We start from the raw sequence: 72,089 nt of genomic DNA on the forward strand, positions 1-72,089 counted from the left end.
CCCTTGTTTCTCAAGACTTTGGCCCACGGACATGCTGAATTCATAGGATGTGCAGGACTTGTTACTTCAGTTATACACTGATGTGTATGTCATTAGTTTTGTTGTGGATATCTTTCATGGTTGTACGCTAATTTTCTGGAGCTTTTTGGTACATAAATATTTATTCCAAATATGATTATGTCCTGGCATTTTTCAGGGGTGTTTGGGTGGTGTCACTGTGACTTGGTGCTCTGCATTGGTGAGTACATAGTTGGGGGGGGGGGTCGCATATGTGTGTGCCCGTAACCTTTCGTCCTCCCCCTCCCGTGTGTCGTAGGTGCAGTACTCACCGTTGTCGTCTGCGCCGGACTTCGTACTCGTGGTAGATGAGAAGGTAGACGAGAGCAGGTAGGATGTTTAATTCGGGTTCCATGCTGTCCTCCTTCCTCCTGGAGTGCGTAGTGGTGAGCGTTTTCCCGTCCGTAGTCTGTTTCCGCCGTGTTTTTATCGGCGGTGCTCCCGCCCCGGAAAAGGTGGCGTATTGGTGAGTTGGAATAGTGTGGGCGGTACATTGTCTGCCGCCTGTCTGTTGGCGGTGACTGCCGCGCTGTTTGTTTGTACCGCCGTGGCGGTCGGAGTGTTAAGGTGGCTGTCTGTGTTGGCGGTTCCCGCCAGGCTCAGAATCCCATTTTTTTTACCGCCAGCCTGTTGGCGGGTTGGCCGCCGCTTTAACACCGACCACCAGGGTTAGAATCACCCCCTAAGTGTGGCTTTTTATGGTCTTGCAAATATGGGCCCATTTCAAGCAAGAAACTGTGTGATAGAGTGTTCCATGGTTGTTGCTGTGGGAGTTCCAACACAACACCCTTTGAATGTTATTGAATCTGATGCATTCTCAGATTTCCCAAGTCTGGGAATGCATCATATTCCTATGCAAACTATGAGGGTGTGTAGAAGTGAGGCAATGGGGAGCAATGTCTTTCTTTTTTGCCTTTTTCCCCTTTCTATGTGTGTTGCAGAATACAGCACACAGAGAATGAGGTAGACACCTCTTGCAATAGTTTCTGTGTAAGAAGGTATCCATTCATGCACAAAAACATTAATCCCCATAACATAAACATCCTTGAACCATGGTGGAAGAGTGTCTGCATTAGCCCTTTCCTGATGGCGCAGAGTGGCACTGCAAGACACCTGCTGTGCCGGCCTACTCAACAGGTCTTGTAAATGAGCCCCCATGTGTGGGCTAGCCAGACACATCCGACATCGATTGCACTATGAGTGACAATAGCCTATCTTTGCATCTAAAAAGCTTTTCTTAGGTATACAGTGCAATGTCATGTTCACTTATAAGTCCTCTACCATATATGTTCATAGATCCTGGCACTGTGGCCATTTCTCTTTGCCCATACCAGCAAATTGGTAGCCTCTCAGCAATAACAATCGGAACCTCCTTGACATTAGTCAGATGCAAATCCACATCCAGGGATGAACCTCACCCCTACTGTCCTTAAACATGAATAGTACATGGAGTTTGTCTTTGTATACTTGCACTTTGTACATGGCATTGCACACAGCATACAAAAGTACACACAATCCTTGCACTAGCCATTACACATGCAGGTAACATCTGGGTCTTGGAAGCTGTCCACCTCTCCTCTGGTGTATAGCTCGGGTCCACTTGTAAAAAATGAATGTTGAACGGTAACCACTGATGTCAAATATTGAACATTACACATGTCTTGCAAATGACCGTTGTTAGACTTTCCATTACTGGCATGGTCTCCCCTAACCATTTGCCTCTACTTCCTAGGTTGTTTCTGTGTGCTGGGCTCTGTATTTGCTTGCTTGCTCTGGACACTTTACCACTGCTGACCAGTGCTAAAGTGTAAGTGGTGTGTGTATAAATTATATGTGTACATTGGCTTATCCATGATTGGCATATTTGATTTACTAGTAAGTCCCTTGTAAAGTGCACTTGAAGTAACCAGGGCCTGGAAGTCAAATGCTACTAGTGGGCCAGCAGCACTGGTTGTGCCACCCATATGAGTAGCCCTGTAAACATGGCTCAGAACTGCCACTGCAGTGTCTGTGAGTGCAGTTTTTAACTGCCAATTCAACTCCGCAAGTCTACCTTGAGCACAATTTCCAGGCCTAAACCTTCCCTTTTCATACATGTAAGGCACCCCTAAGGTAGGCTCTAGAAAGCCCCAGGGGCAGGGTGTAGTATATGTTAAAGATGGGACATGTACTTATGTGTTTTATATGTCCTGACCGTGAAGTACTAGCAAATTCATTTTTCACTTTGCAAGGCCTATCTCTCTCATAGGTTAACATGGGGACTGCCTTTAAATCTGATGAAAGCGTAGATTCCCTTTGGGAGCAGATTGACATGTGGAGTTTGGGGTCTCTGAATTCAAAATGTAAAAATACATCTTTTAGTGAAGTTAGTTTTTAAATTGTGTGTTTGAAAATGCCACTTTTAGAAAGTAGGCATTTTCTTGCTCAAACCATTCCATGATTCTGGTTGTTTGTGGATTCCCAGTCGGGGTCAGTTTGACAGTTGGGCTGTTTGCATCTCTCCTCTAGACAGTGACACAAAGGGAGCTGGGGTGTAGCCTGCATATCCTGTTGAGTCATCTGGGCTGAGGGGAGAGGAGGAGTGGTCATTTACACCTGAAAGAGCTGTGCCTTCCCTCACAAAATGCAGCGTCCCACCCACTGGTGTGTCTGCGTCCTGGCCTGGGCAAGGCAGGAACTTGAAAACAACAGACTTCTCTTTGAAGGAGGCCTACTTCAAAGGCAGAAGAAAGGGGTATAAGAAGAGCACCCAAAACCTTGAAAATCAGATTACTTCTGGAACCAAGAGAAACCTCTGCAAAGGAGAAGAGCTGGAGAAGCTGGAGGAGGAGTACTGCCCCTTTGCCTGTGACTGTGCTTTGCTGGTTGTCCTGCAGTAGCTGCATCTGCCTGAGACAGGACAAAGACTGAGTTTTGTATGACTTACCATTGGTGAAGAATCCCCAAGGGCTTGAACTGAGCTTGCCTCCTGTTGTTGAAGTCTCAGGGACATCAAAGACTTCTCTCTGCCAGCACCTGAACTTTCTGATGAGAGACCTGCCCTGCCAAGTGGTGCCCTATCCTATCTCTGGGCCCTTTAAAGGGGAAGCTGGTGGAAAAGGATAGAAATCCATGCAAAGACCGCGTGCAAAAAAACTTTCAATGCACCACCTGCCTCACGGCTGATAAATGACAGACCACCGGCCTCACATCTAAAATCGACACTCCCGCTGCATCCCGGCTGGGAGTTCGGCACTACCCGGCTGGAGAAATGATGTGCAACAACTGCAGCGACTGCTGTTAATGATGCAAGCCCCCATGCAGGGCGGTTTCTTGACTCCTTGCGACCAGATTTTAACGCAACATCGCTGGTTGCAGAAAATCAACACAAAGCCTGTCCGGATCGACGCATCGCTCTCTTATCGGAGAGAAGAAACAACATACACTGACTTGACCTGAGGGGAAACAACACACAGTCTCACTTGCGGGTGAGAAATCAACACATCGCTGGTCTTTTTTGAGGCACACTCACCCGTGCTGCTTTATTTTGACTCTACCTAGGTAAAATAACAGCGTTCTCACTGTTTTCTGAGGATTAAGACTCCTTTTCTTTTTAAATTCAGAACTTGACTTGTGTATGTCGGATTTGGTCTTGTTTTGATTAGATAAATACTATCTATTTTTCTAAACTAGTGTTTAATTATTTTGTGATGTTTTCACTGAGTTACTGTGTGTGTTGGTACAAATACTTTACACATTGCTTCTGAAGTTAAGCCTGCCTGCTCATACCAAGCTACCAAGGTAGTGAGCAGGGGTTTACTGAGGGTTATTCTCCTTTACCCTGACTAGAGTGAGGGTCCTTGCTTGGCCAGGGGGTAACCTGACTGCCATCCAAAGACCCCATTTCAAACAACTGTAAAAGTCTTATGGTTCTCACAACTCAATTTGGCCATTGAACATGTCTCAATGTAATACTTTGCTATGCCAATTTGACATGTACACATATGGTTCCATACATATGTGTCACAAGCATATTGTTTAAGGCTTTCAAATGAGTTACTTCCCAAAGATTTTTCAAGGCAAGCTGAGTGTAATGGTACTCAGCACCTACATAGCTGACTAGACACATTCAGCCATGACTCCCAGTAGGTAGGCATCCTGGTCCCCTCATTTGACAGCCATCCTTAGATGTCATTACTGCATGGCCAAAGACAACACACATACATGTTTTCTCCATCCCCACATCACAAAATTATTTTTTCTGGTACAGACGTGTGTGTGTGACATATACATGTGTTTGGCATTCCATATGTTATGGCTGTGTACAGAGTCACATATATCCTGCCTCAACAATATGAGGCATGATCTATTGAAGTGTTTCAAATTGGATCCCTGATGTAAGGGACATTGCCGAGGGTGACACATGTTGACATGTGCACTGGCAGCAGGCCATGTTTTGGAACTGTGTACACCTCCTCAGGCTGCCCACAGCAAATGCACTATCACGTGAACCGTGGTGCTAACATGTATGCTTCGGACACTGCTCATTGCGGGTGAGGACTGCCCAGGATTCTTATACCTTTGTGTCATGCTTTGTCTCTGACATGCCTTCTTTGCGGTGTGATGGCATGTGAGACCTGACATATGTCAATCACTGATGCAATGGGCCACAGTTTCAGGGCCAAGTGTTAGACTGCACCATTAGAGTAACATGTCTGGTGGGATTCTGTGGCACAGTGTGCTAGGCCCTGAGGACAAGTCTGCTAATACACCAGAGACATACGTCACCTCAGGGGGAGCATTACAGTGGTCCAATGTGAATTAAATAACTAATTTATCCACATGTTTGTACTACCTATGTGTACTGCTTTCTACAGCACACATAGATAATGGACATCACCATTGATGTTTGTGTATGGCAGGAAAGCGTCCCTTCCCGGCATGTGCACTCGTCCCTGGCAACCATATACCTTTGCATCATGACAAATGGGTGACTGCATTGGTGATCATCAGCATTTTGTGGGTTGACACAGGGTACAGGGACAGGAATGTGCCCCATGTCATGATCACTGCGCATTGCTGTAATTTCAGTGATGTTATTTTGCGATGCAACACGACTTGCTGCCCTGCCCTGTGTCCTAACATAGTAAAGGAGGCACTATTAGTATGATACATCTAAATGCAAATACAATACAGTACCTCACAAAGATTGTGTACTTACTAACAGTTCCACCGATCTTGATCCAAGGTAGTCCAAGAGGACACACTCATAGTTGTTGGGCCGTCCGTTCCACCTCAAAGATCTGCTGCATGTTGAAGTGGAATTTCCCCCAGCACAGCTTCTGTGCCTCCATCATGTAGCCCTGTGTCACTTGGCACCCATGGCTAGCATGTTTGGGAGGTAGTGAATGACCAGCCATGCAAACCTGACCAACTTCTCTGCATTCATCCAAATGGCCCTTCAATTCCCTGACATGTCATCACCCAAACCCCAAATGACCCAAATAACTGAAATGAAACCCCAAACTACCTCTAACTATCCCAACAGACTAAAATATCTAAGGATTAGCACCCAACAATATACACACTCAAAACCACAAAATTGACAAATAGATGTCAGGGATACAACAGAGACAGCATAAACGATTCCTCCACCAGCGCTCCTCAACACAACTTCAACAACATTAAACCCTTTCCCAAGCACAGACAAAAAGACAGCGAGTGCAAGAGAAAGTGAAAATAACTTTACAGTTCCTGGTTTTCAGCATGGCTGACCCATTGCATCCCTTTCTGGGCAGATGCAGCACATTTTCGGACAATGTGTCCTTTTTTTTGATACTCCAAATCTACGGGTGGATTTTGGAGGACTTATGATGAAGCGCCATGAAGCAGTTCTGCTGTGCGCATGGCATGCGTTTATTTATGGCATACGTGATGGTTGGAAAATACATGCATTGGGACAAAGCGTCAATTTTTCCAAAGTAATGACACAAAAATGTATATGTGTATGGTGTTATGTGGAAATCATTTTTCTAGTCATATGGGTTGTTGTATTGCCTGTGAGTAGTTGTGTTTCACACTCTCCTCTCTTTCCATGTATCTAATGTATGTGTAGAAAGTATACATGGGTGAAAGTATATGAATTACAAGGATCGGACCATGACATATGCCACATTTCCTATATTTTTTGGTCACAACACATTCAGAGGGTTGCCCCATGTGCCAACTATATGTTGACACCTGAGCCCATTGCTTAGTTTAACCCCAGGGATGGCATGGACTAGCCTTGGAAATTGGGTTGCACACCCACATTTAGGACAGGGCAGACGTCGGCCCATATGTGATGTCTCCCAAAGTGAAGACAGCAGGCTGTCACGCAATGAGGTGGCAGTGTATGGTGCAGGCAAGTGTTGTAACACCTACTAAACACATGTGTATGCATATGTGAATGGTACAATTTGCTCATGTATCCCTCATCCAAGGGCCTCCCATCAGGGGACACACTGACAGTTTGTCACTAGATTTTGTCTCAGCATCTAGCACCACATTCAACATACAGGGACAGTCAAAACTTCCCTGCCTTTTATCTACTATGGACTTATAGGCAGTTTGATTCAACCTTGTCCTATTATCTACTAGGAACATAGAGGTATTTGGATTCAACCTTGTGCCATTATCTACTAAACACTTACAAGAATATTTCTACGTTGAATTGTCTACAAGAATTATGCTTGTGCCAATGTAGCATATGCTTTTTATTCGGAGGAGTGGCCCTAGGCCTGGTTAGCAGACCCAGTATCATTCAACACCATTTTCAGTGACTCAAATTTGTAGTATATGCAAACTGGTTGACTGGGCAGGTAATTTGGCTAAGCAGTGGTTGTGATGCTATGTGTTATTTTACATATGTGCAGTCCTTCAAGGATCGGACCTTATCACCCTCTTCTGATATTGTGAGTGTCACTCACACATGTACAACACACATGACTAGTTTTTGTAACCTCAGCTATGTTGATGCTATTGATGTTATATTTTGTGCTTGCTCCCCATCTTCCCCATACTCATCATCCAGCTGTTCCTCCTCCTCCATGCCATGGGAGATTATGGCCTGCACATGTGTAAAATTCAGCACAGTAGTATTGGTTTAGTTGCTATTGGTGGGGATTAGGGTAAATCTTCCCAAAACCTATCCTGACTCCAGGAGTGATACTGGGGTACTTTGGGAGTCCCCGCCACAATGTAGCAGGCCCTGTTTAGGACATGATTTGAACTCTGTTGGGCTTCTATGTAGGTGTGTTTGTGAGGAGTAGTGACCCACAGCTACAGGCTATATCCTTTTTAAGATTCACAGGGAGTAGGGGTAGTTTGGGGGAATGGTCTTTACAGATAATGGTCCCACATATATATAAAACTCAATCTGGGTCCTGGTGTACTCACTCTATTCCCAACAGCATGGGACATGCAATTACATTGATTGGCAGACATGCAAGATTATCACTGATTTGTTGGACACTGTGCTCACAGATGTACTGTCCTCTGTGATCAACTTACTATTTGTCATACATGTGAGTGCAAAAGATGTGATTGTTGTGAGTTGTCAGCAGGGTTGTCAGCATGTTTATGAATCTTTCACCCATTGATTTGACACATTTTTCACACTGATCAACTATTGCAGTTCCTGACAACTATTTACAGAGCTTGGCATACAGTGTTGCCCTGATTCATCACATAGTGATTCCTATCTATCTGTTTTCCATTTGTAACAACAGTTCCATGGCAGATGACACAAGTTGTATAGGATTATCCATTAACATATTTTGCAGTCATGGCTTACTCCACATGTTTTCAAGAAAATAAATGCTGCACAGTGTCGGCACATCACTGTGCAACTCCAGTAGTGTGCTGTATGTCTTGATGATTTGGATCTCATCCTCTTCCAGGGGAGCCTCTTGGTCCTCATCCCAGGGGACATTATTTCTTTCACAGATATGTTGTAAAATGGTATATACCTTGATCATCTTGCAGACCATGGTTGGGGAATACAGCAGTCACCCACCTGATGCATCAAGACAGAGAAAGCGGGCTTTAGCAAGCCAAGTCTTCTCTCCACAATGTCCCTGGTCCGAACATATGCCTGATTATAGACCCTCTCCCTGTCTGTTTGTGGGTTTGCAAAAGGTGTCATCTCCCATGGTTGAATGCCATAACCTTGGATAGCTAGAAAAGGGCAAGTAATAAAAAGTGTAATTGCTTTGCATTACTGCCTTTGCATGCATCCTATCCCATGTCTGTTGTGTATATTGGTATTGTCATGCACTTCTCCCAATTATGAACACACGATCTGTCAATCATGGGGAAAACAGAGTGGGTGATAAAGATATTTCCCCCATTGCATCACTGTTATGCCCCCATCCCCCTAGATGGCGTAAAACTGTGATTCATTCCCAGGCTGGTAAATCTGTGTATTCATCAGATACCTTCATCTTCCATGGGTGTTGCATAGGTATACCACAAGCAACGCCCCTGGGATGCCCCTATCACACAGTGTTGTGCAAGTTAGTTGTCCATATTAAAAAAACATGAAAGGCCACGCAAGGTGGCTTTGATTGGCCTTATAACTGTGGACTATCGACAGAACATCCATAAAATGTTGCTCTGGTGGCGTGTAGTGGCACAAGGTCCTGGTAACTGAGGTCCCTAGTCCCTGATGCATGGGCCATGACACAGATGATGTCCCGTGTGTGTTGCATGTGACCACCCCCCAGCATAGATGGTAAACCTCCCTTGCACACAGATATGTAGAAGAGATTTCCTGTTTGTCATGCAGGATTGTGTGCCTTTACATCATGCAACACGTGCAAAAGTGGCTTGATATGTCTACTCATGAACACTATTTGTTATTGTGTGCTAGTTTCCTGCTGTTTGCTTACCTACAAGCAGGCCATTTCCATATTGTCCATCCTGAAATCTCTGGTTGATGATGGACAGGCGGAATGGATGCTGCCTGGGTATTTGACCAGAACATTGATGCACAACCCACGATGGTCCACGATGGCCTGCACATTCATTGAGTGGATGCATTTCCTATTGCGGTATGTGTTAATTTGCAGCAGGAGATACAAGATGGACATGGGTGCAGTCCATGGCTCTGAACACATGGGGAAATCCAGCAATGACATAAATTCCTTGTTTAATTTCCTGCTGCAATTGCTGTGTGTTGGGGAAGAGGATGATGGTAGGGTGTCAGGTGGATGATTGCATTCAGGTTAGAGAGCAGGAATGCAGACAGGGATGGATGTGATACTCCCCTATACTCGTGCTGCAGTAGTCTAAAAGGATCCAGATGCAAGCAGATGAAGCACAGCCAGGAGCCTGGTCAGCGGCAGGATGGTGGTGGCCCTCTCAACCGATGTCTTCAGTTGGTACGCAATGAGGCAGAGCAGTTGCATGATGGACTCCCAGTGCTGCTGGTAGAAGGTGATAACCTCCTCCTCCCTGAGGGCAATAAGGGATGAACACTGGCGGTAGATGTGCTATTTTCTCCTGTGCTGCCTCTGTGATGTGAGTGGTGGTGACTGTGGTGGTGCTGGTGGATGTGGTGGTGATGGTGGGGGTTGAGGTAGACTCCTTTGTGCCCATGTTGTAGCAAGGGTAGATCTATTGTGTACTCTGGGTTTCTAGAGTGTTTTAGATATGTTCTTTTTATATACCTATCCCTGATTCATTTTAACACCTGATCTGACCAGGCTTTCAATTTTTGGAGCTAGTCAGAGTTAGCGTGACTTTTCCTAGGCAAGCATACTTTTTCGGAAGGATTGTAAATACAGCTCTAGCAGCCCAGCATCATTTCTTAAGAGGGAAAGCCTACCTTGCATATCATGATGCAGCAAGGTCTGACACTGTTAAAATAAATAAATCCTTGTAAATGAGGCCCTTGGTGTCATGGCTGTTGGATTCCTACTGTGCGGCAAGGGATCAGGTTCCAACTCATGAAGCAAATCCTGTATAATTTGCCTAATTAGTAGAAATTGTTTGATGATGTCCCTCTCTTCCATGGTGGCAAGGTCTGGAAAGGGTTGAAACAACTGAGGCTGTCTCCTACCACCCACGGCTGGGTTCAGACATCTGTATGAATGGTAAAGAAAATATCAACTGAAATAGGCATACTCTACTGTTAATGTCAACACACATCTGACTTCTTGGTAACAGTAGAAATGTCATTGGGTAATACATGTACACACATTAACATATCAAATATTTGGACCTCTAAAATTATTTACATTTGATTGTAACATTATTTTTTCATTATGTGCAAATAATACATTTACATTATATTATTTGCGCATATTTGTTAAGTTTCCTTTAAAAATACCATCAACAGAGGTAGTACTTTCCCCGTGGCACTATCGGTGTCCAACACAGTCATGGTTCACATTTTGTTGCCCAAGAAAAGTGTTCTTTGCATCTAACATTTAGAAATACACTAGCCTTCATTTGCAGTGATAACAACTGAAACGTGCAGGTTTACACCCTAAAATGGTGGTTGTCTGACCTTGTCATCAGGACATTTGCTACCTGACATGGAAGTTGACCGCGTAGTAGGTGGTAGCCTCTACGATGGGCACTGCCATAGGTTAATGTGTGTGATGGCTACATGTAAAAGCCAATGGTTGTGTCTGTCACCACCATAGATCATAACTGCTGTGTACTTGTAAGCAGCGTTGTGAAAAAACACTTGCTTGCCTCCTAACACTCCAGCCATCAATATCTCCTTGATATTTTGTGGCTGATACCAACCTCTGGGAGCCAGGATGCCGGACAAAGCAGGTGACAGGGCCCTTGCCTTGAACATGGAGGAGCTGGCGCTCCTTCCCAGGGAGGTTCAGTCCCTGTGCAGCCAGCTCTATGGGAACCCAGAGGAACAGGTACATGTATGTTTGGGGAATGTTTGACTGAGTAACCTCTTCCTTACTGATACATAGGCTATTTTGTTCCTTTTTGGTTACTAAGGTAGTGTTGTGATTAGAGTCAACAGAATGATGTAGCCGGGACAGGCAGTTTTTTGCCACTGATTGAATTGTCTGTGCATGGCAATATTAAGTCACCTGAAAGTAGACGGTGTAATGCGTGTCCATGTAACACACAAATCCTAATATATCATACAAACTGCAGGCCACTGACTACCAGTGCCAGTAGACAGTGTACCAGTAGTATGATTTACAGCATACAACCAATGTTGGAATGCTGTTGATGTTGAGGGAAAAATGTAGAGGGTCTGAAGTTGTCTGATGTTATACTGTCACATGTGATTATAACATATAGGTCCTCATTACAACCTGGCGGTAAATGCCACCTACCGCTGTGCTGATGGCCGTCAACATACTGTGACCACGGCGGTATTCCACTTCAGGCATTATGACCCACATTGAGAATTCCGCCACAATACAGACACCCACACAATTCCGCCAGCCCAAAGGTCAGTGATTAACTGGTGATAGCCAAACCCACACCGTTATGCCGACAGGAATACGCCCACAGTATCACGACACACAAATCACCGCAGTGCTCTTTCAATCATGATTGACCATTGGCGGTACAAACCGCCGCACTCAAAATACACACACATTTACAAAACACCACCACATTGGACAATTCAAACTACACACACCTGACAAACATACACACACTACACCCACACACTCACACCACTATAAAACACACACCCACATTACCCACAACCCTTTCAACAAAAAAAAGATTGCCAACACAGGAAGACACAAACCAAGAGCACCCACTCAATTAGAGCCACAGAACACCATCACCCAAACACCATCCACGTACCTCACAGCATACACCCCAACACATCACCCAACACATCAACCCACACATCCTCACACACATCACACACACCACATCCTTGGCACCCCAAATACACCCCAGGTTTTCAGAGGAGGAGCTAATGATCATGGTGGAGGAAATCATCCCGGTAGAGCCACAGCTATTTGGATCACAGGTGCAGCAGACGTCCTTTGCAAGGAAGATAGAGCAATCACTTTTCCATCACAAGAACTTACCCTTTGGGAGAAGTCAATCCATTTTAACTCTGTACTGCAGTGCTTTCGAGGTGTCTCCAGGAATAGATGATTACTCTTGTTGTTGGACCCCTTTGTCATGGAGAGAACTACTCGTGTATAAGTTGCAAAGGCATACATGATATGGGAGCTAGGATGGAGGATTACTGACCTTGTTGCAAATGTTGTGTGATGTACATTGATGTCCACTTGTATTCACACAGATACCCTAAAACTGTTGTTTCTGTGTTTTCAGCATCAGCTAGGCAAGGTGAAGGTGAAGGTGGCAGGGGCCACATCAGCAGAGATGAATCTTGCCACTGGGGATCTGGTGTGGACACCACTGACACTGAGGGACCTAATGGCATGGAGAGTGAGGGGACAGGCCAGGATGTCATGAGTAATTCAACATCTTCCTCAGAGGCATCCATTGAAAACCAGTCCATAGTGGGGGGGCAACCCCTGGAGCGACAGTGACACCTGTGTCTTCATCTGCCCCCCAATTCCAATCTCCACCCTCCCTATTGCCCCCGCAGTTGGCTGTAGTCACACCCCTAAAAGGGGAAATGTCATCTTAGCTGCAAGAACCTTTGCCCCTGCCTCCATGTCCCAGGTTGTGCTCAGTCAGGAAGCTGTAAATCTCTTACAGATGATCGCTGAAGGACAGACACACATCTGAATGCCATCCATGGGCTGGCTGGCCAGAACACCTAAATGCTTGCTTACCTAGATAGCATTCACAATGCCCTGTCTGGCCTACGGCAGCCATTTCAGGGTCTGGCCTCCTCATTGGCCACAGCCTTCCCCCACCCCAACCTTGTGCCCACATGCCCACCACTACCCCATCAGAAATCCCTCAAACCAACCCTCTCCAAATCACACACAAACATGTATTTATCCACAACCACATCCCAACATTGACACAGCAAAAAACACAGGCACAGACACACGCCACCATAAGCATATCCACAAGTATCACACCCACCATGGCACAAACACAGACCCCCACCACTTCACCAACATACACCACAAGCACACCCCCAGTCAGTGCACCCACCATGACACAAACACCCCCCACCACTAGCACACCCACAGACACACAACCCACCACTACACCAACACCACACACAGCACAAGCACACACCCATTCAGTGCACCCACCACATATATGCATGCAACATCACACCAACACATACCATATCCACTACACCCACATTCACACACACACACATACTGGACTCAAACACCCACAATCACCCACCCAACAGATAATCCATAAGGGACACAAATCGAAAGATACATCATATATACCAGACCCTCAAGAACTCACACCTCGAACACACACACACACACACACGCACAACAGATACAGCCACTCCCTCTACCTCCACTCCAAAGTCCCTGAAAACCACCCCGCCAAAACGTCTTTCCAGCCTTTCCAACTTTCAAAATACTCCTTCCAAATCCCAACCCACCCCTACCAAACCAACCCCTCCCAAATCCAAACCCACCCTTCCCACACCCAATGACTCATCCTCCCAGTGAGATGATTGAGGTGTCTGCTCTCTGCCCCATAGATGCCCCTTCCAGAGAAGGTTTATATTGGCAGTGACATTAGGAGACAAGTTGGTGGCACGCACTCACACAATGGACTGCTGGCCTTGTGCCTATGTTTTATCTATATTGTTTGATTTGTGTGACTTTTGAGAGAGTTATTTTATTTCCATGTAACATTTTTTTCTAAAAATACCTTTGTCCTGACCTTATTTTATGATTGATACTAATTGTTTGCTGATGATGCTCTTTCTATTAATATGTGTGCCATGCACTTATTCTCTTTAGTGAAAGTGACAAGCACAGTTTATATATATATATATATATACATATATGGATATATATATATATTTTTTTCTAAGCACATGTTAGTGTTGTACATTTGTGATGAACATATTAATTTTGATGCAAGCATTCATGTTATTGCCGGAAACATACACCAAAATTATGTATGTTTCTAGTTTTGTGTCTAGAGAATGCATGTGTGCTTATTTTGACATGATATGCACATATGTATTATACAAGGAACGAGCTATTTTACAATGAGATCTTATGTTTGCGATACATTTCAGAAACCAAGTGGACATGTGACCTTCATACATCTCTGCCATGCTTACAGTTTACCAGTTGAAATTGTAATACATTCTGTGTACTGTAGCATGTGTCATGTAATTGATACATCATAATGGGATTGTTTTGTTCAGATTGGGTGTTCTGTTTTAGTTGATGCTTTCAATATTTTGGGGACATTATTGTACACACCTGAGTGGACACATTGGTATTTGCTTTTGTAAGGACTTTTTGTGTATATGTCCATTGTCAAGAAGGCAGTCCACCAGTTTGTGGGTGCTACTTATATCTCAAGGTCTATTTTCATATATTTTCTGACTACAGCATTACAAATGTCATCATTGCGCAGCATTATGGTGCCTGTGACTTACCTTCTGTTCTGGCGATGATAGGGCTGATTTACCTCTTGGACCTGGCCCATGAGCAACGGCAGGAGTGGTAACAGTGGGTTCACTGTAGCTGGATATGTGGAAGGCGTTATAAAGGTGGGTTTCGTCCTTATACGGCTCTAATCTGCCAACTCAAGTGTGGAGATTTAGTGGCCATAGTTACATCAACGGGAATGCACATCGTAATTGGCTCAGAAGCAAAAAGGATCTGTCCTCCTGCTGCCAGCCACTATTGTTTATGGTGCCATTGACATGAGCGAAGTTTCTTGGCAGTAGCGGCTGGCCATTGGTAGTCTTTCGCCTATGTTCCCGATGACATCTACATACGGTGGTGGACCGCCAAGGTTGCGGGCAGGTTTCCAGTTAAAAAAGCCAGGGCGAGACCATTACCAGCAACATCTAAATTAGACCCTAAGTTTCAGGCTACTTTATTACAAATGCATATTCAAAAAAACTTTACAAAATAAGGACATGACTATTTAAAATTAACACTGTTTTTCAATGTGTTAGAAATTGGGTATGCATCCTGATCAAACAGCAATCACAATCTTAGTCAGGGTAAGTATCAAATAAATCCTAAATTAACTTGTACTCACCCTCCAAGTAGCTTGGCAAAGAGCAGCCAGGCTTGACTAAGAGGCAGTGTGTAAAATATTTGTGCAACACTTCGAAGAGTAAAACAGTGAAAACACCAGACAAAAGATACTACACCTGGTTAGAAGAACAGAACTTAAATAAATAAAACAGAACCAAAATGACAAAAATCCAATAAGTAGAACTTGAATATGATTTTTTAAAGATTAAAAAGATTAAACTGTAAAATAGGTCTGGACGGAACTCGCTCAATTACACAAAACTCAGCAAGGTTCATCGAACATGGCAACAAATACTGGTGAGACTCTTTGTTCTGTTTTTTTCATGCTGAAAATCAGCATGGGCATGGCCATTTCGTTTTACCTGCTTTCTCTGCTGTTTTGTGCATAGTGCTGTGCCTCTGTTTATATGTGTTTCAATCTGCAGCAATTCTCCCCCGATCCCATGTATCCACCGCTCATTTAGTTACTTTTTATCAGTGTGTGTCTTTCTCTGTGTGTATTTTATGTCTTTGAGTTTTTTTCATGACCTTTAATTTTTTTGTTTTCCTTTTCCTTGTGTTTCACTTCCTTCAGTTCTTCCATTCCGGGAGCAACAGCAAGCAGTGGCACAATTACTGCCCACACTGTGGGCACTGATCAAGGGTGCAGTCCCACTCCTTTTCTACCAAGGCAGAGGTAGCCGTGCTGATTATTTGGGTTTAGAGTCACTTTTCTTCCATGCTAGCAGCAGGCTGCAGGCCTGGGAGAGGTTGCGCCCTGCAGGAGCTTCGGTTGGTGTGGGGGAGAGTGCATTGGTGTGTGTGCTGCCACACAGTGGTGCAACGTACCAAACAGCAGCTGTCACAACGCAGGACGCATATCATTTATGGCAAACTGGACTTGCTCAACCTTCTGGGGCTCAAGTTTTTGGGGCTCAATGAGTAATAATAATTTTTGTTTTCTGAAAAGTTTTTTTTTTTTTTTTAAATAACCTGCTGTTCACACTCAGAGGTAAATTAATGTTATGTTATGAATGCTGATTTTTGGTGCTACTTACTCAATGCTCCCTTGGGCTGATTATTTAAGAACTAAGGATTTGATTGAGATCTTGGCGGATGAATTACTCTGTCACAAAAGTGACGGATATCCCATCCACCGAAACATCAATCCCATAGGATATAATGGGATTTATGTTTTTGTGGACGCTGTATCCATCACCAGTGTGGCAAATTAACTCGGCCACCAAGATCTCAATCAGACCCTAAGGTAGTAGTATATGCGGGAGTAAGCATTCTCTGTTCCTTTCTTTATGTAGTTCAGAGAGTTCAAATCTCCCAGTGATGTGTGCTATGCACTGAAAAGGGAAGTGAGTTTGCCCATCAAAGGGGGTGGAGAATCAAGCATCATATGCTGCAATGCCTTAGTAGATCCAAAATGTAGTTTAGGAAATTAGGAATAGGTTTTAGGATTAGGAAATTAGGAATAGGGCAATAGGCTATCTGATTTCGAAAAGTAAAATGCTACTGCGTATGCCTCTCAAAATATTTATTTAGAGATTAACTGTATGTTAGACCGGACATGCTGAGGTGATGTTTCCCCAAACTTTTTTGTCTTTTCTAGTAGGTTTTGCTCATTCACTTTTAGTGGCCCTAGAGCCTGAGGCACTTTCCCACTGTAAGTACAGTGAAAGTGCAAGTGCGCCGACCCACATATGTTGGGAAGTGGTGCTGGCCTGTATGTGCGTTCAGGCACCATAGTTGCTTTAAACATGTAACTAGCCTGTGTCAGCAGTCCTGTGAATGCACTTGCAATTATGGTGCTTTTAAACATGTGTCAAGCCTCTCAATGCAGACTTGAGTGTGCGCAAGGGCACATATGCCCAGAGAGTGAAGAATACCCATGTGCGTTTTCACTGAATAGTAAAGCTGCTTTTCCCTTAGGTTAACAAGGGGGAAGTATTACACTTACTCCTAGCTGCAACAATGAATTACAGCAGAGCAGCTTCATATTGATCACTATCACTGGATCTGTTTTCACAACCCCCTTCTATGATAAAGGTGGTTATGTCAATACCCATGGAAAATGCCACTTCTCGAAAGTAGACATTTCTCTGCCTGAAAATGTTTTATGTGCCTTTTAATTCGACTGAGTCCACACTTGGGGATGGAGAAGAACATCTGTGCATTCCCCAGTGACAGCTATTTAACCTGGGACCACAAATGGAATAAATACCTCTGCCATTGTGGACCTGGCTGGCTAGATTAGAGGGAGAGGTTTTGACACTTGGCCTCTCGGAGCCAGATCATGGCCCCACTAAAGAATACGATCTGCATTCCACAGACCCATAGGACACAGGCCTGAAGTTTAGGAGAGGCATCTGTGGTCCAAAGGGGAACCCTCTAAATCTACCCCAACTTTAAAGGCACACTACAGACACACGACAGTACAGTGAGTTTCCTCAAGCATTTTCATTTCCTTGTAGGCAGATTGCTGCCATCTTTTTGGAGGTGCCTGGCTCCCTGCCTCACATCAGGTCCATATAGTAGGTTGTGCAAGCCCTATTTTTAATCAATTTGTGTTTTGCCTTTCTTCTGCTTATTCTAATTTGACATTGTGTTTCCAGTAGCAACCAAACACAGGAGAGCCTGTAACATGGTTTCAGGGGTGGCTGGACCCTGATTCACTTTTTATTTTGGCCTTCTGTTCTTAATCTGCTCTCACGCTGCAGAGCACTTGATCCATGCCTTCTGACATGCCCACTACCTATGGGGGCCGACATTAAGGGCTACAGAGCGCATCTGCACAGCTAGACAGCAGGGTAAGTTTCTCCACACCTTTCCTTTCCTTGTAGGCAGATCATAGCCATCTTTTGAGAGGTACCTGGCTCCTTGCTTCACCTGGGGGCTATATTATAGGGTGTGCAAGCCCTATTTTTAATCAGGTTATGCTTTGTCTGCTTATTTTAGTTTGACATAGTGTTTCCAGCAGTAACCAAGCAAAGGGGAGCCTGTGAATTGGTTTCTGGGGTGGCTGGACCTTGGTTAACTTTTCATTTTGGACTTCCTTTTTCAATCTGCTCTTGTGCTGCAGATCGCATGAGCCATGCCTCCTGAAATGCCCACCACCTATGGTGGCCAATATTAAGAGCTGCAGAGCGTATCAGTGCAGCTAGACAGCACAGTGAGTTTTCCCAGACCTTCCCTTTCCTTGTAGGTAAATCGCTGCCATCTTTTGGGAGGTGCCTGGCTCTCTGCCTCATGTGGGGGCCATATTGTAAGGTGTGCAAGCCCTATATCAGTTTATGTTTTGCTTTCCTCCTGATTATTTTAATTTGACATTGTGTATCCAGATGTAACCAAGTGACTTGGTTTTGGGGGCGGCTGGACCCGGGTTCCCTTCTTATTTTGGCCTTCTGTTTTTAATCTGCTTCTTGTTGCAGAGCACTTGAGACCCGCTTCCTGACACACCCACCACCTATGGCAGCCTATTTCAAGGGCTACAGAGCATGCCCGCCCTGCTGACGTGCCAAAGGCATGCCAAAGGAGTGCACCATCCACGGCCGGATTGTGCAGAGCTCCAGATCCCACAGCAGTTCATTACCAGACGGAGGAGTCACAGTAAGTTACACCTGTGATAGCTTGTTAGCACTAAACCCTGGTATCATGAAGGACTGCATTTGGTTAGTGCTTTAAACCAAATGAACCCCTGACAAGTGCTTTTGCCAGCAGTGTAGCTTTTATTTAAACACAGATGGGTTTCAATGAACTTGCGAAGCAACAGTGTACACTGCACCAGTCATAATTTGCCCTGTTTTGGTGTTCCAATCTAACTTGCCTAAAAAAAAACTTGCAGGCCTACTAATTAACACGTGCTCACTAGTTAAATATAGCACAGAATTTCACCTGTTTCTAGATTGTCTCAAACTCTCTGTGGCATTTGCCATTAAAACATGAGCTGATCCATCCTCCACCCCAGACATCCTAGCAGCTCTTCCTGAAGGATATGCCATCTATAGACTAGATAGATTGGGCAAGTGAGGTGACGGCCTGCTGTCATATGTAAGACTGAGCTAATAGCAAAATGTGATTTGGTAGCTTCTTCCATTTGTGTAGCACTTGCCTTTTCTATATACTTCACCAATAAAAAGACTTTTTGAGGTATGGTTATCTACTGCCTCCAGGCCCCAGACTTGCTTTCTCACAGGAAAATGGTATTCTTCTTGAGGCCAACATTTTAGACTTATATTAAATGGTTCTAGGTGACATTAATTTTCACTTCGAGGCCACAGCTAATAATGAGATAGCAGCTCAGCTGCAGATCATGACAGGCCTAGGCCTTCTACAAAGCATAGATGGTCTCACCCATTCAGCAGAACATACTTTAGATGGCATCTCTACCAATAACACTGCACTGGGTAACATTAGGACATTCCCCATGACTTGGACGGATCAGTGCTTGGAGTAAAATCCAACCAATAATGTGCTAATGAACTCTATACCTCTAGTTACAAATAATATTGATACAGCTGTTTTTCATTACACCAATTGGCTTGATTCTGCCGACAGCTCTCTGGTGCCAGGAAAATTGATAATACCAAAGAGGGGTAGACGATCAGCCCCCTGGTCCTCAAATCAGCTCTGCCCTTAAACAAATCTACAGACACCAAGAGAGAAGGTGGAGATCCAACTACCGTGAGGGTGAAAAAGTGAAGTACAAGAACTGTTTAGCAGAATACAAAGCCACAATTGTTAAGGAGAAAGCATCATATTTTAACAACAGAATTGATGCCGCAAACAATTTGACTAAAGAACTATTTCAAAATGGTCTCTCAACTAACTAGAATACCATCCAACACTCATTCTAACATTAGTCAACCCTTTTCCAATTCCTTGGCCACTTTCTTCCAACAAAAAATGTGAGCTGTGTATATGTAGAGCAATTTTTCTCCACCAAAGCCAACTGCCACAGCTATCTCTGGCAGTGCAATAGGGGTAAGACTGGCCTGTGTCTTATTGAGTTTATCTCACCCTCCATAGTTGAAGTCATAGGTTTAATAACCACTGTTAAGTCTGGGTCACCTAAGGACCCCTGCCCCTCGAGAGTGGCTAAGTTAGGTGCAAAGACTATTTCTTCAGCACTGTAAACAATTTTTCCAACTCATGTTTAAGATTGTTTCCTTTCAGGAGGTCTGAAAGAAAGCTTCAATGCTCCCTGTTATAAAAAAATCCAACCTGGATCCTAAGAATACTAACAATTATCCCCTCCTATCGCATCTACTTCTACCGGCCAAAATTATTTAAAAAATCATCACCAAACAACTGATGGACTTTGTAAACTCCAACAACACACTGGATGAGACGCAGTTCAGATTTCGCAGTGGACATAGCACTGAGGTGGCACTGCTCAACGCCACTGAGGATAGACTATCAAGAGGGCTGTTCTCATTTTGCTCGCTCTGTCAGCGGCCTTTGATACAGTTAACCACGGGCTGTTGATGGATCGCCTTGCCAATGTTCTCTCTTGTACCCACTTTTGCTTTGGTATTTTCTGCATGCAAGTTTGTAGATCACTCTGGAAATCTTTGGAATATTGATTACAATCAGAAATTCAATGTCCCTGACTTTCGCTTGCAGAATTAAGGGTGGATCATCTTCTGAGATCTCCTCAAATGGAGTATCAGCTTTAGATAAAGTATCCGCCAAACAATTTCGACTACCTGGGCAGTATTTAATGGTGAATTCAAAACCTCAGAAGAACAGAGATCAGTGCAGCTGGTGAGGTATGAGGACTCATGTGGACTACAGAAATCATAAATGTCTATGGTGGGACTAAAGTTCCACTGTGTGCCCAGCTCCCATCAAACAGTGTTGCCCCTCTGCAAATACCCATTTTATCACTAGTAGTTCTTTGACAGAGATACTGTAATTCAGTTCACATGGATGTAAATTTCCAGGAGTAAAGACCACGGGGAGCATTTGAAAGGTTTCAGGATGTCTTTGAGAAAACAAAGCTCCCTTTGTATTATGAGAAGCATCAGCTTCCAAAAAGATCAGTAAGTTCACATCAGGGTGACATAAGATTAGGGCCTGTATAAAACATACATTGAGATGTGAGAATGCCTTCTCAGTTTCCAGGGCCCACTTAAAAAGATATCCCCCTGCATAGCAGCCTAGTCTTGGGGTTAACCACAGAGCAGAAATCTTTAATGAAGCGTCTATAGAAATTAGCAAACTACAGGAAGGTTTGTAGGCTTTTCATGTTCATAGGTGAAGGCCATTGAAGAATCACCATCACTTTACTATCATGAATTTGTATTTGGACTTGTGATATACCCCAACAAGTCAATGTTGGTCACCTGAGAGAGTCACCCGTCCAGTTTAGCGTAAAGATGATATGTGTGTAGTCTTTCTAGTACAATGTTAACATTTTTTATATATTCCTGAGGGAATATATAACCAATAGAGAACACATTCAGAAAACCTCATATTAAGTCATCCATGACGTATTGGAAAGTTGCTGGGGCATTTCAGAGTCCAAAGGGAATGATTTGGTACTTAAAAATATAATATATGGTTCTAAATGCAATCTTCCACTCATCACCCTTTTGAATTCTGACAAACTGGTATGCACCCTTGAGATGAAACTTTTTAAAGATATTTACTTTCTTAAATTGATCTAATACTGCTGGTGTGATTAGCATTGGGTACTGTTTTTATTGTTACTCTGTTTATAGCCCCATAATCCATGCATGTCTGAAGATCTCCACTCTTTTCAAAAGAGTGGAGATAGAGCTGGTGACTGTGTAGGCCGAATAAGCCCTGAGGCTAGGTTTTCTGCAAGGTACATCTTCGGATGCTGGATTTTGGGTTAGCCCTAAGTACTAGCTCTACACAACAATCATAATCTCAGTGTGGGGGAAGCTCACTATTATTTTATTTTATGAAAACTGTCCTATAGCAATCAGGCAAGGTTACCCCATAACATATTTGAGTGTTTACACTTACATAGGTAAGTATGTTGCTGGAGGCAATGTGGGTTACTGAAGTCAGAATTCAGCTGGATGGACTGCGTTCACCATTGCACAAAGTGGTTATGAAGGGTTGATCATGGCATCCCTAGAAACAAACTTAAATTGTGACACAGTAATGAGATCAAATTGGATATGTTCTACATGAGTAGCTCCAATTTTCATAATCAACTCCCCATGGTAAGAACAGATCAGTCCTTAAATCAAGATGGAGCCATTGACAGCCTTTACAGGCTTTTAGGCAATTTTCTTTATACAAGGTATTTTTAATTCTCGAGGCCCATTTTGGTCTATGAAATACCCCATAGCAGCAGAATCTAATAAAGCAGGTATTTGTGTCGTTTTGCCAGTAGGCAATTCTACCACTACCATGATGTTTAGATGTGCTACAGAATAGTGTAGGCTATTTGGCAAGTTGGTAGCGGTCTCAGGGGGTACCACTCTTGCACATGGGACCTTAATCAGATCAGAAATAACTAGTTTTCTGACTGTATATCTTCCTCTGAACCGTTCATCATTCCTGCTGTGTGACTTTTAGTTACAGGTTCCTGTTCAGCACCTTTGCCTTTAGCTACATAGTCGCTGATAAAATTACCACTATAACCACCTTATATACATAATTTTAACTTCCATTTCTTTTCCCTTTCCTCTGAGGGCAGTTGCCCACGAATACCACCCACGTGTATGGGTTCAAGTCCTTTCATTTTACTGGCAACATCAACAACGTGGCTAGGTCTGATGATAATAACTTGTAGCTCACTTTTTGACTTGTTATTTCTTCTCTCCTAAAGCTGATGGTCTAGTTGCATTGTCAATTCATTCAGCTCCTCACAACCTGTGGGGACGTTCACCACCTGAGCTAAAATGTATTTCAAATCTCCCCTAACAACTTGGTAAAAATGGGATGCTTTTTTTTCTTTAGGCCATTCAGTTTCCACTACTAATCTATTAAAGGCAGTAATATATGTGAATAAATCATGAAAAACTTGCTTTAAGGTTGGTAACTCCTATCAAGGGCAATATGTGGGCCTTTCTGTCAAACTAAAGGTTTCCACAGTTATACAAGATAGGATCTTTTTTCTATTAATGGTCTAGACCAAGTGGCAATGTTATCACCCAAATATGATAATTAAAAAGGCTATCTTGGACAGTTCATTAGGAAAAGCCACTAGTTTGCAGAGAAAACGTAATTTACATTGGTTAATAAAACATGCATATTTCTTTAGGCCTCAGTAGAATCGTTCAAGGGGACCTTAGGAAATTTGAGGTGGGTGGACCACAGAACAGGGTTGAGAATTATAATGGGGCAGTTGTGTCCCCAGGGTTGGTGGAAGCACCTGATGGTAAGGAAGAGTGTGTTGAGCTTCCTGAGCTAGAATGTGGCAGAGGCAAAGTCAAAGGTTGCAACATAGCTCCCTCAATAGAATCACCCTTCCCTTTCTGAGCTAAACCAGCAACCTTCCTACACAGCAAACTCAATTCCTTTCTTAACTCTGGAGTATCCTGTCTAGAGGCTTGGAATTCAATCTGCAGCACAGTGATGGTATACTAGATAGTGCCTAATAACGTATTGCCATCCAACGCTCAGGTCGGTTAGTAATGTGGGTTTGGGAATCTGTTAGATCTGTAAAACAGGTCCTGAAAAAGTCAGATAACAGATACACTAACATGTAGTTATCGTACCCAGCAGGAGTGATGTTTCTGATGACAAGCCGGCTATGCCCAAATACGCTTTCTAAAGTGAGTGTATCAAAACACCTTGCTCCAAGAGAGCACTGAGGGGAAGTAGAGAAACAATGATATGTGAGATACTTCTGATGCTATGTAGGAAGATGAGTCTCTCCCTTTTCGTTCTTTTTTCTGGTGTCACTGCCTGCCAAATAAACAGAAGATAGGTTTTAATTAGTTTACAAACTCTGTGTCAAGTGTTGTCCTAAACTGATATGCATGCACTTCTACCTTGTTGTTCAGTAAGTAAATCATAGGCATTTGTTTCCTTATACTATTGGTGCTTCAATTCACTCGGTTCATTACTGTTCTTGGGTGGTACCATTTGTAGCCAAAATGGCAGTCCCACAGTTCAAGAATTAAAGTGATCTCAGTCTCAAAGTCCTTCTCAAAACCTTTTTTGCCGCTTTTGTGTAACACTGATATATTATGGCAGCTTGCTCCTTGTTTAACTCTTACGCACATCAAGCATCTTTACTTATCTTGTGTCTTTTTTTTCTTTTCATCTTTCAGTTTTCATCTGGTCCAGTGAAATTGAGCCGAGAACAGTAACAAGCTGAGCAGATCTCAAACACCTGAAGGGCGTAGGGAGGTTGCAGCAGAGTTGCACTGGACTGCTGAGCAGGGAACTCCTCCAACAAGACTTTGATTTCCATTCACGGTGAGGTGGGTGGAAGACCTTTTATACCCCGGTTGTCAAGATGGCCATAGGGATTTCTGCTCTTGTGTGGTTCTAGAAAGAGCCTAACATCCTAATGTGTTCCTGGCAGGAGATATGAGCAGACATTCGGGTTGAACATAAACATTCTCATCCGTCTGGGCAATAATTATTCAGTAATTATGCAGACTTTCAGGATGTTTCTTCCTGTACAAGGCTTTTGTCCTATTTCTATGTTCACCTACTCAATTACCTTGCAAATCGCTATCTCTACACCCTGAATATGTGGGTCCAAATGCCTCCTAGAACAAGGAAATGGGAGAATAGTCCTGATTTTTCCTTAAGATTTGTGACACAAGCAGAAAGAAGGAGTTTGATGAGTGGCAGCAAGCAGAAAGGACAGGAGTGGGTGGGAGTTAAGGGGGGGAGAGAGGGCCTGCAAACACATAAACACATGCAGTCTTATGGAGTGCTCCATTAAAAGTAAATAAAGAAATGATCTGCCACTAGGTGGCTAGTGAAAGGATACTCACGACAGACAGGAAACTGTACTTGGTCTAAGCTGCATGGACAAAGAAAAACAACATGAGAATGTGGAAACTGATCACTGAGAAGCAAGAAAAGAGACTGATGTCAAAGCCAACCAATGGAAAGTAAGGGCAAGTGAGGAGTAGACTCTAAGTCATTTTTATGCTTTTTTATTTATGAGATTTTGCAACAACAGTGCATGTTCTTTCTCAGGCTAAACATAAAAAACACTCTAATAATTAGGTTTGTCTTCTTTTACCACTCCTAGCAATTTCACAGGACTGAACCCTTCTGAGTCATTCAAGGAGAGACATCCTGTAACAAAAGCTACCCCATGCATGACTCAAAGTTGAAGACAAAAGTAGAGTGGGTTAATGAGCAAAATCAATTTACATCAATCTTTTTGTTAACCTATTGGCAGCCAAGGACGTAACGGTTACGTCCTTGGCTGCGGCGCTCAGGCGCCAATGACATAACCATTACGTCCTTGGACAGGCTCATGGGGGGAGCGTGACCGCTCCCCCATGAGCCTGGCCTAGGCGCCCCGAGGGCAGGGATGGAAGGGGATTCCACCCCTGCCCCTCCAACCCCCTGTGGCTCCTGATGATGCACGCTGACCTCATCAGAGGCCTACCCCTCCGCACGGGATCGGAGGAGAAATGCAAAAGCATTTCTCCTCCGATCACTTGGAGGGGCCAAGAGCAGCATCAAAGGAAAGGAAAGGCCTTTCCTTTCCTTTGTTGTCTCTCTCTGCATTTCTGCTGCCCGATCGCAATGTGATCGGGCAGCAGAAATGCTCACTGGACACAAGGGATTTATTGAATGAGGGGAGCATCCCCTTGGGTAAGGGCCACTCCTTGGGGGGGCAAAATATTTTTTGCCATTTTCTGACCCCCATGATTAGGCTGATCTGTCCCGGGGGGGGGGCAGAAGCCCCTAGGCACCAGGGCTATATATTTTCTTTTGTTTAGTTTATTTTCTTATATATGGGAAGCGACCCCTTAGGCAAGGGTCGCTCCCCTGGGGGAAACATTATCTGTAGGCCATTTCTGCCCTCATAGGGGCAGATCGGTCTATTTTTAATATGCCAATCTGACCCAAGTGAGGTAGAAACCACTAGACACCAGGGATTGTATTTTTTTTGCATCAATTGCATGCGAGGGGAGCGATCCCTTAGGCAAGGGTCACTCCCCTGAGGGAGCAAAATTTTTTAATGCCATTTCTGCTCCCCTTGGGGGCAGATCGGACTATTTCTCTTAGGCTGATCTGCCCGCGGGGGGCAGAAACCACTTAAGCACCAGGGATTGGTGTGTGTGAATGTGTGTGTTTTATTTGGCGGGCTGCTCCTTGGGCAAGGGTTGCTCCCCATGAGGGCACATTACTGTTGACCATATCTGCCCCCTTGGGGCAGATCGGCCTATTTTTGGAAGGCCCATCTGCCCCCAAGTGGGGCAGAAAGCCCACCAGAGACCAGGGAAGATTTTTCTTCAAGATAGTGGGGGTGTGGTCATACCCCCACCTCAAATAAATGGGGCCAAAGTTGTTCCGCCCAAAAGTGGGCAGATGGGTCAAGTACCCCCATACACACCCTGGGGTGGGCACAAAGTCTAGGGTCCAGGGAATTTATATACATATATATATATATATATATATATATATATATATATATATATATATATATATATATATATATGTGTATATATATATATATATATATATATATATATATATATATATATATATATATATATATATATATATATTATATATATATTGTGGTGGTGGCTACTAACCAGTATGGGCATGGTTATGCCCCCACCCCAGCTGAAGGGGGTCACAGTCTTTCAGCCCTCCCCCGCACACTAAAACATCTTATCCCACGGCAAGCAAGAGGACATTTGATTATTTTGGGTTTTGGTTTTGCATTTGGGCCATGAGAGCTTGGCTAACTCTCAAAATCGCCCCACTTGGAATGGGAAAGGCTGCACTTTTTGGACTTTGGGACAGTGCTGTGTCGAAAAATCCACAAGGCCTAGTGCAGGGTGGTGTGATTCACATGCACCCTGCACCATTTTGTTACCTACAATGCATTGCAAACCTCCAACTTTGCTGGAAATCACACATTCTTTCCAAATATTTGTGATGGAACCTTCTGGAATCTGCTAGAATCCACAAAATTCCTACCACACTGCATTGTCTCATCTATACCGGTAGAAATTCTGCCCCACTTGTCAGCCTAAAAATGTTTTTTTTTCAAACTGCACTTTTGGACCCGCTATTGTTCCCCCTCAATTTCAACATGTTTTTGGCTCTTCCCTGACACAGGCACTTGGCCCACCTATACAAGTGAGATATCATTTTACTGGGAGACTGAGGGGAACATTGGGTGGTAGGAATTTTGTCCCGGTGCGGGGATCCCACACAGAAATGGAGGAAAAATATAAATGTTTAGCTAAATTTGAGGTTTGCTGAGGATTCTGGGTGAGAAAACAATAGGGGATCCACGCAAATCACACCTCCCTTGACTCCCTTGGGTGTCTAGTTTTCAGAAATGGCTGGGTTTGGTAGGTTTTCCTAGATGGGTGCTGAGCCCAGGACCAAAAATGCAGGTGCCCTTCCCAGCAAAAACAGGTATTTTTATCTTTGATAATTTTGATGTGTCCAGATAGTGTTTTGGGGCATTTCCTTTTATGGGCACTAGGTCTACCCACACAGGTGAGGTACCATTTTTATTTGGAGACTTTGGGGAATGCTGGGTGGATGGAAACCTGTGCTCCTGTCAGATTCCAGAACTTTCTAGCACCTAACTGTGAGGAACAAGTGATTTGTTTTGCCAAATTTTGAGGTTTGCAAGGGATTCTGGGTAACAGAACCTGGCGATAGCCCAACAAGTCACCCCATCTTGGATTCCCTAAGTGTCTAGTTTTTTTAAAATGCACAGGTTTGGTAGGTTTCCGTAGGTGCCGGCTGTGCTAGAGGCCAAAATCCACAGCTTGGCACTTTGCAAAAAAACAGCTCTGATTTCTTTGGGAAAATGTGATGTGTCCATGTTGTGTTTTGGGGCATTTCCTGTCGCAGGCACTAGGTCTACCCACACAACTGTGGTACCATTTTTATCGGGTGACTTGGGGGCACACTGGGTGGAAGGACATTTGTGGCTCCTCTCAGATTCCAGAACTTTCTGTCACAGAAATGTGAGGAAAAAGTGTTTTTTTGGCCAAATGCTAAGGTTTGCAAAGGATTCTGGGTAACAGAACCTGGTGAGAGCCCACAAGTCACCCCATCCTGGATTTCTCTAGGTGTCTAGTTTAAAAAAAATGCACAGTTTGGTAGGTTTCCCTAGGTGCCTGCTGAGCCAGAGGCCAAAATCTACAGCTAGGCACTTTGCAAAAAACACGTCTGATTTCAATGAAAAATGTGATGTGTCCATGTTGTGTTTCCTGTCGCGAGCATTAGGCCTACCCACACAAGTGAGGTACCATTTTTATTGGGAGACTTGGGGAAACACAAAATAGCAAAACAAGTGTTATTGCCCCTTGTCTTTCGCTAAATTTTTTCCTTCCAAATGTAAGACAGTGTGTAAAAAAGACATCTATTTGAGAAATGCTCTGTAATTCACATGCTAGCATTGGCAGCCTGTAATTCAGAGATGTGCAAATAACCACTGCTCCTTAACACCTTATCTTGTGCCCATTTTGGAAATACAAAGGTTTTCTTGAAATCTATTTTACAATCTTTATATTTCAGCAAAATATTTGGTGTATTGGCTTTGCGTACCTAGGGTTCTTGATGAACCCACAACCTCTATATATCCCCACAACCAAAAGTGTCCAGCAGACATAACGGTATATTGCTTTAAACAATATGACATCGCAGCAAAAAGTTACAGAGTAAAACGTGGAGAAAAATGGCTGTTTTTTTCACCCCAATTTCAATATTATTTTATTTCAGCTGTTATTTTATGTAGGAAAACCTTGTAGAATCTCCACAAATTACCCCTTGCTGAATTCAAAATTGTGTCTACTTTTTTTAGAAATGTTTAGCTTTCTGGGATCCAGCATTGGTTTCACACCCATTCCTGTCACTATCTGGAAGGAGGCTTAAAGCACAAAAATTGTAAAAATGGGGTATGTCCCAGTAAAATATCAGAATTGTGTTAAAAAAATAGGTTTTATGATTCAAGTCTGCCTGTTCCTGAAAGATGGGAATATTGTGATTTTAGCAGCCCAAACCCTTTGTTGATGCCATTGTCAGGTGAAAAGAACACAAGCCTTCTTTTGCAGCCTTTTTTCCCATTTAAAAAAAATAAAAAAAATTGTTGCTGTATTTTGGACAATGTATTGGTCTCCTTAAGGGGAATCCACAAACTCTGGGTACCTCTAGAATCTCTAGGATGTTGGAAAAAATAACATATATTTGGCATGGGTAACTTATGTGGACAAAAAGTTACGAGGGCCTAAGCCCGAACTGCCCCAAATAGACAAAAAAAAGAACTGGCACCTGATGGGAAAAAGGCCTAACAACGAAGGGGTTAAAGAACATATTACATGATGCATGGGTTAAACATCTGATATGATGGGAAAATGATTAGCTCCTGGTAAAGAAACCTGAATAGTGAGGAGCAAAACCCTGTACCTTTCCCAAACATGTGAGAATATCCTGTAAGTAGTAATGTAGATGATTTATAGAATGAACAAATAGATAGGTTTTTTTATCTATTCCTGTGAAACTGATGATTACACAGTTTCTAGTTCCCAGATAAGGACAATTTCCATTAGCTTTGATCCTGGTGCTAGAAGAAATCATAGAGCTCCGCTCTGGGGTAAAAGAAATATGGTTAAAATTATTATTGTCTGTATTAGCAAAGTAGATGTCTTAAAATTCCTCAATAATATGTTGCATCACTTAATAATTAACAGTGTTTTATCACTTCTTTTTATAAGCTATCTATTCCTTATCACACCATATAAGTGCATGAATTGAAACCTTTCTGTTTGCTTTTTTCCTTCCTCCCATTCCTTTACTCTCTTTGTATTCTCCTAAGCATGGTCTAAATTTGTCAGTTGGAAGCAAGTGAGGATTCAGCTGATGAGCTTTAGCAATGTGGTCTTTGAAGTAAAAAAAAGAAAAATCATTGTATGTCTGTTTTGGAAGTTTGGTTCTGTAAATTATTACAACACACTCTCTTAATGTATGCACGTTCCAGTGAAAGCTAAATATTAACAATTGAAAAGGACTGGATAGAGAATGAAAAAGAAACATTACTTGTGCTACCAAACAAACTCGGGTCCTGATCCTTAAAAAAATTTACATTTCACAATTTCACCCTCATATTTTCTACCACAACAGGTTTTTGTATCTTCACAGTGTACAAAGCAAAAAGATTCTAGAGGTACTCCTGGACAGTGTTCCTGTTTTGAAGCTCTTCTACATGTATGATTATACAAAGAGAGCTATTCATGAAGGTACATTACACTTGTGATTGACATACATGTGGAAGTTTACTCTTACACTTTTGAGTAGTTTTGCTACTTTGTGCTATTCATAGAAGTCCTTGTGTAACGTTACTCAAAAGAGTAGACTTACACCTTACCACCTGAAAAACAGAAGCAAGTCCTGTACGACATATTCGTTTCTAATCGTTTTCTAATAGTAAATTACATTTTTAAGTAATTTAATTAAATTTAATATTATCATACAGGATTTTATTTGAAGTCCCTACCTCCATTTTTGTATATGGTTGGATGTTGCAAAACCAGTGGTTGGCCAAGCGCAATGTTAAAATTATGCTGGTTCACATTTGCTACTGTTTTGGGCCCTTTGTGGCAGAAATACCTATAAAAATACAGTGGGCTTACTCTTTTATGGGTGGGTGCATGGTCTTTCCAATACCCCTCAGCTACTGCATACTTCTACCTATACCCCCCTTTTGACATAAATATTCCTTGTTTTCTAGCCACTCCCCTGTCCCTCCAAATGTTTACTATAGAAATGTATACCTATATGTGTGGAAATTCCACAGCCTTGGTGAAGATCTCTGCACAGAAGTAGACAGGACAGTCGGCTATGTAGACCCCCCAACAAGCAGTTTGTTAACAGCATTTTGTAGTGCATTTATAGTACTATTTTAGTGCTACGAAAAATACTACAAAGTGAAGCTTGTAATAAGCACACAAAACAAAATATCAAGAAATTGATAAATGGACCTGACAAAATACAAAGCAGAAACAAGAATATAAATAACGTGAAGTCTTATTAAAAGATCATTAGAGGAACTGTATTGACTGCCCAGCTGCATTCATCCCAACCTTCACACACACACGAAACAACTCATTAAATGTGCACATTTTGCACAAGGTAGATTTTATGACCTTTGATTCCATATCACTGGAATAAATCTTTCCATAATTCTCAGCCAGTGGGCACTGGTTCAAGCTGACAAAAATATATTGAGCATAAATCAAATCCATGGTTAAAGACATTTTCTTCTCAAACCAGTCTTCTGCAAGTACCTTACATTACTTTTGTACATGTACCCTCTCCTGTATTTTTGATACAAGATATAGCCAAGTACATTTCACAAACTGTCCATAATTTTGTGTACTGCTCACATTTAGGTTCTGCAATGCCATCTTAAGTGAACAAACACACTGCATGGATGACATAACCTGATAATTATAATTTCTCACGTCACAATATGTTTATATAGTAAAAAGTAGCCCTATCCATTGTTACTCTTCACAAACTACATGGGACATGCTTCATGCACCTGTTTCATTGGAGTACTCACCAGCATTGTCCTAACACAACTCAAATTGTGTCCTGATCACCACCGGTGATCCCAACATCTAGTTACGTACTCAACAGTGTGCATGTGTAAAGCTGTACACAAAATTATTCTAAAAACATTGCGTTCGTGTGTTTGTATGTTGAAGGTTGCTATTGATGAAAATACAGTAAGAGTGGCTTTCCAACATGCATGCCACAAGAAGTTCCATATCCACCTAGACTTTGAATGGAAACGGTATTTTGTGAGCCAGAACAATTCAAGCAGGACAGTGAATGGGCAAACTGCGTTGCCTCATTTCATGTTTAGACTGCACATTCATCTTCAATATTTTCCATTTTAAAATCTTGTCCCAGTCTTTATCTTTTCACAGCTACAACCAACATCCTCTATTGACATCACTGCAATCAACCCACTATGTTATACAAGGGGACAGAGTAGATACCCCATACCGTCATCTATGCACAGGATGTGTCTCTAGCCTCAAAGTGTGATGCCATACTACACAGTATGATCCAATACATGAATACTATAGATATTTATTGGGTGTGTCTTAAAAAATAGCATCACCTGTGTAGCAGGCCCTATTTACTCATAATCATATACATAGTATCAGATAGGAAATGCTGTTATGTGCTTTCCCATTTACTTTTGTAACAATGGTGTGATTCCCAAGCCCCATGATAGAACATTCATTCTGTGGTGTAAATATAGAAGTGCCACACACATAACAGGGATCATCCTCAAACAGACCACATGTGTCAATAACAAGGTGACATGATATGATAGGTTCAAATATCACTGAACTTTACTGAAGCACTGTAAAGATGTTTGCTGTCATTGCAGAGGAAATTAGTCTGAGTCATAATGTATGATCCCACGTACACTTGAACAGTCAAATGAAGCCACGTATGTCTGAATAAAAATGTAGAAACCTGTAAGCTAGTACATTTCAATTGATCATCAAGAGTCTTTTTCATTACCAAAATAAAAGGAGAAGAGCCTGATCACAATTCCAGAACTGAGGAGCAACACTATTCATGCATCTATCAGGCCCATCTTCCTTGCCTGGAATGCAAGAATCACATAATCCTGCACCCACCCAGGTGGTACCTCGTGTGATTCTCCTATCTCAAACTCTTACTAAGGTACAACTCAAATTTAGGACCACAAACAGGAATTCCCGAATGAAGAATGGATTATATCTAGCATCCATTTGTAAAGCTGCTCTTGGCTTAAGTCACCTTTCACCACCTTTATGTCTACCAGGTAAGGTACATTCAAACACTTTGAGAGGGCTCTTTCTTTGCACACCAAGGTCTTGTGGCCTCACCAACATGGAACACTAAATGGGATCCATAAACAACGATCAAGTAAGAGAGAGGCTAGACTTGTTAAACGGCTCTGACATATCCCCCCTCACTATGCAAAACAACACAAGAGATCAAAGAGTCTTAAAGCATTAGAGAAGGGCCCCTAGCAAAATGAGGTATCAAATAATACTTTTCTGCCTACTTGTTAGTCCAACTAAACTCCATTCAACCAAATGGTCCTAAAATGGTTTGGTATTGTTGATCACCTGCATGTGGTATTCTTTATGTTTTGGTTTCTCTCACTATTCCTTTTGTTTTGGGGTTCACAACGGCTTCTGTAAGGGACCTGCACAATATGTGTCAATATTCTTTAGTAGTGAGGCATTCTGATATTGATGATGTATTGATTATTCTTAACAGTAAGCCTTCTTCCTTTAGATCCCTGGAATTAAAAACATGGACGGCATGGTTACTATTTCCTATTGTATTTCTCCTTCCCTTTCATCTAAGTAAAAACAGCAACACAATGGTCTCTAATGAACCCCTTAGTGTCTGAAGTGCTGACATCTCTCTGCCCCTCACAAAGCACCCTCCTTGGTGAAGGGCATTCATCAGGAGCAAACCTACCTTCTAACCTCATGTCCATTAACCCACAATAATCTTATGAGTGTTCAGTGTACAACAGTCGTGACTGAATCCACCTGCTGTTGTTTGACTCCAGTGTACATCAATGAAACTGTACATCTGCTTTTAATGGGTAACAAATGGCACATGGTACCTTTTCAAGGGATGAAAGTCTTCTTCCACTTTGGATGATGGATCTTCATACAGTTCTGCACCAGCTGTACTCACACACATCTCTTCTTTCAATGAACATACATAAGGTTATTGTGGCATGATTGAATGTCAGTCATTTAAACCACTAAGTAGAGAGGGCAGAATTATCTGTTACCATTATTAGGTAGGGACCTTTATCTAAAGCTCCAATGATGTTAAAAGTCATTTACTACCCAGAGACAGTGGCCTGAGGAATCTTAAAAACCTTGGCCCGTATTTATACTTTTTTTAGCGCCGCATTTGCGCCGCTTTTTGGCGCAAAACGGCGCAAACCTTCAAAATCCAATGGCATTTTGCAAGTTTGCGCCGTTTTTGCGTAAAAAAACTACGCAAATGCGGCGCAAAAAAAGTATAAATACGGGCCCTTGTTCTAGAGCAAACTCAGATTAGGGTTGACCAGAAAAAAAACTCCTGCATAGCACATGGGCTGCAACAGCAACATCTACAATTGAGGGGGGAGAGAACTGCATGACATAAATGAGGTCTTGCAATTACTAATGGTCTTGACCAATAAGCTGACAAATCCACCTACTGGTGATGACATTCTTGTATTTGATCCCAAGCCACATATTGATTATATGACCTACCATAGCACACATTCCCTTTCTGCACTTCAAGATATTACTGAATTGTAGTATCAAACATTCCACCTTCACCACTGAAGCTCATAATAAATCATTATTAACATGAAAACATATGTGACTTGTTTTGTATTATGTTTTCAACTCATCAAATTGTGATGTAACCATACTGAATACCAATACTCTGCCATATTTACACACAACAATTTATACACATATCCACAGGTATTCCAAAAATCATACACATGAAGATCACCAAAAACAATGTTCCCTATACAATTTTGATTTTTTTGCGAGAATGTGAGGTTGGATGAGGTGATATGACCGAGCATCTGCCAAAATCTACATCAGATTAGAACTGAAGATCGTAGACTCTAAAGATAGCAGTTTTAGGGCCTTTGTGTGGCATGGAATGAACCACTAACAAATGTCCACAACCATGATTCTTGACCTGCGCTGAAGGTCCTCCAAATACTTTCACATCACCATGCCCTTTCCAATGGCAGTGGCAAACCTTAGTATAGCACACTTTCTAGCAGTCTCTTGTCAAACTGCTAGGTTTGCCTTAATGTTCAGATTTGTTGAACCTCCTATAAAGCTGCAAGAGTGTACTGATGGTCACCAGACAAATACAAGTGTGGAATGAGGATGTACATATGCACTCTACTTATAATACTTCTTAACATCTTGTACAACAACCAGGATTGGCTTGACCACAAGATGACTGCTACGATCTGCTGGTCCTTGAGAACTGTCAGAAGGACCACGAAGGGGCAGCCAATACTTTGTCAAGTGGAGACAAAGAATGGGAGTGGGATGATGGTGAGCTTATTATTCCATTCTGCAACCATGCTCATGGAGGAAAGTGGTATGTTCATATTACCTCTACATTAGATGTTCTCCTTTCTGCTTCTCCCATAGTTGTTAGTTAGGATCTGGGACAATTAAACAAACACTAACACGTAATTGCAGAACATTTTATAGCTGGCTTACTTATGGTACTGACCTGTGTTTAAAAGGTTGGTGGGTTTTAAAATGAAGCTGTGTTGGTGTGTGGTGCAGGTATTCTCATTATACCTGTACCTTTTGTCCTGGTCAGTGTATACTACTTGTTTAAGTGCGCATTTTTGTAGCATTTCTGTTTTTGCTATTTTTCACATACACACACAATTTGATTTTATTGATTAGACCGCAACAGAGATCAACAATGTATACAAACATTAAACATCATTAATACATAAACAACTCTTTCCAAAAAAATGAAAAAATAAAACTGCTAATACTTTACTAAAAATGTCTGCTGATGTTTATTCGACCCCGGAACAAACCCTGTTTTTGCAGGGGTCAGAATTCCAAGTTAGATGGTATTTACTATACCCAAGATAATTATCAGATGTTTTTGAATACCTTACCCTTCATTAAATTGCAGCAGGTCCACCCTGCCATACATTAATAGGGGAAAGCAATACATCTTTTGCTGAGACATGTAGGTTGTTTTGCCGTAAGCATCAAAGGGCACAATTTAGATCTTTGCTGTATTGCCATCCGGCAGCGGTGGCAAACCTGAGTACTCTCTCAAGGTGACAGTGTTCCAACCACCATATTTAGATGTATTGCCATTGAGCTGCTGACCGCCACAATGGAGTGCTCTTCCTAGTAATCTGGCTGATGGGCTCCCACCGATCCTACTTTGATGTTACAGTTCTGCAGGTGCTGTACTGGCAGTGGATTGCTGGCGGGGGAAGGCCGTCGCAGGAGCCAATGTACTTCGTACAATGGCAGTGGCTATGCAATAGAGGTAAGTTACACACACACACACACTTTACCTTAGCCACATGTGACCACCTGTACAACACACTACACAGCATACTACATACATACTATTATCCTTATCCATTCCACCACAGCACTACATGTACATGCCGAAAACACACATTGCCATGTATCAATAACACAACTTACACACACTATTGACATCACACTCACATACAACATAAACATGACAACCAACACAATTACACACTCAATTACACAAACACACTCACACAAAAGCTCAACTATACATATCACAACAATGGTTACAACAAAACTACAACAATCAGTCACCTTAATGCTGCACACAGCAACACAACATAGTAACATACATGTACTGACACACATGCACAATTGGAAGCACCACAGTAGACTTACAGGTCAATTGTGAAGTGCACACATGGACACATTTCAAAATTGTGAAGTTCAGAATATTTTGATGCAAACATTCATATGCCATACCACCAAAGCAATATCTGTGCAATGAAGCAGATTTTTGTAATGCAGATGTGTCTCAAGTGATGTTTTGCAGAGTTGTCAGGACAAAAAACAATACTGTGACATGTATATGAATGCACTGGTTCTGAGATAATGTCTAGTGCTAACGCAATGTTCACAAGTAATATGTAATGCTTACCTTTGAGTCTGGTGATGGAGGGATCATGTTTCCTCTGTGATCCAGTGGCAGCCTTAATAGCAGGTCTTGTCTAGTCCTGCCCAGTTGGAAATGAAAGTGGAAATATGAATAAATATAGGTTTTTACTTCTTTTCCCTTCCAATCCACCAACTCAGGTGTGGAGGTAACACCCGCCAGAGTTGGCTTGGCGGGAAGGCCTATCATAATCTGCTCGGTGGGAAGAGTGTTTCCAATGGCACTGTAGACATGGGTAGAGATTCATGGTGGAGTCGGCAGGACTTGGGCCTTCTTTCACCAACATCTAAATCAGGTGGGTGGACTGTCAAGGCGGTGAATGGATTTTCTGATGGAACACTGTTACCGTCAAGATCTAAATCAGGCCCAAAATCTGTATGTTATTCCTCAATAATTGAAAAGGTGCTATATACCTCACCTGATAAAATCTGAACTCCAGGGTATTTTAGATTTAATCAGTACGGTAAATAGCATTTTTAATCCAACAAACTCAGAAGAGAATGCTTTCTCCTCAATCTGATATTGCTATATTCCTCTGCATGTGGCTTTTGGCTGTGCACAGCAATGACTACTCAAACGTTCTGACAATTGTCTCATGTGTCTTTCTGGCCCTTTCTAATTGAAACCAGTAATGCATGACCTTTTGATACTGGGCGTTGTGCAGCAGTTTCAGAGCACATTGAGTGGGTGTTTTGGGGGCAAGGTCAGAACTTCAGCCAGGCTTTATCTACCATAAGAATTGACATAGTTCAAGCTGGTGTCAGTACACATGCTTAAAGTCAAGCCATAAGCATGCATTGCGCCACTTTCTAAATTTGGCACAACAATCTTTGCCTCGTTGCACCACATTAGCATTGAAAAATGACATTAATGTGGCACAAGGAGGCACTAGGGGCTTTTAAATCTGTCCCTTAACCCTTAGGGTGCCCAGAACGAGCTGGTCTTGCCCTCAGCAGCGGTTGCCCGGTGCCGAGGGCGAGACCCCTAGCTAGCACTCCCCAGATAGCCAAGCACCCCCCCGGGCCGGGATGGAAGGGGAATCGCTTCACCTTCCACCCCCGACCCCTCATGGTGTCTGATGACGCCAGTGCGCTCATCAGTGGCCTTCCCCTCCACGCTGGAAGCTCAAAGCATTTCTCCTCACGTGGAGGTGGCAGAGAGGCATGAAAGGAGAGGATGCGAGCAGAAATGCCTACTAGACACAGGGATTTTTTTTATGTGTGTTTATAATATAAGAGGAGCGCCCCTTGGGCAAGGGCCAATCCCCAGGGGGGCAATTTATTTTTAGGCTATTTCTTCCCCCCAGACACCAGGGATTTTTTTGTTTGTTTTTGTTTGTATGTGGGGAGCAACCTCTTAGGCAAGGGTCGCTCTCCTGGGGGCAAAATTAATTCTAGGCCGTTTATGCCCCCCTTGGGGCCAATCTACCTCCAAGGGGGGCAGAAACCACTAGGCACCAGAGATTTTTTTTCCGCCAAATTCACGCAAGTAGAGCAACCCCTTAGGTAGGGGTCACTCCCCTTGTGGGGCAAATTTATTTTTGGGCATTTGTGCTCCCCTTGGGGGCAGATCGGCCTATTTCTGTTAGGCCGATCTGCCCCCAGGGGGCAGAAAGCACATAGGCACCAGAAATTGGTGTATGTGTATGTGTGTGTTTTGTTTAGGGGGCAGCCCCCTGGGCAAGGGTCGCTCCCCATGGGGGCAAATTACTGTTGGCCATATCTGCCCCCCTTGGGGGAAGATTGGCCTATTTCTGGAAGGCCCATCTGCCACCAAGGGGGGCAGAAAGCCCACCAGAGACTAGGGATGATTTTGTTTTTCAAAATAAGAGGGTGGGGGTAGGGCCATACCCCCACCCCAAATAAATGGGGCCAAATTTGTTCTGCTCACCAGTGGGCTGATGGGGCAATTACCCCTGATCCACACCCCGGGGGGGTGGTAGGGTTCAGAAAGTCCACTAAATGCCAGGGAAATAAAATAAAAAAAGTGTGGTGGTGGCTACTAACCAGTATGGGCACGGTTATGCCCCCACCCCAACTGAAGGAGGTAACAGTCTTTCAGCTCCCCACCACATACTAAAACATCTTATCGCACGGCAAGCAAGTGGACATTTGATTATTTGGTGTTTTGGTTTTACATTTGGGACATGAGAGCTTGGTTAACTCTCAAAATCGTCCCACTTGGAATGGTGAGGGCTGCATTTTTTGGACTTTGGGACGCTGCTATGTAGAAAAATCCACAAGACCTAGACACATTGGAAAACAAAACGTCTGGGTGAGTCCAAGGTGGTGTGCTTCGTATGCAGCCCGCACCATTTTCTTACCCACAATGCCCTGCAAACCTCCAACTTTGCTGGAATTCACCATTTTTTTCCCCATTTTTGTGATGGAACCTTCTGGAATCTGCAGGATTCCACAAAATTCCTACCACCCAGCATTGTCTCATTTATACAGAAACAAATTCTGCTAAACTTGTCAGCCTAATTTTTTTTTCAAACTACCCTTTTGGACCCACTTTGGTTCCCCCTTAATTTCAGGTCTCTAGTTTCAGAAATGTCCGGGTTTGGTAGGTTTCCCTAGGTGGCTGTTTAGCCCAGGACCAAAAATACAGATGTCCCCCCAGCAAAAACAGGTAGTTTTGTTGTACTCGCGCTGTGTGAGTAGCATTCTGGTGTTGCCTAGCGCAACACTAGAAGAGCCGAGCGAGCGCGGCGTTAACAGGCAAACGGTTGCTGCTCGTGTGCCGTTGGAGTACGGGTTTGGAGATCTTGGAGAGATTATGAAATTAATTAAAACTAACCGTGTTTCCTGCAACTCGTCTTCCCTTAAACTCGAGAATATCCTAAAAAAAACCTTGAAGTTCAATCTTTCTCCCTTCGTAGGACACTGGAGCCCTGTCTGGCGGTTCAAGAACACGCTCTCCCCAATTCAACTTGAACAAATCCAAAGTAATCATCGGGATCCTAGCCCCTGAGTCAGCTAGCAACCGCAACGACTTGTCTCCCACTCTTATGCAAACATAGGGATCCACAAAATTATCCGGATCACCAATCTTAACCGCTCCATCAACCACACTCAAAACCATGTCCTGAACCTCTCCCATAAGATGCTCCACCACTTCATCATTCTCTTCCATCACCGTCATGACGGATTCACGTTTACCGCCTTGACAAACTTTTGCAAAATGCCCCAACCTTCCTCAGTTCCTACATTGGGCATCCAATGCCTAAAATGGCGGGTGTTTCTATTGTCATGCGTCAAAATATTTTTACGCATACAGTCTATGCGTCATTTTTATCGACGCACAGGAGTAGATTTCAGCCCCCATCCATATGTTTCTAAATTGTTTCAAACTTAACCACTTTTCAGAGGTACAGTGTGGAAGATACCGCTCAGGGCCAATGGTTCTTTCAGGGCATTATGCGTTGTTTTTTGGACACAAGCGTCATTTCAAGACGCATGGGCGTCATTTTTTGACGTGTATGTGGCAACATTTCAAGCATTAACTGGGTTTGGGTCATTTTACAATTTTAAAGGTATATTACAGTTGTGACAATACTGAGATAGGCTGATTGCACCCACTTTGGGCATGACGGTGTATGGGCACATGTGACACATCATACTACTGCGTACCATGATCCGCTACTTCATGTACAGGATTTTCACTCTTGTTTGATGCAATAGATGGCCAAACGTGTGGCCGACATATATGTATTAAACAAATTGGGCAGGATAGCAAGGTGACACACAAAAGTACAATTCCTCAATGCCTAGGGCTCAATGTGTGTGCTTTGGCTACCAATATTGTTGTTGACCCACTGTGTGACCATCACAAGATGCATTATAGCAAATATGCTTGTATGCATGTGGAGTCAATGTGTCCAACCCTCAGATGCAAGTCAGTGTGGAAATGAGAGAGGACATGTGTTAGTCATACATGTAACAACAACCGCTGTGTGCACTTTCTAGTTTTTGGGTAACATAAACACCACAAGTGAAAAAGCATGCACCGGATAGATAGCACACGGTTGTTCATGTCAATGGTCCAAAACTTGGCTATCACATGTCTTGGAATTTTGGATACTGCTTCCTAGGCACTTGTTGGTGAAACCACCATGAGTCAGGCACATGTACATACTAAGTGGGTACCGTGTTTGTGACACGGAGAGCCAAAGAGAAACCACATTTGTAATGTCACACCACAGTTGAGGTCATATAACTGAGCCACAACTCTCCTGTGACAGTGGAGGACCAGCAGACTAAGCAGCACGTGACCACATATTTCCAGTGATCAATTGCACAGAGGTGTCTGGTTCATGTGTGTGGGCCAATGTTTAGCCTGTATATTTTTAGGGGTCTATGTTGTCATAGTTACGTCCAGGTCTGGTCATGAGTCTGTGGAGGCTATTCCTGTATTTACTGAGTATCCTTCGGTGATCAATGGAAGTGAAGCCAATGAGGATTTGATAACCCACATGGAGATGGTCCTACCCTGCCACTGCAGATGTGTCATGAGACTGTCAACAGGGCAACCTTGGTGTGCTGAGTAAGATAATATCTCAGGAATCTTGTACCGGCAGGTGTCATCACAACATTTGTGCACAGGTTGGCCTCTAAAATTCCCACAGCATCTGGGAACATCATAGCCTCTGTGCTGATTATTCTCGCAGCTATTCACCAAGCATGGCCCATCAATATGTTGTGAGCAATGTGAATCAGCGTGTGAACTGTCAGGGTCCTAACATGTGTGGACTTTTCAGGCACATTATCTGACGTTGCTGGTTCTGATGGAGGCACCATACCCAATCCCTGCATACGGCCATGGTACACTGTCAAAATTTCTCGCTCATGCATACATGAGACCCAGACAAGGGATAGGCCATGATTTGGGTATTTGGAGACAAGTTCCCAACTGTGGTACGATAAATAAGCAGATTATGCTATACAATGTATTTGAGTATGCATTGAAGAACCACCTGACAAAATACCCCAGGAGGTATGGGAGGGTTGGGAAAGCAACTATGATACATATGTAGCTACAAGGAAACTTTAGGGTAACGCACAGACAGGTGCCAGTCAGGCTAACAGGATACAGGGTCAATCAAGATCCAGCAATTTCACAAGGTACATACTCAGTGGTCTGACTGAGACTGGTCAGAGGAGGAACAAGACAGTTGACATGGACAACTGTTTTTGTCCTGTGTTTTGGAAGGTGACACATTAACCCAAGGGCTGTGTTACACAGCTGATTTTTATGGCAATGCATAATAGTATAATCGATAAAATTGCAGCTTCTATGCTGTTCCAAGCATCTGCAAGGGCAGTGCATGTTCAAATGGCTGGTCTGCATGGAGGTGCTCACAGGTGTGTGCTGCATCAGTCACTCACAATTCCTGTAGGTGAGATTCTAGTTCAAATGGCCAACAGTACCTTTCACATGGGAAGCAATCTACAGGTGATAACAAGGCTTAGAGACTACAAGCCAGTGCATTATTTAACCTGACGTCCATGCAGACAGATGTACAATGACTATGGCATACCATACTAAAGGGTGAAGCACTCTGGATGGATTAAAATTGTTAGTCTGTGTGTGTGTAGAGGAGGGAATATCTGGGTACACATATTACCATTCCAGGGACCTCTTAAGACTGGTGGGGTGAGACCCGGAACATGGGTGTGTCAGGACTTAGGACATGGGCTGACATGTACATGGAATTTCATGTGCGCAATGCTTGTCATAGGTGTGGCACTTATGCTATCTAGGTTCTGCTTATATGGAATTCTAGTCACACATGGTCCTTGCAAAGATAGGGGATGTAACAGTTACTGCTGTCAAGGGTGTGGCCATACATTAATGTTACTAATGCAATAGCACATCCACTGCCTCATGTATGATGCTTTTTGTTCCATAATTGACTTATGGTGTCTTAGTTGTGTGCCATATGCTGCAAAGGATCATGTTGCCAACATGTATGTGTGAAATAGGTGTGGTCTTCTGCTATTGCCCTTCAAATGTGAAATGTACACGATGTATGTCATTTACAGTGTGTGTGAATGTGACTGTTGATTAATACACATCACAATTGCTTTGGACATTTCTGTGTCCTGATCGGTATATCAGCAATGCTCCATGAGGCTACACTCTTATTCTGATAGATAGTGATAAAGGTGAGCAAAAATGATTACCCAGACCATGATATGGTGATTATGATAGGTGTTTATTTACATATGTTAATACAGTGGTGATGGTGAGTTGATTCAAAAGAAATTGTTGACAATATTTTGGCGCCTACGCAATTCTGCAGCTGTGTTTGGTTGGTCCCCCTCATGTTGATGGCCAGCATCCTCCTCTTCCTCCTCTTCAGGCATTTGTGGCTCCGGTTCTAATAGGGGAATGTTCTCTCGTACACAAATGTTGTGCAGGATGGCACAGGTTAAAATGATCTTGCAGAGCATTTCTGGTGAGTATAGGAGGCTGCCTCCAGTGATGTCAAGGCACCTGAATCTCGACTTCAGGATGCCAAAGGTCCTCTCGACTATGGTGCGTGTCCTCCTATGTGCCTCATTGTAGGCACGCTCTGCTGCAGTGCTTGGGTTGCCAAATGGGGTCATAATCCATAGCTGGATCCCATACCCCTGATCAGCTGAAAGAGAAAATGATTGAGATCATGTTGATGTTACTTGCCCCATTAATATCACCTTGCATGGCAGTAGTTCTCTTGTGTTGTTTGTGACTCATTTGTGATTGTGTTATTGTGTCTATTCCTAGGCTTCTAGGATGTACAATCAGCATTGGGTTGTTTCCTTGGCTGAACAAGTGTTTGGCTGCTGACTGGTTGTCAGCAGTATATTTTGAGAGTTGCAGTACAGTGTGTACTCCCTTGCATTGTGACTTGTGATACAGGTGTCCCTGTGTCTTCTCTGGGGGTGAGATGATAGTTCCATACACATAATCAAACCAACAGTGGTGGTAACACGTTTGCATCTATGTACCCTGGACATCCCATACATTTTGACATATGCAATAGATTAATTTAACCATCAGAGAGACGCTTACATTTTGCAAGGTGACAATTAGCCAAACTTCTCCATACTCTGTGATCATTGACGTCTTAACATTTGACTGTACACTAATTTCACATGTGTGACAAGTTCACTGCAGACCTATTTCTCTGCCCTTGGCAAGTTGACTCAGGTTGTAATGTCTACCTAGACTACTGCACATGGTCTAGTTCAGCTGGCTAACTTGGTTGTGAGGTTGTCATTTTGAGTTTCAGAAGGTCCGTAGGGCAGTACATCTGTTGTGTGTGTGTTATTTTGTCACAATGCGTATGTGTAGGAATGTGCACTCTCCATATTGTCCCATCAAGATGTGTTCTTCGCACAGCCCACTTGCCTCTTGGTAGTGGGCAATGTGAGAGCAGGAGTGATGTGAGATATTAGAATGGCCTCAATGATTGCATGTGACCTTGATTGTAGTCATAATGCTATGTGAGTCACGGTGTTTGACCTGCAGCAAATTACATTCCACACCCCTTAAAACAGTACGTATTGGCTGGAAGGGTGTTTGATTGGGTGCTATTGATGTGTTGTTGGAGTTTTGTCTTCGCAGATGTAATGCCAGTTGGCACCACGTGTTTGTCATTGTGTTGTTTTACATTTTCCCCTTGTGTCTGTGGAGTGGCATCAGTTGTTATTTGGAACGGTCATTTATCCCTAGGTGTTTCTCCCATTGGGTGAGGATATGAAACATGCCTAGCGGTGTCACAACCTCAGTGTGTTCCTGTCCACATGTCGCTCTCGTTATGTATGTGTTGTTTGCCCTAGAGGGTTGCTGTGCAGTGTGTATATAAGTAGGTTTCAGTACTTACCAACAAGTAGTCCATTTCCATATCGTACATCATGGAAGTGCTGATTGATGGTACAGTGAAGGAAGATGAATGAATCATGAACACTCCCAGGATACTTTGCCATGATGTTGGTGATCAATCCCTGGTGATCCACAATGGCCTGCACATTGATGAAGTGTGCGTGCTTCCTGATGCAGTATAGATGTTCAGTTGCAGCAGGTGGCACAAGGCGTACATGTGTGCAGTCAATGGCACCAAGGACGTGTGGAAATCCATTAATGAGGTAAAACCCCTGTTTGGTTTCCTGCTGCTCCTGCTATGTGTTGGGGAAGCAGATGTGGTGGGGTATGAGTGTGATGATGGCATCCAGTACCTTGGGCAGGAAGGCGGAGAATGATGGCTTTGAGATCCCAGCAACCAGGGCGCCAGTGGGTTGAAAGGAGCCACTTGTCAACATATGTAGTACAGCTAGCAGCTTGGTTTCTGGTGGGATGGTGCGGGGTGCCTGCAAGCTGGGTGCCTACTGTGGCTCAATGTTGCGCAGCAGCTGCTGAATGGCTTGCCAGTTGAACCTGTACCTCTGGATGATGTCATGTTCCCTGATGCCATGAAGGGTTGTTCTGGTGCGGAATATCCTCTTCTGCGTTGCCTTTGGGGTTCCTGCTGATGTTGTGGATGCTGCTGTTGCTGGTCCTGTGCTCTGTGTCTGCGTGCATGCTGGATGAAAAGCACCTTCCTTTTGGAGCTGTTGCTTCTGTGTGTTTTGATTAAATAAAGGTGTGTTTGCCCAATTTTAACGCCTGCCCTGAGCAAGGCGTTCTGCCTCCTGGATGTGCAGGATTTTTGCACGGTAGTATAAATAAGGCGCACAGGTGTTTGTGTCATTTTTTGGACGGGAACATCTACCTTGCATATCATTAACACAAGGCGTTTTCCTGCATCCAGAAAATGACGTACACGCCGGGATTTTGACGTCCGCAGGCTCCGGCGTCAAAGTTTAAATATGGTGCACGGTTTGCGACGAATGTGCGTCAAAATTTTTGACGCACATTCGGCGCAGACGAAGTATAAATATGCCCCTAAGGCCCTCATTACAACCCTGGGGGTCAGTGATAAAGTGGCGGTAATACTGCCAACAGGCCGGCGGTAAAAAAAATGGAATCATGACCATGGCGGAAACTGCTCAGACAGACAGCCACTTTAACACTCCGACCGCCATGGTGTTAGCAATAAGCAGCACAGTGGTAACTGCCAACAGCCAGGCGGAAGACAATGTACCGCCCACTGTATTAAGACAGGCCTCTCCACCACCCTTTCCGGGGCAGTAGCAACGACATCAAAAGCACGGCGGAAACAGAACACAGAAGTCAAATGACTCACCTCTGGACACTCAGGGAACACCCAGGACCCCATGGAGCCAGAGTAGCACATTTTCCCTATGCTCGTCTACCTCTTCCATTACTAGGAGCCACACAGGCGAAGACGACCACCATGAGTACTGCCGCCTACCAGGCAAGGGAGGAGGGAGGAAAAAGAGAGTGACACACACACACAACACGCAACATCCCCACCCCCATCCCCAACACCATACACACAACCAGATTCAGTAACATTACATATTTTCCTCCTACCCCTCAGGAATAATGTAAGGACAAAAATATTGGAAGAAAGTGAGTGTAATACAATAAAATAACATGAATATTTGCATCAAAATACAAACTTATATACATATTTAGAAATGGAGGGACACTGCCCAGTCCTCAATGTCTGTGGGCCACAGGGCCACAAAACATAGGCCAAGGCCCCACCTTACTTCTGCAACAACACGGAGAGAACACTGCAGGGGCATCAGGTCAAAAACACACAAGCACCTCAGGGGGGCGGGAATGGGGGGCACTTCAGCCCGAAGATGGTACAACACCACTGGTTCTGGAGGGGGATACATGCCCTGCATGATGTCCTGGGGGAGTGCAAGGCCACAGTCTCTCAAGTGGGTGCTTTGCCCACTGCTTGGTCCTGGGGAGTGCAAGGCCGCAGACTCTCAAATGGGTGATTTGCCCACTGCTTGGTCCTGGGGAGTGCAAAGCCACAGTCTCTCAAGTGGGTGGTTTGCCCACTGCTTGGTCCTGGGGAGTGCAAAGCCACAGTCTCTCAAGTGGGTGGATTGCCCACTTCTTGGTCCTGGGGAGTGGAAAGCCACAGTCTCTCAAGTGGGTGGTTTACCCACTGCTTGGTCTTGGGGAGTGCAAGGCCACAGTCTCTCAAGAGGATGGCTTCTCCACTGGTGCTAGAGGGGGCCTTGTGCCCAGTGTGCTTCATCCTAGGAAGGATGGGGTGAGTGGATGGCTTATTCCACTGGTTATGGAGGGGGTCTTGTGCTCAGTGTGCTTCATCCTGGGAAGGATGGGGTAAGTGGATGGCTTCTTTCACTGGTTCTGGAAGGGGCCTTGTGCCCAGTGTGTTTTATCCTGGGAAGGAAGAGGTGAGTGGATTGCTTCATCCACCGGTTCTGAAGGGGGCCTTGTGCCCAGTGTGCTTCATCCTGGGAAGGATGGGGTGAGTTGATGGCTTCTTCCACTGGTTCTGGAGGGGGCATTGTGCCCTGTGATGCAGATCTTGGGGAGTTCAAGGTCACACTCTCTCACCTGGGTATCACACTTATAGAATTAGCAGGGTCCAGGACACACTCCAGCCCATGGAGGCAGGACTACACACTGCCCGCTGGCGGTGACTGCTGCTCAGTGGTGGCAGTGGTGGGGTTGGCATTGGGGCTAGCAGTGGTGGGGGGAGGCTCCAGCCCTTCCCCTGCAGCCTCGGACAGCTGGCCACTGAGGCTGCTGCTGGCAGTGGTGCTGGTGGCGGTGCTGGCAGTGGTGGTGGGAGGCTCAGTCCCTTCCCCTGCAGCCTAGGACGACTGCCCTCTGGGGCTGCTGCTGGTGGCGGCGCTGGTGGCGGTGCCGGCAGTGGTGGAGGGAGGCCCCAGCCCTTCCCCTGGAGCCTCAGACGGCTTCCCACTGGGGTTGCTACTGCTGGCAATAGTGCTGGTGGCGGGGCTGGCAATGTAGAGGGAGGCTCAGCCCTTCCCCTTCAGCCTCGGACGGCTGAACCGCAATGGTTGGTGGTGACGACTCTGAATGAGTTCCAGCACCAGGCCTCCTGAACTTCCTGCCTGCTGGTGCTGGCCCCGTGCCCTTTACTTTTGCAGCTGGTGGTGCCTCTTTGCCCTTCCTTTTCGCAGCTGGTGGTGCCTCCTTGCCCTTCACTTTTGCACCTGCTGGTGCCTCCTTGCCCTTCCCTTTGGTAAATGGTGGTGCCTCCTATCCCTTCACTTTTGCAGCTAGGGGTGCCTCATTGCCCTTCCTTGATGCACCCGGTGCATGCATACTTCCAGTACGGCTGGCTGGTTCCCGTGATCCTCTCCCACCTGCAGTAGCTGTTGACACTACTGTGGCCGTGGTCTGGGTGGCTGAGGTGCTCGCCTGGGTTCTGACCACCCTGGCCTGACATAAAGGACGGGGTGGAGGGGTAGGGAGGAGGTCAAAGGTGGAGAGGAAAAGCTTCTTAGAAACATTGGGACGGGAGGAGTGGCACAGACACAGTTTGAGAGGACACAGGGGATGTGTGCCTGGATGTGGGGGTGTTGACTGCCAGTGAGGGGTATGTAGTGATAGGCATGATGTTGATGGAGGTAGTAGATGAGGATGTAGTGTATGCAGCTGTGTGTGTAGACGCTACTGGGAGGGAGGTGGATGACGAGGAGAAGGGGGACACAGTGGAGGCAGTGGATGTTGGTATGTCTGCATCTGGATGGTGTTTGTGTGAGTGCCTGTGGGATGATGTGTGGTGCTTGTGTTTGCCTTAACCACTCCTTTGTGATGACCTGGTTGCATGATGGTCTGCTTGTGTGCTTGGGATAGGTTGGGGTTGAGGGGAATGGGACTTGGCAGAGAAAGTTGGAGGGGGGAGGCAATGGTGCTCCCCTCGCCCTTTGTCCCACTGTCGGTGGATTCGGCCTCCTGGGTCCTGTGGGATGCAGCTCCTTCTGTCGCCAGGTGCCTCAGCTCCTCCGCCTGATGATGCTAATGCACAGAAGGACAGAGTGAAAGGGGGGTGAGACAAAGGATACACTGGGTTAATGGCTGCTCCAACACCACTGTTGACTTACACCACACACACACACACACAGGTAACAGCCCTACACATTAGGCAATGCACTACCAGTCACAATGCTAGTCACCAGCCCACTAACAGTAATAGCTAATGCCACTAACAGCACACCAGGGACCCACAGACCTCTGCCCAGTAGTGGATGCCTACTAGTTTGGTTGGAGGTGGTTCACATCATACCCTGCCCAACATGGGACCTACCCTGCAATGTCTGGCCTGGACTAGGGTCACCCACAGGCCCACATCCCCCACTTGGAGATCACCCAACCATGCGCAAGTAGTAGTATATTTGGAAACTGTACTCACCCCCTTGTGACTGCTGTGATGCCCTCAAGCGCCCATCGAGCACCAGATGGGCCACCACCAGTATGCAGGCCATGAGGGGAGTCAGGGTTCGACGGGCACCCCTTCCTCATTGGGAGGCCATCCCCAGCTGGATCTCTGCCATCTTCCTTGCCCAGCATCTCAGGTCCTCCCACAGTTTCTGACAGTAGGTGCTCCGCCTGCCATAGACCCTCAGGGTCCACACGTCCTTGGCAATGGCACACAATACACCCTTTTTCTGATGGGCGCTGACCTGCAGAAAAATACACATAGTTAAAAGGTATCAGTCAGACCGTCCGGCCTGTTACACTCATGTCCCACCATAGCCTTCCCATCCCCTTACGCACAGAGTTTGCCCACCATACATGCAGCACGCTCCCAGGACCTTTCCACCAACCCCCCCTTACACAAGGCCCTCACACACAGCACTCCATGCATTCATGCCCCATGCGTCATGCTCACAGTGTACACCTGTTGGTCTGGAGGCCCATACAGAGTTTGGTACTTGGGTAGGATCCCATCCACCAGTCTCTCCAACTCCGCAGCGGTGAAGACAGGGGCCCTTTTCCCAATCACACGAGCTATGGTAGGTTCCAGACACAGGTCACAGCACCGCTTGCAGTGTAGGTCCTCTCCTGTTGAAGGAGATAGAAAATGGTGGTTACATCTGTGTGGGTGCGTACCGTCACTGCCGGCACACATCACAATTGGCCACTGTAACCCAAAGGGCCCAATGGGATCCAGAGAGGAGTTGCACTGCTGTTTTCGACCGCCTCCTGCAATGGCGCACAACGTCAGCCGAATCACCTCATTTCCACATGTCCCTCCATACAGGACAGGCAGGAGCCATTGCAGGGAGGAGGGCAGGCCATGGCACCTAACTGCCTCACAGTACACATATGCACCATTTGGGCCTATACAACAATCTTGTGTTACAATCACAACATGCAATGCAGTGTAGTTTTTTGAAAATAGGATACTGACCAGCTACTCACTGTTTGCCTCCTAGATTGCAACTGCTGCAGAAGAATCGGAGATGGAGAAATCCCCTGTGTACAGGCCCCTGGTGTGCTTGGCAACAGTGGAGGACATGCACGTTATCCTCACCTATAGAATGGAGAGGGCCACAATCATTGAGCTGTGTGCCCAATTGGAATCTGGCCTGATATTTGATATCCGTCAGCCCACCGGGATCCCCCCATCTTGTGAAAGTCCTATCTGTGCTCCATTTCCTGGCAAGTGGCTCCTTCTAAGTGACAGTGTGCTTGGCAGCAGGAATGTCTCAGCCAATGTTCTCAATAGTGCTGACCAGAGTGTTGTCTGCCCTGATTAAACACATGCGCAGCTACATCATTTTCCCCCAGGTGGAGGATTTGGCCACAGTGAAAGCTGATTTCTATGCAATGGGACATATCCCCAACATTATTGGGGCTATTGATGGCACACATATTGCATTTGTCCCCTCCCCGGAGAAATTAATAGGTGTTCAGAAATCGAAAGAGCTTTCACTCCATGAATGTGCAGATATTGTGCCTGGCGGACCAGTACATCTCCCATGTCAATGTAAAGTATGATGGGTCTCTGCATGATGCCTTTATCCTGAGGAATAGCAGCATCCCATATGTGATGGCTCAACTCTAGAGGCACCGGATGTGGCTAATAGGTGAGCCCTGGTTCCCACACAGTGGATGTTGGTGTATGGGTATGGTGTGGGCCCTAATGGTTAGTGTGTGTCTAACAGTTGTCCCTCGATATTTGCAGGTGACTCTGGTTACCCCAACCTCTCATGGCTACTGACCCCTGTGAGGAATCCAAGGACAAGGGCGGAGGAAAGTTACAATGAGGCACATGAGCGAACAAGAAGAATAATAGAAAGGACATTTGGCCTCCTGAAGTCCAGGTTTCGTTGCCTCCATCTAAAAGGTGGATCCCTGTACTACACACCCAAGAAAGTGTGCCAAATCATCATGGCATGCTGTATGTTGCACAACCTTTGCTTACGTCGCCAGGTGCATTTTCTGCAGGAGGATGAGGCTGGAGATGGTCTTGTGGCAGCAGTGGACCCTGTGGACAGTGAAGATGAGGAGGCAGAGGATGAGAATGAGAACAACAGAAGTGCTATATAAAACAGTACTTCCAATGACACACAGGTATGACACTGTAATTACACTTTACATAGACAGTTTTGTATTTGACATTGTCACTGGCAGGCTGATTTTTCAAATTCTATGCCCACCTACTGTACCCTTTGAGATCTCTATTTTCAGATATTTTTGTTCCACTATCGCTCCTGGTGTGTTGTCTGCAGCCTACTACAGGTCATTCCTATGTATACAATACTGTTCAGTTATATTGCAGTGTTTAAAGCTTGTTAAACGAATACATGGTTAAATGGTTTGACAGACTCCATACATGTACTTTTGCAAAAGGTGTTTATTTAAGTGCTAATGATTAGAGGGGGATGTGCAATGATCGAGGAAAGTCCTTGTTGTAGTCCAGTCTATTTGTATCACAGGTGCATTGTTCAAGGAGGCATAGGAAGGGGAGCAATGGCAGTTCGAGGTGGACAGGGTGACAGAGTGGGAGACAAGGGTGACATTCAGGAGAGCCTTATCTTGGCAATGATCTCTGGCTTTTGCCTGGATCGCATGGTCTGTTTGCGGGGTGGTTCTCCTTCTGCAGGGGGTTGGTTGCTGGTGGCCCATTGGTCCTGTGGCGGGGCCTCATGTCCACTAGCGGCAGCAGAGGTGGAAGGCTATTCATCGGTTTAACTAGTGTCAGGAGCCCTGTGGTGTGCCAGTGCCTCCCTCATAGTGTTGGCCATGTCAGCCAGCACCCCTGCAATGGTGACCAGGGTGGTGTTTATGTCATTCAAGTCCTCCCTGATCCCCAGGTACAGTCCCTCCTGCAGCCGCTGGGTCTCCTGCAACTTATCCCGTATTTGGTCCATCGTCTCCTGGGAATGGTGGTATGCTCCCAGGATGTTGGTAAGTACCTCCCAGAGACTCTGTTCCCTGGGCCTGTCATCCCCCTGTCACACAGCAGTCCTCCCAGCTTCCCTGTTGTCCTGTGCCTCTGTCCCCTGAACCGTGTGCCCACTGCCACTGACTCCAGGTCCCTGATCGTTCTGTGTTTGTGGGGTTGCCTGGGGTCCCTGTAGTGAAGGACACACTGCTGATTGATGTGTCCTGGGGACAGAGGTGTGGGCCCGATGGGTGGGTACTGTGCTGGTGTTTCCTGAGGGGGAGGCTCTGTGGTGGTATGGGACTGTGTCTGGGTAACCGACTGTCCGGAAATCCCTGATGAGCCAGGTTGGTCATCCAGATCCAGGAGTCCAAAGCTGCTGTCATCACTCTGGGCCTCTTCTGGGGGTGGACTGGAAGTCACTGGCACCTCCTCTCCTGTGCCATTGGGTTGGGGACGTGTGGGGATGTAAATGCAGTGTTATAGTTTATGTGTGTGTCATCTTGTGCATGGGTGTGTTGCCCTGTATGGCTGTTATTGCCCTGGCAGATTTGCCCTTGAGTGAGTAGCTATTTGGTCGGCTAGGTGATTCTTTCCAGTGTGCATGCAGTGGTGATAGATGTCCATGCAGCTCCGTGAGTGGCGTACATGCATTGGTGTTACATTCAGGGCTTGATATTGGGATGAGTGTGTTGTGATGGTGGGGTATGTGGGAGGTGGTAAAGTGATGGGAGTGAGAGTAAGGGTGGGGGTTTGTGATGACATGCAGGTGGGGGGGGTGATAGTAATAGAGATTTGACTTACCAGAGTCCAGTCCTCTTCCTACTCCTGCCAGGCCCTCAGGATGCATGATGACCAAGACTTGCTCCTCCCATATTGTTAGTTGTGGTGGAGGAAGTGGGGTTCCACCGCCAGTCCTCTGAACAGCTATTTGGTGTCTTGCTGCTGTGGAATGTACCTTCCCCCGTAGGTCGTTCCACCACTTCCTGATGTCATCCCTTGTTCTGGGGTGCTATCCCACAGCGTTGACCCTGTCCACGATTCTCCGCCATAGATCCATCTTCCTTGCAATGTATGTCTGCTGCACCTGTGATCCAAATAGCTGTGGCTATACCCGGATGATTTCCTCCACCATGACCCTTAGCTCCTCCTCAGAGAACCTGGGGTGTCGTTGGGGTGTCATGGGGGTATTGTGAGTGGTGTGGGTGAGTGTGTGTGGGGTGCTGTGTTGGGGTGTGTGATGTGGGGTGCGTGGATGGTGTATAGGTGATGGTGGTATGTGTTTGTGGTCTTGTCTGTGGTTTTGCTATCTCTCTTGTGGCACTTGTTTGTAATGATAAAGGGATGTGGGTAATGTGAGTGTGTGTTTTATAGTGGTGTGGGTGTGTGGGTGTGGTGTGTGTAGGTATGTCAGGTGTGTCTTATTCAAATTGTCCAATGTGGTGTTGTTTTGTATGTGTGTGTGTATTTTGGGTGCAGCGGTATGTACCGCCAATGGTTTAGCGCCATTGAATGTCCGCCACAGTGATTCGTGGGTTATAATGCTGTGGGCATAGTTCTGTTGGCGTAATGGTGTGGGTTTTGGTACAGCCAGTTTATCACTGACCTTTGGGCTGGCAGACTTGTGTGTGTGCCTGTATAGTGATGGATTGCTATGTGTGGGTTATAATATGGGTGGTGGTAATCCGCTTCAGCGGCGTTATGTTGGTGGCAGACACCATGGGTGTAAGCGGGATTTACCACCACGGCCATAATGAGGGCATAAATGACAATTTCAAATATTTTGGAAGTAAATTTACAAATATATTTTAAAACCAAAAACGAAAATTATATCCATTCAGTGCTCTATCACACCGCACCTTACAATAGTTATTTCAGTTCTTTCACAGGATAATTTCATACACAAATATTTGTAATTATTTATTTATTTACTTTTTTGTGCTGGTCCTCACAGTTCTTATTTGCAGGGAAGCAGCTCAACTGCTCCAAGGGAGTCCTTAAAGGGAATTTTTTCAGCACTGTCTGCTCTCCCGGTTTCTTGGAGACTGCAGCAACAGGACAGGTCATTTGATTCTCAAGGATCCGCGCAACAGGCAGGTTGGCAGGGATTGCACCAAGTCAGTCATGCTCGTTGGTTCTCAGGTCAGCAAGCTTCTTTTTCCACTCCTTCTTGTATGTCCAGTGAAGATCTACAGTTCTGGTATCAGGGGGTCCCCTAAATACTCACTAAAGAGAGCATTAAGGTGAGTAAATGGTGGCAGTCAATTGGCTTCTTAACCTTGGGGTCACTACACCCACTAGATGACCATTTCTTTTGGGGAGTGGGTATTACCCTGTCCTAGAATTTCTAATTCCACCACACACAAGATGGCAAAATATCTAAGGCTGTGTTAGTTTTAGGCTAGTCACCCTAGGGGTGTGTCCAGCCTGGAAATGCAACACACTTCCTGCATAGCTAATTTTCCCACCTGCTGAACCCCCAGCTTTCCAGGGGTACATCTGATTGAGATCTTGGTGGACTAAAGGGTGCAATGGGAATGAACTAGCTAGTAACAAAGAAGGGGCATGTTCCGCAAACCCTGGGGATTTGAGCACTGGAATCATGAGGAATACAGTGGACCAAGCTACACCCGAGCATATGGCAGGCTCAGCTGACTTACATCCCCGCACAAATCAGATCGATTGATAGGTGCCAGATGGGTCCTGGAGTAGGAGGGCCAGCATCTTCCTCTGAGAAAGGCCAAATTTGCATACCAAAGGCGGTGGGCTTCTTTGAAGCTTCCTGTCTTGGAATGCAGATTTGTAGATCATCCTGTTGGGAGGGGTATGTAACACCTCTGCCAGGGCAAGCTTTGTTTCTGACCTCCAGAGAGCAAAGGCTCTCAACCTTGGGGGATCAGAATTCAATCTGTTGGTAGCAGGCTGGCTAGAACCAGTCAGTGAGTCCACCAGCAGTTCATATGTGCCCTCTGGGTGCATGTATTGTTAAAGCCATCAACGGAATCAGTGAAAGTTTATTAATATGAGATGTTTGATACCAAACATCCATAGTTTCAGTAAAGCCATCACATAGCTGAGGGTCTGGTATTGATCAGTGTCTAGCACATGCATTTAAAATGGCTTTCCTGAGCTCTTATTAGGTCTCACAAAAAAATAACGACAGAGCAGGGGCATATTTGCAGATATGCCCATGCATGTAATATAGTGCACCCTGCCTTAGGGTTGTAACACCTGCCGTATGGGGGACTTACAAACATTGCATGCACTGTTTTAGGGTACATGGCACACAGGCCGGGTGCCCCTAGGGACCCTCTGTAGTACCTAGGCCCAAGGTACCACAAGAGCCATTTACTAGGGTTGTACAGAGGTCCTGGCCACCTGGAGATCAAATGACCAGGTGTCTTATTTTGGGGAAGGAACACTGGCGACCTCGTTAGTAGGAACACAGTGCACTTCAGTCACAGTTTCATCAAAAATCAGGCACAAAGTCTATGTGGGGGGGTTACTGCAACCAGAACCCAGTTTCCTACAGGAGGGTATTCTTGAGGTTTTATGGCTGAATCACTATGTCAGCCCAAGCTTTGATGTCACCATTCACAGGCACGGCACATTTAGACAAACATGTGTTGCTGTTTCTGACATTGAATGTCGGACAGGGGAATGCAGTGGAGCGGTGACAATAGGCCCTAAAAATAAAAAAAAGCGAACTTTAGAAATCAGTATCCAACTACTGTGGACCATGGGTCAAAAGGTATTTCACACAGATTATGTTACTGGTAACCCAATTTTTCTTGAGGTCCAGACTGGGGAGTTTTGGTCCTCATCACATGTGTACCCATTAGATAGTAGGTTATCCTGCAAATTCTCTTGGATGCATTGTAGTATGTACAGGAAATGTTGTGTTTACATTTGTGTTGCCTGACCACAGACTATAACAGGGCAACAATATGGTTGCAATACTACTGCAATTATGATATCTGTTAGCCATCTTTGCCATGAAACTGCTGGCAATTAACTTTAGGGTGTTTTGATAAATTATTAAGGCAAGAACATTGTTAACCATAAGTATTGTGTCTTAAGTATTGTGAAGTCAAAAATATAGTGGGCCAGACAATACCAGGTAAAACTATACTTGTTAAAAATAGTTAAAATGTTTATTGTTATGTGTTACATTGTTATTTACATTTGTAAGGGTATTTCATGCACTCTTTTGTTTTAGTATATTGTATTTGATTTTAAAATAGTTGTTTTTTTGTATTCTACTTTTAGGCCAGTGATGCTAGATTCATAGAATTATGAGTGGGGAGTAATTTAAAATTTCAAGTTTGCGATCACCATTTTTATTTTTTGTGTTAATGTTCAAATAGTTTTTAAAGTATAATAAACTATTGATTATGAACCTATATCAAGTTTTTGTAACCCATAGGATTCCAAGAGGGGGGATGTTAGGCACCTATAGCAGCCAGTCAGATGCTTGATTCTGTTGGCAGTGAGTGCTATTCTTTGATTACACTATACATGTTCCTTTATAAGCGAAGCGTAATGGCATGTTTTATAGTGATTAAGGACCTATTGTAGTAATTAAACATAGTCTCCATTATAATGTTACACCTCATCATGATCCATTGTGAATTGATCTTGAGTGGTCTGTAAATTGCTGCTTGACTGGCAGGTAGTGCAGTGTCTCTCCCACTTGGGAAATACTGGTAGTCAGCACAGTTGCTGATACCTTAGGAGCTGAAACGCTAAGGGGGTCATTCCAACCCTGGCGGTCGGTGTAAAAGCGGCGGCCAACCCGCAAACAGGCAGGCGGCCAAAAAAATGGAATTCCGACCCTGGCGGGAACCGCCAACGCAGCCCGCCACTTTAATACTCCGACCGCCACGGCGGTACAGACAAGCAGCGCGGCGGTCACCGCCAACAGACAGGCGGCAGACAATGTACCGCCCACCCTATCAGAACTCACCAATCCGCCACCTTTTCCGGGGCGGGAGCCCCGCCGATAAAAACACGGCGGAAACAGACTACGAACGGGAAAACGCTCACCTCTACACACTCCACGAGGAATCTGGACAGCATGGAACCCGAACTAAACATCCTACCAGCTACTGCCTACCTGCTCCTCTACCAGGAGCACGAACGCCGGCGCAGAAGACAACGGTGAGTACTGCACCTACGACACAGGGGAGGGGGGAGGCAAAAAATTACGGGGACACACATACGCCACACACCCACCCCCACCCTCACCCACTGCAACACACACATCAATGCAGAGCAACAAGTCAGAGTGACACCCCCCAAGCCCCCCGGAAGAATGCAAAGACAAAATAAAATGATCATTAAAAATGAAGTATATTATAGCATAATTGAAGTTAAGTGAAATATGAAATATATAAATAAAATATATTACATCATGAACAATATATACATAGGTCAAAAGTCCGGCCCATTTTGGCTATCATCCATTGTTCATGGGCCAATGGGCCTAAACACATGGGCAAAGCCCACACACGAGACCGGATTCCATTGGAGAGAACACTGCAAGCGGCATCAGATAGTAAAACTACAGGCACCTCAGGGGGAAGGGAAGGGGGGGCACCTCAGCCAGTTGAGTCCACGACGCCAGATCCACGAGGGGCCTCCATGCCCACTGTACCATTCTGGGGAGTGCAAAGCCACAGTCTCACAAGTCTCTACAGTGAGTGGGTTGCCCACTGTACCATCCTGGGGAGTGCAAAGCCACAGTCTCTCAAGTCTCTACAGTGGGTGGCTTGCCCACTGATCCATCCTGGGGAGTGCAAAGCCACAGTCCATCAAGTGGATTACAGACTCCACTGGTTCTGGAGGAGGCATGGTGCCCAGAGTGCTTCGTGAAGCCCTGGCCGACACAGATCCGGCCCTGCCAATGGGCCTGCGGTGCTTGAGATGAAGGGCCCAGCGGAGCGGTGCTTGAGATGAAGGGCCCAGCGGAGCGGTGCTTGACAGGAAGGGCCCAGCGGAGCGGTGCTTGAGATGAAGGGCCCAGCGGAGCGGTGCTTGACAGGAAGAGCCCAGCGGAGCGGTGGATGACAGGAAGGGCCCAGCGGAGTGGTGCTTGACAGGAAGGGCCCAGCGGAGCGGTGCTTGACAGGAAGGGCCCAGCGGAGCGGTGCTTGACAGGAAGGGCCCAGCGGAGCGGTGCATGACAGGAAGGGCCCAGCGGAGCGGTGCTTGAGATGAAGGGCCCAGCGGAGCGGTGCTTGACAGGAAGGGCCCAGCGGAGCGGTGCTTGACAGGAAGGGCCCAGCGGAGCGGTGCTTGAGATGAAGGGACCAGCGGAGCGGTGCTTGACAGGAAGGGCGCAGCGGAGCGGTGCTTGACAGGAAGGGCCCAGCGGAGCGGTGCTTGACAGGAAGGGCCCAGCGGAGCGGTGCATGACAGGAAGGGCCCAGCGGAGCGGTGCTTGAGATGAAGGGCCCAGCGGAGCGGTGCTTGACAGGAAGGGCCCAGCGGAGCGGTGCTTGAGATGAAGGGCCCAACGGAGCGGTGCTTGACAGGAAGGGCCCAGCGGAGCGGTGCATGACAGGAAGGGCCCAGCGGAGAGGTGCATGACAGGAAGGGCCCAGCGGAGCGGTGCTTGACAGTAAGGGCCCAGCAGAGCAGTTCAGAGACGGCGGTGCCCAGAGGAGCGGTGTTTGACAGGAAGGGCCCAGCGGAGCGGTGCTTGACAGGAAGGGTCCAGCGAAGCAGTGCTTGACAGGAAGGGCCCAGTGGAGCGGTGCATGACAGGAAGGGCCCAGCGGAGCGGTGCTTGACAGGAAGGGCCCTGTTCAGCGGTGCTTGTCTTGAAGGGCCCAGTTCGGTGGTGCTTGTCACGGCGGGGCCCTGTTCAGCGGTGCTTGTCTTGAAGGGCCCAGTTCAGCGGTGCTTGTCACGGCGGGGCCCTGTTCAGCGGTGCTTGTCACGGCGGGACCCTGTTCGGCGGGGCTTGTCACGGCGGGGCCCTGTTCGGCGGTGCTTGTCACGGCGGGGCCCTGTTCGGCGGTGCTTGTCACGGCGGGGCCCAGTTCGGCGGTGCTTTTCACAGCGGGGCCCTGTTCAGCGATGCTTGTCACGGCGGGCCCAGTTCGGCGGGGCCCAGTTCGGCGGTGCTTGTCACGGCGGGGCCCTGTTCAGCGGTGCTTGTCACGGCCCAGTTCGGCGGTGCTTGTCACGGCGGGCCCTGTTCAGCGGTGCTTGTCACGGCGGGGCCCAGTTCGGCGGTGCTTGTCACGGCGGGGCCCAGTTCGGCGGTGCTTGTCACGGCGGGGCCCTGTTCAGCGGTGCTTGACATGTGTTCCCAGGGAACCAGATCGGGCCAATATTTTCCGCTCAGTCGCCATCCGACCTTTCGCTTGCGGGGCCCTCCTGTGCTAGAGTCCTGGGCCCGTGGGTGTCCTCCTTCACACACGAAATGGGGCTGGTGGGGCCCTCCTGGGCAGCTCGCCTGCTGCCGGAAATGTCCGCCCTGCTGCCCTTGCCCTCCTTAGTCGATTCTCTGGGGCCCTTGCCTCCCTTTGTGGATGTGCCAGGTGACGGTGCCAGGGTAGTGCCTTTGGGGGCTGCCGTCTCTGGCCTCTCGCGCCGGCCCTTCCCTTTTTTAGTTTTTTTCCCAGGGGGTGGGCTGGCTGTCCCCTTGCTGCTGGCCGATGTTGCTACCCTAGAAGCTGGTGGACTCCAATAGCCCTGGACTATGGTCCTTGTAGTTGCAGGGCTTGTGGTGGCTGAGGTGCTGTTTGGACTCTTACGAGATGGAGGGGGTGAGTCAGGTGATGCAAAGAGGTTAATTTTGGAGAGGAAAACTTTTTAGGAGCAGTGGGAAGGGTAGGTGCAGTGGGTATGGGAGTGGAGGAAGAGGATGTGGTTGTAGGAGAGTCAAGTGTGCTGTCTTTGGGTACAGGTGCTTGTGACGGAGGCTGTCGTGAGGTGGATGGCTGTTTGTTGGGTGGCTGCCTGCGTTTGTGTGGTTTGGAAGAGGGGGTGACAGACACACTGGGAGAGGACACAGGGGACGTGTAAATGGCAGTGGGGGTGGTGACTGCACGTGTGCGGAGTGTTCTGGTGGGTGTGCTGGTGATGGACGTAGTGGCTGATGGTGGTGTGCATGCTGGTGTGAGTGGAGATGTCACAGGGAGGGAGGAGGGAGACGAGGAGGAGGGGGACACAGAGGAGGCAGTGGCTGTTGGCATGTCTGCATGTGGATGTTGCATATGTGAATGCTTGTGTTATCTGTGGTGCTTATGTCTGGATGAGCTGCCCTTGGGTGTTGATGTGTGTGCAGGCTGGTCTGTAGGTGTGGCTGGGATAGGCAGAGGAACAGGGGAGTGGGACTGGGATGAGGAAATTGGAGGGGGGAGGCAGGAGACAGGGACAATGGCTGCCGTCAGTGCTGAGGCCAGAGCGTTGAACGATCGCTGATGGGCAGCCTGACCCGAATGAATGCCCTCCAGGTATGCATTGCTCCGGTGCACCTCCCTTTCTACACCCTGGATGGCATTCAAAAGGGTAGACTGCCCAACAATGAGCGTCTGGAGGAGGTCAATGATCTCCTCACTGAGGGCAGCAGGGGTAACTGGGGCAGGGCCTGAGGTGCCTGGGGCGAAGGATATGCCCGCCTTCCTGGCCGAGCGGGCACGGGGCGAACGCTGAGGGGCTGCTTGGAGGGAGGAGCTGGTGCGCTGGGTGGCGGCTGTACCTGTTGTAGCGGTGGGCACGGATGTTGCCGCCACCACAAGGGAGCTCCCTTCCGAGGACGTGTCTGTGTCGCTGACGTCTCCACAGGTCCCCGTGGTGGAGCTCCCCTCGCCCTCCGTCTCACTGGAGAACTCGGAGTCGGTTGCATGGCCCTCCGGGGCCATGTGAGATGCAGCTCCCTCGTGCTCCGATGCCACTTCTCCTCCGCCTGATGATGCTAATGCACACATGAACAGGAAGACCAAAAAAAAGGGGGGGGGAGAAAAAATGACATGTTGAGTGCATGCATTGGCGACACCGTTGGCGGAGAGGACAGACACAGAAGACCCCTGCACTACGCCGCGCACTCGGTGTACACTACTCAATTATTGAGACTTGGCCTACAAGCCTATGGACAACAACTGCACACATAGGTGACCCAGGGCCATGGATAGCTGTACTTAGCACCCTACAGAGGTGGGGGGCGGGGGCACAGGGCCATGCCTTACGGAGGGGCCCAGCCTACAGAAATCGCCCTGGCCTAGAGATACCCACAGCCCTCCTCCCCCACCCAGACACCTCCACTGTGCGCTAACATAGCAGAATGTGCTGGTACTCACCCCCTTGTGTCTGCTGTGATGTCCTCACGCGCCCATCCAAATCGGGGTAGGCCACCGCCAGGATCCGGGACATCAGGGGGGTCAATTGACGGGAGCCACCCCTCCTACGTTGAGAGGCCATCCCCAGCAGAGCCTCCGCGGTCTTCCTGCTCCCGCGGCGGATGTCCTCCCACCTCTTGCGGCAGTGGGTGCCCCGTCTGTTGTGGACCCCCAGGGTCCGGACGTCCTTGGCGATGGCATGCCAAATGTCGATCTTCTGATGGGCGCTGACCTATGTGACATGGACAGGGTGGGAAAATAAATATCATCATTTTCTGCATGGTCGATGTGAGTGGCCCCCCCTCCCCAACCTTGCCATATGGCACATGCTCTCATCTGTTGTGTGATGCATGCCTCATTCGCTCCCCTCCCCACCATCTTTCATCCACTTCACTCAACTCAGGCATTGCCCACAAAGCATGGTCCCAGTGTACTTTCCTGTTGGTCTGGATGACCGTAGAGTAGCGCGACCGCCGGCGCACATCGTCATTGGCTCCTGAGACCCATAGGGTTCAATGTTAACCAATGCTGCTTTGCGCCGCAGTCTTCGACCGCCTACCGCCACGGTGTGCCACGCCAGCGCATTGACCTCACATCCCATTGTCACACTTCACAGGTCAGGCAGCCGCCATTTCAAGGGCCCACATGGCTTATTTTCTACTGCGTCACACAGGCCTAGGCCTTGCATTGCCACTCATACAAGCCATTCAATGCATAGCGAATCGTGTTCTGTGCAAGCTGTGGTTACGTACCTGTGGGTTGCTTGACTCTGTGCTCCATGTTGTCCTTCCTAGGCACCGTCCGCTGGGACTTGCGAGGAGATGAAGGAATGTTCCCGTGTACAGACCGCTGGTGGACCTGTCGACAATGGAAGAAAGACATGTCATACTGACATACAGACTTGACCGAGCCACTATACAGGAACTGTGTGCCCAGCTGGAGCCAGACCTGATGTCCCCCATTCGCCAACCCACAGGGATTCCCCCTCTGGTGCAGGTTCTGTCAGTACTCCATTTTTTGGCAAGTGGATCATTCCAAACAACAGTGACCATCTCATCAGGGATGTCTCAGCCTATGTTTTCTAAGGTTTTGTCCAGAGTGTTGTCTGCACTGATGAAATACATGCGGAGCTACATTGTTTTCCATGAGGTGGGCGATTTGGCTACAGTGAAGGGTGATTTCTATGCCCTTAGCCATATCCCCAACATCATTGGTGCCATTGATGGGACCCATGTGGCTTTGGTTCCCCCCAGTGAAAGTGAGCAGGTGTACAGGAACAGAAAAAGTTATCATTCTATGAATGTCCAGGTGGTCTGTTTGGCTGACCAGTACATCTCCCATGTAAATGCCAAGTTCCCTGGGTCGTACATCATGCGAAATAGCAGCATCCCTTATGTGATGGAACAGCTACAGAGACACTGTGTGTGGCTAATTGGTGACTCTGGTTACCCCAACCTGTCGTGGCTACTGACCCCAGTGAGGAATCCCAGGACAAGGGCAGAGGAACGGTACAATGAGGCCCATGGGCGTACTAGGAGGGTGATCGAGCGGACCTTCGGCCTCCTGAAGGCCAGGTTTAGGTGCCTGCATTTGACAGGTGGATCCCTAATGTACTCACCAAAGAAGGTGTGCCATATCATCGTGGCCTGCTGAATGCTTCACAATCTGGCTTTGCGACGCCAGGTGCCTTTCCTGCAGGAGGATGGTCCAGATGGTGGTGTTGTAGCAGCTGTGGAGCCTGTGGAGAGTGAAGAGGAGGAAGACGACGGGGACGACACAGACAACAGGGACACAGTGATACAACAGTATTTTCAGTAGCACACAGGTACGAATCAACCCCGCCATTTTACATTTACTTAAAGTCTCCTGCCTCTCTACTGTCTGTGTTTCCCCCCAGTTCTTGTTAACTGAGTTGTGACTTTCCCTTCCGTTTTCAGAGCTGTGGGCCCCACTGCGTGACCTCTGCTTTGTTTGCCCATGGACTACAGCTGTGTGACAGTGGTATGTTGTCATCACAATGTAACTGAACATTTTGGCACCGTTATGTCTAATACATTTGTTCAAAATACAAGCATACTCCAGATTTTTTAAGTGCAATAAGTGATTTTATTAAAGTGCTAAATTTAGGGACATGATTGTAAAACGGTGATGGGTGATGGTGGAGTAATGTCCATGGCAGAGTCCAGTTTTCAGTCTCACAGGTGCATTGTCCATATGCCTGTGGAAGGATGGAGCATGGGCAGTTTAAGTTTGGACAGGGTGACAATGTGGGACAGTGGGATGACATCAGGGGGTATCGTTTGCTGGCGGGGTTCTTGGCATCCTACTCTGTCTTCTTGTGAGATCTCAGGTACCACTTGCGGGGTGGTTCTTCTTCTGCAGGGGGTGGGGTTCTGGTGGCCTGTCGTTGTGTGGGGGCCTCCTGTCCACTAGCCCCGGCGGAGGTGGTAGCCTGGTCTGGGTCCATGCTAGTGACAGGGGCCCTTTGTGGTGCCACATGGTCCCGCAATCTGGTGACTATCTGGTTAAGGGCCACGACAATGGTCCCCATTGTGGAACTAATGTTTCTCAGTTCCTCTCTGAACCCCATGTACTGTTCCTCCTGCAGTACCTGGGTCTCCTGGAACCTGGCCAGTACCGTAGCCATCGTCTCCTGGGAGCGGTGGTATGCTCCCATGATGGAGGAGAGGGCCTCTTGGAGAGTCGGTTCCCTGGGCCTGTCCCCCCCCTGTCGCACAGCAGCCCTCCCAGTTTCCCTGTTTCCCTGGGCCTCTGTCCCCTGGACCGTGTGCCCACTACTACTGCCCCCAGGTCCCTGTTGTTGTTGGGGTGGTGGGTCAACCTGGGTGCCCTGTAGTGGTGGACACACCGCTGATTGACGTGTCCTGGAGACAGAGGCGTGGGCCCGCTGGGTGGGAGCTGTGCTGGTGTTCCCAGAGGGGGTTAGGTCTGCTTTAGCCTGTGGTTGTCTGTGGGGAACCGACTGTCCCGAGGTCCCCAATGGGCCGGGCTGGTCATCTGGGTCCAGGGAGACAGAGCTGCTGTCATCACTGGGGGCCTCTGAGGGTGGGATGGACATCTCTGGACCCTCCTGGGCGGTGTGGTGGCGTTCGGGTCCTGCAGGGGTATAAGAGTATGGTTATTGCTTCTGTGTGTGCCATTTTGTGTAATGGGTGGGTGGCCGTGTACCCCAGTGATGGCATTCCCTTGTGGGGGCTTTTGTGACGGTGGCTTGTGGGGGAGATGGGTATGTGCAGTGGGCATGCTTTGGTGATGGGTGTCCATGCTTTGGGGACGCATGCAGGGCTAGGTTTTGGGATGGGTGGGTTGTGATGGTGAGCCATTTGCAAGAAGTTGGTGTGATGGGGGTGGGGGTGAGGGTGGGGGTATGATTTGGCATGCAGGTGGGGTGGGGGGAATGAAGTAGTGAAGATTTGACTTACCAGAGTCCATTCCTCCGCCTACTCCTGCGAGGCCCTCAGGATGCAGGATGTGCAAGACTTCCTCCTTCCATGCTGTGAATTCTGGGGGAGTAGGTGGGGGTCCGCCGCCAGTCCGCTGTACCGCAATGTTGTGCCTTGATACCATGGAACGCACCTTCCCCCGTAGGTCGTTCCACCGCTTCCTGATGTCGTCCCGATTTCGTGGATGTTGTCCCACAGCGTTGACCCTGTCCACTATTCTTTGCCATAGCTCCATCTTCCTGGCAATGGTGGTGTGCTGCACCTGTGTCCCGAAGAGCTTGGGCTCTACCTGAACTATTTCCTCCACCATGACCCTGAGTTCAGCGTCAGAGAACCTGGGGTGTCTTTGGGGAGCCATGGGGTGGTGTGGATGAGGTGAGGGGTGGTGTATTTGTTGTAGAGTATGGTGAGTGTGGTGGTGTATGGTGTTTTGTGCGTGGATATTGTGTGGGTGATGTTGTGATTTGCCTCTGTGTGATGGTCTACTCTATGCTGTGCTGTCTCTCTCTGTCCTTCAGTCGCAATTGTGGTCGTAAGGGTTTGTGGGTGATGTGGGTGTGTGTTTTATATTGTATCGGGTGTGTGGGAGTGGTGTGTGTATGTGTCTCAGGTGTGTGTATTTTGAATTGTCCAATGTGGTAGTGTTTTGTAAAGGTGTGTGTATTTTGACCGCGGCGGTGTGTACCGCCAATGGAATACCGCGGATGAAAGACTGCTGCAGGGATTTGTGGGTCGGAATGGTATGGGCGTATTTCTGTTGGCGTGACGGTGGAGGTTTGGTCATCGCCAGTTTTTCGCTGGCCGTTGCTGTGGCGGACTTTTGTTGATGTCGGGCTTTTGGCGGTTTGCCAGTTGCGGGTCAGAACGACCGTGGCGGTTTACCGCGACCGCGGAGGTGTTATGGCGGTCTTCTGACCGGCGGTAAGCGCCTTTTACCACCGAGGTCAGATTGACCCCCTAAGTCTCCAGAAGCTACTGAATTTGATGCAATGCAGTCAGATTGCAAACACATTTGTGAGAAAACCAGGCTGATAGCTGAAGCCCCCTCACTTTTTGTCCCCATTTTTAACTGACACTGTACTTTTCTAACTCTGATTGTGCCCTAGGCACTACTAACTAGTCCCGGGGCCAGGGCTCTGTTTAAAATAGTATATGCAAATTAGGCTTAATTATAATTGTCTCTGACAACCTACCTAAAAGTCCTTAGCGTACAGTAGGGTATGTAGGTTTTCGGACCCCAGTGAAGCTAGGGCACCTATAGGTGCACTGCTGTGGCATCTGGTGTCATTTTAAAGGCAGGCCTTCCTTGGTGCCTAAAAGTACTTCCAAAGAACCAAAGTACATTATATTTACATATGTCACCCCTGAGGTCTACCCTAGGTATCCCAAGGGTTAGATGCAGTGTAAATAATAGCAAGGTCTTTGTAAACGATGTTTTATAAGCCCTGGTGAGAGAAAACAGACAAGTTTATTTTTCTTCATTGTAGTACATTAGCTCCATAGGCTAACATTGGGTGGCTATGGTTAAAAATAATAAAGTCTCATTTTAAATATGTCATGTTTTACATCAAATTAAAAGTTAGAATAAATCCAACAACTTTCTAGTGTTGGATTTACTATAACTAGAACAGGGAAATCATTTTTCTGAAAGTTACCAATATGAGCCTTGTAGTACCTTTTCCTCATTGGTCAATCTCAGGCAGCCTGAGCCAAGCTACATTAATGAGGTGTGAAGTGGCCTGGGCTGAAACATAGGAAACATTTAGTGGGAGAAGACCTACTGCAGCAGATGGAAGAGCAGAAAGGAGGGTATGTTATGTTATGTTAGGCGTATTTATATAGCGCCTAACTGCCCAAAGGCCTCGTAGCGCTTCTCATGCCATCGCGGAGATGAACTATTTCTATTCGTTGAAGAATTTAGTTTTTAAATAACCATGTTTTCAGGTCCTTCCTAAAGGAAGTTTCTTGTGAATTAGATCTTATACTGAAAGGCAGGTTATTCCATAGCACAGCACCTTGATATGCCAGTGTTCTTCCTCCCCATCTTGCTTTCTTAACTGACGGTACTATGATCAGGTTAGCTGATGAGGATCTGAGTGGCCTAGCTGGAATATAGATCTTTGCCAGTGTTTTAAGCATTTCAGGACCCTTGTTAAAAATGGCCCTGTGAATATGACATAGGGCCTTAAACTGAATCCTCTCTGCAACAGGGAGCCAGTGTAAGGATACGATTCCTGCTCGTATAGAGTATTGTTTGGGAATGTTTAAAAGTAAGCGTGCTGCAGCATTCTGTACTCTTTGTAGTCTTTGGATAACAAATTTAGGTGATCCTATAAACAAGGCGTTGCCATAGTCAATTTGGGAACCTATCACCGCCTGGATGACCAGTCTTCTAGCCAAAAAAGGTAGTATCGGTAGAACCTTTCTCAGCATCCTGAGCAGGGCAAATTAAGTTCCTGCTATTCTATTGGCATGATGTGCCATTGATAATAGGGGATCCAACCAGATGCCCAAGCTTTTGATAAGGCTTTTGGGAGGAGGCAGGATGGAGGCTCCATCTAGATTGCTGGAAATAGCTAGGGGTCTATTATTCCCAAAGAACATCACCTCTGTTTTTTCGTTGTTAAGCTTCATTTTACTTCCCGCCATCCAGGTAGCCACTGCTTTCAGACATGGTCCTAATGCAGTACCCAGGTCTGGTCGCGCTTTCGAGAAGGAAACAACTAGTTGGGTATCGTCTGCATATGAGACCAATTTTACTCCAAAAGGGTAGAGTGACCAAACTGGTTTTCTAAAGAGAGAAAGCCATCTGGGACAGAAACTAGACCTTCCCCATTTCCTCCTCCGCAGCCACAGTAATTAGATTAGGAGAGGTACTGGAAGGAGTGTGTTAGGGAAACCTAGCAACACCAGTGGGTGGGCTCTGCCAGGTGTAACCTCCAAGGAGAGATGTTAGAGTTTTAAAGAATATTGCTTTCTGAGACTGATTTTTGTCACATTTAGCAGGAGGAGCTCACCCCAGAGAGTGGCACCCTACACTCCATTGATCGGGGTGTCCCCCGCTTCCCATACAAGAGCAAGGATAAACATGGCAGAGCTGCCAAGCAATTCAGATCTCTGCTGGAAAAAAAGGCTGGAAAAGAAAGAAAGCTCTGCTGAACCCTTCATCTGCACCTGAAGGACTGTACCCTCAAGAACTTCAAAAGCTGCGCATTTTTGGCTTTACCCAGAAAAGGTCCTAGCCTTGCTTCTACAGCACCAGGATTGTACTCTCTCTAAGCTGCAAGTACAAAGGACCTGATCAGAGTTCCCTGCATCAGGTACTCCAAGAAGAGTCCAGCAACCAGCATCCAGTTGCCATTTGAGGATTCTGAACAGGAACCTTCTGGGAACTGTAGTCCCAACTTCAAAGGAGCAACTCATAGCTTTTGGAACCTTCAATCAAGTTTGTGGAGCTTTCAAGGACCAAAGAAGGACTTCTGGAAAAAGATGCAGAAGTTTGGAGAAGTTGGGAGTAACTTTGTGAAAAAGTTCTTTAAGGTGACCGACCTGTCTACGAGAGTCAAGCCAGTGACGTCGAACTGTAACCCAGGCTGAATTTAAGGTTCATTCCACTGAAACTCTGGAGCTTTTCCGCGATGACAAGACTTTCAGGATTTGACAGGGACCTTGCCCTGATCCAAGCCAAGGACGTTGCATCACAGGCTGACCCGAAGAGGATCCTTGATCATCAACAAGAGAAAATGTTCCAAAAAAGAGACTAAGGGGGTCATTACAACCCTGGCGGACGGTGTTAAAGCGGCGGTAAGACTGCAAACAGGCCGGCAGAAAAACAAAAGGGAATTATGACCGCGGCGCAAAATGCCAACAAAGACAGCCACTTTAACACTCCGACCGCCACAGTGGTACAGACAAAGAGCGCGGCGGTTACCGCCAAAAGACAGACGGGAGACAATGTACCGCCCACACTATTACAACCCGCCAATCCGCCACCTTTTCCGGGGTGGATTCACCGCGGATAAAAACACGGCGGAAACAGCTTTTGCTATGGGAAAACGCTCACCTGAACACATCCCACGAGGAACGAGGACACCATGGAGCCCGAACTCCAAATACTCCCTGCTCTTGTATTCCTGCTCCTTTATGACCAACAGCTGCGTAGGCGCAGAAGATACTGGTGAGTACTGCACCTACGACACAGGGGGGGAGGCAAAAGTTAGGGGGACACCCACCAAACACCCCCACCGCCACCCTTTCATATCTCAACATACACACCAATGCAGTCACAAAAATAACAGTAACAACCCACAATCCCCCCGGAAGAATGAAAAGACAATGCCAAATTCGGGCAAACATTGTAATGTGGCAATATACATGTCATACAAAAATATACAGATATATATATCTCAAAATCACTCTTATTTACACATACAATCCGAGAAGTAGTGCAGATATGTACACAACAATGTCCGTGCACCAACAGTCCAAAAATGCATGGGCGAGGCCCACAATAGATACCTGACCAAAATCGGAGAGAACACTGCCGGGGCATCAGATAGAAAGAAAACAGGCACCTCAGGGGGAAGGGAAGGGGGGGCACCTCAGCCAGATGAATGCAAAGCCAGATCCACGACGGGGCTCCATGCCCATTTATGTATCCTGGGGAGTGCAAAGCCACAGTCTCTCAAGTCTCTACAGTGGGTGTGTTGCCCACTGTCCCATCCTGGGGAGTGCAAAGCCACAGTATCTCAAGTCTCTACAGTGGGTGGCTTGCCCACTGTTACATCCTGGGGAGTGCAAAGCCACAGTCTCTCAAGTCTCTACAGTGGGTGGCTTGCCCACTGCTTTATCCTGGGGAGTGCAAAGCCACAGTCTCTCAAGTCTCTACAGTGGGTGGCTTGCCCACTGCTTTATCCTGGGGAGTGCAAAGCCACAGTCTCTCAAGTCTCTACAGTGGGTGGTTTGCCCACTGTGCCATCCTGGGGAGTGTAAAGCCACAGTCTCTCAAGTGGATAACAGTCTCCACTGGTTCTGGAGGGGGACTGGTGCCCAGACTGGATGAGTCTCCAAGTGAAAGTACCTGTCCTGTCACTGTCCCAGCTGCACATGGGATAAGGATGCCTGATGTTGCGGTCCATTCATTCCTACACGGTGCATGCCCTGTTCAGCGGTGCTTTGCCATGGCGGTCTTTGTCCTGTTCAGCGGTGCTTTGCCATGGCGGTCTTTGCCCTGTTCAGCGATGCTTTGCCATGGCGGTCTTTGCCCTGTTCAGCGGTGCTTTGCCATGGCGGTCTTTGCCCTGTTCAGCGGTGCTTTGCCATGGCGGTTCAGTACAGTTCAGCGGTGCATTGACATGGCGGTTCAGTACAGTTCAGCGGTGCTTTGACATGGCGGTTCAGGACAGTTCAGCGGTGCTTTGCCATGGCGGTCTTTGCCCTGTTCAGCAATGCTTTGCCATGGCGGTCTTTGCCCTGTTCAGCCATGCTTTGCCATGGCGGTCTTGGCCCTGTTGAGCGGTGCTTTGCCATGGCGGTCTTTGCCCTGTTCAGCGGTGCTTTGCCATGGCAGTCTTTGCCCTGTTCAGCGTTGCTTTGCCACGGCGGTCTTTGCCCTGTTCAGCGCTGCTTTGCCACGGCGGTTCAGTACAGTTCAGCGGTGCTTTGACATGGCGGTTCAGGACAGTTCAGCGGTGCTTTGCCATGGCGGTCTTTGCCCTGTTCAGCGGTGCTTTGACATGGCGGTTCTGATACGGACATTGGTGTGTGGCATGACGATCTCCACACTGGACATTGGTGTGTGGCATGACGATCTCTACACTGGGCATTGGTGTGTGGCATGACGTTCCATCATTGCCCAGTGGGGCTGTGGCATCCTGGCCCCTCCTGGCCTGTGACTCTGGCGGTGGTCTCCTGACCAGTGACAATACTTGTGCCCTCCTGGGCTGTGACTCCGGCAGTGGTTTCTGGACCAGTGACAATACTTGTGCCCTCCTGAGCTGTGACTCCGGTGGTGGTTTCTGGACCAGTGACGATACTTGTGCCCTCCTGGGCTGTGACTCTGGCGGTGGTCTCTGGACCAGTAACGATACTTGTGCCCTCCTGGGCTGTAAATCCGGCAGTGGTTTCTAAACCAGTGACGATACTTGTGCCCTCCTGGGCTGTGACTCCGGTGGTGGTTTCTGGACCAGTGACGATACTTGTGCCCTCCTGGGCTGTGACTCCGGTGGTGGTTTCTGGACCAGTGACGATACTTGTGCCCTCCTGGGCTGTGACTCCGGCGGTGGTTTCTGGACCAGTGACGATACTTGTGCCCTCCTGGGCTGTGACTCCGGCGGTGGTCTCTGGACCAGTGACAATACTTGTGCCCTCCTGGGCTGTGACTCCGGCTGTGGTTTCTGGACCAGTGACGATACTTGTGCCTTCCTGGGCTGTGACTCTGGCGGTGGTCTCTGGACCAGTGACGATACTTGTGCCCTCCTGGGCTGTGACTCCGGCGGTGGTTTCTGGACCAGTGACGATACTTGTGCCCTCCTGGGCTGTGACTCCGGAGGTGGTCTCTGGACCAGTGACGATACTTGTGCCCTCCTGGGCTGTGACTCTGGCGGTGGTCTCTGGACCAGTGACGACGGTGCTGGCGGTTGTGTTTGGACCGCCGGAAATGATGGCGCACTTCTCCGCCGTGACACTCACAACAGGCTGGGCAGACTTCCTCTGGACCGTCCCCACCTTTGTTGGAGTTACAGCTGACTCACCAATCCCCTTCGATCCCATGTCACTAGTTGTCCCACCAGGGGTCTTAAGACGGTCCCGTCAGAGGCACCATGTATGGCTATTGGGGGACTCTGGTTACCCC

Source organism: Pleurodeles waltl, chromosome 8 (genome assembly GCF_031143425.1).
Source record: "Pleurodeles waltl isolate 20211129_DDA chromosome 8, aPleWal1.hap1.20221129, whole genome shotgun sequence".
NCBI classification, from domain to species: domain Eukaryota; kingdom Metazoa; phylum Chordata; class Amphibia; order Caudata; family Salamandridae; genus Pleurodeles; species Pleurodeles waltl.